The sequence below is a fragment of the Oryx dammah genome, unplaced genomic scaffold (genome assembly GCF_014754425.2).
Source record: "Oryx dammah isolate SB20612 unplaced genomic scaffold, SCBI_Odam_1.1 HiC_scaffold_17, whole genome shotgun sequence".
NCBI lineage: Eukaryota > Metazoa > Chordata > Mammalia > Artiodactyla > Bovidae > Oryx > Oryx dammah.
Genome location: NW_024070201.1, coordinates 42,423,167 through 42,495,255, shown reverse-complemented (window position 1 = coordinate 42,495,255; position 72,089 = coordinate 42,423,167). Strand labels below are relative to the sequence as shown.

At 37.2% G+C, this 72,089-nt stretch overlaps 1 protein-coding gene and 2 non-coding genes across 3 annotated transcripts; all 3 read left to right on the top strand.

Annotated features, from left to right (window-relative positions):
• Positions 1-26,915: 26,915 nt before the first annotated feature.
• Positions 26,916-71,504, top strand: IPO7 (importin 7). Its single transcript, XM_040258408.1, has 25 exons — positions 26,916-27,155; positions 40,074-40,155; positions 42,148-42,301; positions 44,156-44,314; positions 47,638-47,794; positions 48,958-49,047; positions 51,259-51,353; positions 51,485-51,569; positions 53,498-53,632; positions 54,293-54,392; positions 55,166-55,242; positions 55,590-55,706; positions 57,581-57,670; positions 58,083-58,248; positions 58,409-58,569; positions 60,093-60,221; positions 61,168-61,234; positions 61,318-61,443; positions 61,899-61,996; positions 63,638-63,733; positions 64,192-64,412; positions 64,503-64,708; positions 65,747-65,953; positions 67,847-67,963; positions 68,776-71,504. Exons 1-25 carry the CDS (start codon positions 27,072-27,074, stop codon positions 68,871-68,873), a joined length of 3,117 nt encoding a protein of 1,038 aa, XP_040114342.1. The 5' UTR covers positions 26,916-27,071; the 3' UTR covers positions 68,874-71,504.
• LOC120877146 lies at positions 52,628-52,740 on the top strand. Its single transcript, XR_005724272.1, has one exon. It is a non-coding gene; the product is annotated as a U5 spliceosomal RNA (small nuclear RNA).
• On the top strand, positions 57,815-57,999 carry LOC120877171. The gene has a single exon (XR_005724293.1). It is a non-coding gene; the product is annotated as a small nucleolar RNA SNORA23 (small nucleolar RNA).
• Positions 71,505-72,089: the final 585 nt, after the last annotated feature.

Genomic DNA, 72,089 nt, shown 5'->3' with positions numbered 1-72,089 from the left:
TTTTTCTAGATTCCACATATAAATGATATTACACAATATTTTTCTCTTTCTGACTTACTTCACTCTGTATGACAGTTTCTGGGTTTATCCATATTTGTGCAATTGGCAGTATTTTGTTCCTTTTTATGGCTGAGTAATATTCCATTGTTTATATGTTTATATGTACCACATCTTCTTTATCCATCCTTCTGTTGATGGACATTTAGATTGCTTCTGTGTCCTGGCCATTGTAAATAGCACTTCAGTGAACATTGGAGTACCTGTGTCTTTTTGAATAATCATTTTCTCTGAGTATATGCCCAGAAGTGGGATTGCTGGATCATATGGTAATTCTATTTTTAGTTTTTTGAGAAATTTCCATACTGTTTTCCATAGTGGATGCACCAATTTACATTCCACGTAGGAGGGTTCCCTTTTCTCCACACCCTCTCCAGCATTTATTGTTTGTCGACTTTTGGATGATGACCATTCTGACCCATGTGAGGTGATACTATCCCAGATTTAGTGCCCCACCTTCTTCCTATCAGGGACTGACTGACTTAAGACATCTGTAGCAGCTTTGAAACAATGCTACCCTTCTGATGAGAACCTAGGCCCAGTTTTCAGCAGAGACTGCTCTATTATTTCAGGTATTTAGAGTCTCCTGAAATGTATCACAGAGGTCCTCCTGCGTTCAAAGCTTAGTTAAGTTGTTAAGGCTAACAGAGGTTTGTCCTTTTCATTTTTTCTTCAAGTCTTACAATGCTAATAAAAAATGAAGTCCCTCCACAATCTTCATAATCATTGCCCCAAACTCTTTAAGCATCACAGCCGCTGTAGATATAGCAAACACCTCCCTTTCACCTGCACCTCATCCTAATCAACCACAGGTGAGAGTCTTAGTAAATGGGATCCCAAGGAGGTCAGAGGTATCACTAACCCAGTTTTCAACAGCATGAAGTCCTCATTAGGTGATGCAATTCTTTCCCAAAGTTCTGTTTTCTAAGACCGTTTAATGTATCGCTGTTCTTAGGCTGGATTGCCCTGAGAGCAGAATTTAAGTCAAAGGCACACACGATTATTTCAGAGCACAATCCCAGAGGGCAAAAGTAAAGGACAACAAGGGTTAAAACAAGGAAAGAGAAAGAAGCCACTATAAAGGGGACTCTGCAGTTAGCTATTGTTCTGGACGACTAGGTGCTAGATTCTGTGAAGCTGTCTCAGGAGTTATAGGAGAGATATCTCAGGACTATCCACCTGAGGGAAGAAAGCGAGAAACTTCTTTTTTTTTTTTTTTTTGATCCATTCCTGTTCTCATTGCTTAGAGTGTCCCCACAAAGCTTAAACTTCTCTGGGCACTTTTGGGTTATGATGTGGGAATACCCGAGCAGGTGCCCACAGGATCCTAAGAAGTGTAATCAGAGACATCCTTGGACAGGAAGTGAGAGGTAAATTACATGCCTGAAATGAGACTTTGTCAAACTACACCTGCATGAAGGTGGTTGAAACCACACAGAATTGGTCACTACAGCTAAAACTGAGAGGATTTGAAGTGGTGCACAAGAAGTATAGGAGAGACTCGGCAACTTTACTTCCTGAAGGATCGCTCTACAGCAACACTTATATCCTAATTATCTCTCACCTGACTACTACAACTCTTGTCTGATTTATCTGCTCTTAGTCTCACTCCTTCCAAGTCAACTCATTATTACCAGAACAATCTTTCTAAAACATAGGCAATTCTCTGGTTCAGATAATAAAGCACGGTGATACGATGATGAAGATCACACATACACATACATACAAATAATAACTATCATGTCCTGAACGTGTGCTCTATGCCAAGTACATACTGTACTATACGCCGAGTGCATACAGCATGCACTATAGAAAGGTATGCATGCAGAACAGTACGCTGTATAGAAACAGTGACAGATTTTATTTTCTTGAACTCCAAAATCACTGCTGATGGTGACTGCAGCCATGAAATTAAAAGACGCTTGCTCCTTGGAAGAAAAGCTATGACCAACCTAGACAGCATATTAAAAAGAACAGACATTACTTTGCCAACAAACGGCTGTCTAGTCAAAGCTATGGATTTTCCAATAGTCATGTATGGATGTGAGAGTTGGACCATAAAGAAAGCTGAGTGCCGAAGAATTGATGCTTTTGAATTGTGATGTTGAAGAAGACTCTTCAGAGTCCCTTGGACAGCAGGGAGATCCAACCAGTCAATCTTAAAGGAAATCAGTCCTAAATACTCATTGGAAGGATTGATGCTGAAGCTGAAGCTTCAATACTTTGGCCACCTGATGTGAAGAACTGACAAACTGGAAAAGACCCTGATGCTGGGAAAGACTGAAGGCAGGAGGAGAAGGGGACGACAGAGGTTGAGATGGTTGGATGTCAGCACCAACTCAATGGACATGAGTTTGAGCAAGCTCTGGGAGATAGTGAAGGACAGGGAAGCCTGGCGTGCTGCAGTCCATGGGGTCACAAAAAGTCAGACATGACTGCATGGCTGAAGCCAAGTACTGTGCTCAGAGGTTTATGTGCATTTTCTCATTTCTCACAAGTCATTCATAAACATTATTATTTATTCTCAATGAGAAACTGAATCTCATTGAGAGTAAATAACTTGCCCAATGTCATACACCTGCCTTGTGGTATGATTCAGATTCAAATCCAAGGCTTTTAAATTCAAATCTGAGCTTTTCAACCACTCTAAAGTACTGCCCTAAAATTTCTAACATGATACTTTTACATTTTGGCACTAGCTGAGGTTTCTGAATTCATCTCTCATGATTGTCCTCCTCTTTCCACTCTCAAACGCCATGCTCTCTCATTATTCTATGTCCCCATACCTGCTATGCCTTCTTCCTGGAGTGCTCTTCATTCTAACTGCATTTAAAGTGGGATCTCTTATCCTCCAAGTTCAGGGATCATGATATGTAGTAATCTGAAAATCCTCCTGGACTCTTTGAAAATTAATAATTTTGACCTATATAGTCCTTCCTTCCATCGTTCTAGCCTTACTTTTTCCCTTCTTTTCCTCCCAGCTTTTGGATCTCAGATGTAGAGACTTGAGTTAATTATAATCTCAACTCCTGGCACATTTATTATCAATGGTCCTTGCTAGATTCCCTTCTTTTATTCCCCTTCGTCTCTGACTCTCATTAACATCTCTTTCCCTTCCTTGGGCAACCATTTTAATATGTTTTATATGTATCCTTGAGTAATTATTATGCTTATAAAATATAAAATACTATTTTTTGTGAGTGGGCATTTTTAAATGTCAGATAAAATAGACTTTAATGAAAAAAAAGTTACTGAGCTAAAGACAATCATTTCATAATGGTAAAAGTTTCAGTTCCCAGTAAATAGCTTAGCCCCAAATATCTAATGCAAGCCAACTGATAGAATTACAAGAGAAAATTTAGACGTCCACAATCATAGATGATTTTAATTTTTTTAATATTTGAAGAAACAAAGAGGAATTAGGAAAGAAAAAAGAAGAACAGAAGATGTTAAAGGCTAAACAGTGTCCTCCCAAAATTCATGTGATGAAGCTTTAACTACCAGAATGTGACTATATCTGGAAATAGGGCCTTAAAAGAGGTGAAGTTAAAGTGAAGCCATTAGGACCTAATCCAACTTGACTGGTGTCCTTATAAGGAGAGATTAGGACACACACAAAAAGAGACTCCAGGGACACAGTGTCCACGGGGGAACCACTATGTGAAGACAGTGAGAAGCTAGCCATGTCCAAGCCAAGGAGAGAAGCCACAGGAGAAACCAACCCTGCTGACACCTTGCTGTTAGAATTTTAGCCTCCAGAACTGTGAGAAAATAAATTTCTGTTGCCTAGAAGGGAAAAAATGTGACAATGTGGGATACTGTTTCATTATTTTTATATTTTTTGAACTTTTAGTTTTGAATATTTCTTTATTATTTTTAATTTTAGTTTTCAGACATTTTTTTAAAAAGTACAAAAATTCCCATAGACCCTTTACCCTGACTTCTCAAATGTTAACATTTTGCCAGGTTAGCTTTATCATTCTCTTTGCCTATGCTTCTTCTTTGACCATAAAGTGCAGACATGATACCCCTTTATTTTTCAGTTTTTCATAGCTTTGTTGATTATTTATCTATCTTGGCTGTGTGGGGGTCTTTGTGCACAGGCTTTTTCTCTAGTTGCAGTGAGCAGGGTCTAGTTCCAGTGCACGGGCTTCAGTAGTTGTAGCTCCTGGGCTCTAGATCTAGATCACAGGCTCTGTAGTTGTGGCGCACTGGCTTAGCTGCTCCACAGCATGTGTGATCTTCGCAGATCAGGGACTGAACCCATGTCTTCTGCATCGACAGATGGATTCTTTACCACTGAGCCACCAGGGAAGCCCCCTATTTTTTATCTTTTAAGAGAAAGCAAGTTTGTTTAGAAACATACACATTCCATAGGCAGCATGCGATCTCTCATAAGGTAAGAACAGCTTACATGACACCCCTTTAATGCTAAACTCTTCTATGTGTATTTTCTAAAAATATATTGGGTTATTTTTGAGGGTTTGTTTTCAGATTTTATCAAGTTGAATCTAGCAGAGCTTTTTCTTTAAGATATGGTCCTTATGGCTAAGGCACAGAGGTCCTAGTGTCTCAGCTGAAGTCCAGGGATGTTTAACGGGAACTCTTTACCCTGTCACGGTTGGAACTCCAGTGACTCCCAGATAACTTGGTCTTTACCATCTCTGGTCCATTCTCTAGCTCCTGGTAGCTTCTATTTGGCAAGCCTTGGATGCTTTTGCTCCATGTGCATACAGCAAAACCCTCAGCCATGTTCTCATGGGAGACCATCACTAACTACCCAGACTTCTGTGGCTCACCTGTACACAGCTCCCGCTTCTGGGAAATCTCTTCTGGAAACCCCAAAAAGATTCCAGCAATTTCTCCTGGCCTGAGTTCTAACCTCTGATTTCTTAGATCAGCAGGATCCCTGTGCTCTGCCAGAACCCTCTTCTTTAAGCTGTAATTAAGAATTATCTTCAGACAGAATAGACTGGTGGTTGCCAAGGGGGTTGGGGGTTGGATTGGGAGTTTAGGATTAGCAGATGCAAACTGGTATGTACAGAATGGGTAAACAAGGTCCTGCTGTATAGCACAGAGAACTATATCCAACATCCTGTGATAAACCATAATGGAAAAGAATATGAAAAAGAATGCGTGTATATATACGTGGGCAGTGGTTCAGTGGTAAAGATTCTGCCTGCAATGAAGGAGACTGCCTGTAGTGCAGGAGATGTGGATTCGATCTCTGGGTCTGGAAGATCCCCTAGAGAAGGAAATGGCAACCCACTCTAGTATTCTTGCCTGGGAAATCCCACAGACAGAGGAAACTTGCAGGCTACAGTCCATAGGGTCACAAAGAGTCTGACATGGCTTAGCAACTAAACCACTACATATGTATATGTGTAACTGAATGACTTTGCTGTACAGCAGTAATTACCACAACATTGTAATTCAAGTATACTTCAATAAAAATTTTTTTGATTAAAAAAAAAAGAACTATCTTCAGACAGATAGGTGGACAACCAATCATAAGGCTCACTTTGTAAGTTCCTTTTTTCTCAGGGACCAGTCTGACACTGTCTTTTTCTTTTCCTTTACCTGAAGATGAATATCTTATGCATTTTGTCCAATTTTATAGTTGGTTACAGTGAGATGGCTCATCCCCTAGTTACTCTGTTTTGGTCAGAAATGGCATATGTGTGGGTTTTTAATTTACATCAATGTTATTATGCTGTGAATTTCGTTAGATCACTTCCTTTTTCACATAACCCTGTTTTCCAGATCTGTTCATATTGCTATAGATACATTGAGATTGTTGCTTTTAACTGCCTCATAGTGTTCCAAAATGTGAATTTATTACTTTTATCTTTTCCACTGCTCTTGCAGACCTTCCACTGCTCTAATGATAGATACCTGGGTTCCCTTCTACTTTCCTCTAAAAGAAAACGATGAAGATTTTGCTCTGAATTGCAGACGTAGGACTGAGAGCTCTGCCTTATAGTATGAAAGCACTATTTGCTTTTGCTAAGTACTAACAGATTATTTTCCAAAATAGTTGAATAAGGTTATGCTTTCATAAGCAGTACACAAGAGTGCCGTTCTTCCCATATACTTGTATTGATAAATACTTGGTATTATACTACTTTATATTTTCTTGTTGCTGTCCCAGTGGATTAAAAAGTGGCATTTCATTGTTTTATGTTTCACTAATTACTTGTGACCTTGAGCATTTCTTTATGTCCCATTTAGCAATTCAAGCTTCCCCTTCTATGAATTGCCTCTTAATACTACATTTCCATTTTTCTTTGTGGTCTTAATTATACTGATTGCAGAAATTCTACATATATACTTGATAATTATCCTCTGTGGGTTTTAGATGTGGTAAATTTCTATATAGACTCTGCCATTGACTTTGTTTCTTGTATCTTTAATTGGATATAAATCCTTGTTTTTATGTACATACATTTTTGTTTTTGAGTTTTAAAACCATTTCCCTCCTTCTAAGGTAAAAAAAAATACTTTTACACTTTTTATATTAACTTTAGAGTTGTACTTTTCAAAGTTATATCTGGCTACTTCCTTGGTGGTTTAGTGTCTAAGACTCCCCAGTTCCAATGTAGGGGACTCCGGTTTGATCTCTGGTCAGGGAACTAGATCCGACATTCTGCAACTAAGACCCAGCACAGCCAAATAAATAAATAAATATTTTTAAATTGCTACAAAATTATATTTGTAACCACATATATAATAGAGTGCATTAATCTTAAGTGAAGACCTAGATAATTTTTAAAAATATTTGTTTATTTTTTTGGCTGCATTGTGTCTTGGCAGTGGTATATGGACTCTCTAGTTGAGGCCTGTGGGCTACTAGCCCAGAGGCATATGGGATCTTAGTTCCCTGACCAGGGATGGAATCCATGTCCTCTGCACTGGAAAGTAGATTCCCAACCACTGAACCAAGAGGGAAGTCCTAAGACCTAGATAAGTTTTGCATGTGTATGTAACTGTTGTAAGCACTATTTAAACCAATACATAGGAAATTTCCATCATCCCAGAAAGTTCCTTGTTTGCTCTCTCTGGGGGTAACTACTATTCTGACTTCTACAGCTACTGATTAATTTTCTATACGTTTGAATTTTAATGTAAGCAGAGTCATAGAATATATACAGCATCTATACGTGTGACTTCTGTCTTTCAACATTGTCGGGGAGATGCATCCGTATCATGTGTGTATCAGTAATTTGTCCTTCTTTCATTTCAGTGTAGCATTCCAGTGCATGAATTTACTTATCCATTATTTTAACAGATATTTGAGTCTTTTCGGTTTTGAACAATTGTAAAGAACACTGCCACAAATATTCACGTGCAAGGGTTTTGATAGACATAAACGCTAATTTCTTTAGAGTGTATGTCCAGTGTCATCAGTTCAGTTCAGTCACTCAGTTGTGTCCAAATCTTTGCATGGACTGTCCTTCACTATCTCCCGGAGCTTGCCCAAACTTTTGAGTTGGTGCTGACATCCAACCATTTCATCCTTTGTTGTCCTTTTCTCCTCCTGCCTTCAATCTTTCCCGGCATCAGGGTCTTTTCCAATTTGTCAGTTCTTCGTATCAGGTGGCCAAAGTATTGGAGCTTCAGCTTCAGCATCAGGCCTTCCAATGAGTATTCAGGGCTGATTTCCTTTAGGATGAATTGGTTTGATCTCCTTGGACTCCAAGGGATTCTCAAGAGTCTTCTCCAACATCACAGTTCGAAAGCATCAATTCTTTGGCACTCAGCTTTCTTTATGGTCCAACTCACATTCATACTTGACTACTGGAAAAACCATAGATTTGACTATATAGACTTTTGTCAGTAAAGTAACATCTCTGCTTTTAAATATGCTGTCTAGGTTTGTCATAGCTTTTCTTCCAAGGTAATTCTACCTTATGGTGGTTTAATTTGCATTTCTTTGATGACTTAATGATGTTGAACACCTTTTCATATGTTTATTTTTCATATTGTTTTTTCATTTTTTCTCTTTAGTGAGACATCTATGTAAGTCTTTTGCAGGCTTTTGAGTTGTCCCCCCCCCCCAGTTTGCAGGAATTATCTATATATTCTAGATATAAATCCTTATGTATTTAACTTATGTATCTTATTAACTTGCCACTATTCATTATTTTTTAATAAACCTTTTATTTTAGAAGATTTAGAGCAGGAGAGGAGCTAACTCTTCTCTAAACTTTCGCTAGTCTGGCCCTGGGCTTTTGTTTTTGGAAGGGTTTTTTTTTTTTTTTTTTAAATCACAGTTTTGATTTCAGTGTTTGTGATTGGTCTGTTCATAGTTTTTGTTTCTTCCTGGTTCAGTCTTGGAAGGTTGTATTTTTCTAAGAATTTGTCCACTTCTTTCACGCTGTCCATTTTATTGGCATATAGTTGCTTGTAATACTCTCATATGATCTTCTGTATTTCTGCATTGTCTGTTGTAACTTCTCCTTTTTCATTTCTAATTTTATTGATTTGAGCCATCTCCCTTTTTTTCTTAATGTATCTGGCTAATGGTTTATTAATTTTGTTTATCTTCTCAAGGAACCAGCTTTTGGTTTTATTGACCTTTGCTATTGTTTCCTTCATTTCTTTTTCACTTATTTCTGCCCTGATCTTTATGATTTCTTTCCTTCTAGTAACTTTGGGGTTTTTTTCTTTGGTTCTTTTTCTAGTTGACTTAGGTGTAAGGTTAGGTTTTTTATTTGACCTCTTTCTTGTTTCTTGAGGTAGGCTTGTATAGGTATAAACTTCGCTCTTAACACTGCTTTTACTGAATCCCAGAGGTTTTGAGTTGTTGTCATAGAATGAGTCTGCGAGTGATCCTCCCTCTGCAATTTTTGGAAGAGTTTAAGCAGGATAGGTGTTAGCACTTCTCTAAACTTTTGGTAGAATTTGAACTTTTTATTTTAGAATAGCTTTGCAGAGTTACTGCAAAGATAGAACAGAGTTCACCCATACTGCACATCTAGTTTCCCCTATTATTAACATCAGCATTAATGAGCCACTACTGATACATTATTATTAACTGAAGTCCTTAGTTTATTCAGATGTTCTGTTTTTCCTAATGTCCTTTTTCTTTTTTAGAATCCTATCCAGGATGCTACATGGCATTTAACATTTATGTCTACTCAGACTCCTCTTGGTCACAATATTTATTATTAAAAAAATTTTTTTTTTCCTTTTTTGTCTGAGTCATGCGGTTTGTGGGATCTTAGTTCCCTGACTTGGGATTGAACATAGGCCCACAGCAGGGAAAGCACAGAATCCTAACCACTGGACCACTGGGGAACTCCCCCTAAACTTTTTATCATTATGCAATTATAGATTCACAGGAAGTTGCAAAAATAGTACAGAGGAGTCCTATGTATTCTTTACCCCATTTTCCCAATGCATCTTGGACATTAGCACAATATTAAAACCAGGAAGTTGACATTGGTACAATGTGTGTGTATAGTTCTATGCCATATTATCAAATGTGTTGATTCATGTAGCAGCCACTGCAATCAAGATTCAGAGCTATTCTGGGGACTTCCCTGGCAGTCCAGTGGTTAAGATTCTGGACTTCCACTGCAGGGGGCATGTGTTCAATTCCTGGTCCGGGAACTAAGATCCCACAGGCAGTGCAGCTAGAAAAAGAAAAAAAAAAAAAAAAGATATGGAGCTCTTCCATAATCACATCTCCCTTAGTGTTTTCCCTTTTAAAGTCACATAACTTCTTTTCTTTCTTGTCCACCACCATCTCTAACCCTTGATAACCACAAATTTGTTCTCTACTTATATAATTTCATCTTTCTGCCACTATTGATTTTTGAATTGACTTTAGTTTTTAGGGCAGTTGTAGAATAATAGAAAAAGTGAGTAGCAAGTGCAGAGAATTCCCACTTATCCCTTCACCTCTCCCCACTCAGCTTCTCCTGTCCTTAACATCTTGCATTAGTGGGTACATTTTGCTATAGCTGATGAGCTGATATTGATATATTATTATCATTTTTTACTACTTAATATTTTTAAAAACTTTTTTATTTTGTATTGGGGTACAGTGTGTGTGTGTTTGGGCTTCCCAGGTGGCTCAGTGGGTAAAGAACCTGCCTGCAGTGCAGTAGACAAAGGAGATATGGGTTCGATTCCTGGGTCAGGAAGATCCCCTGAAGGAAGTGACTGAGCCGGAGCACAGTCCGTGTTTAGTCACTCAGTTGTGTCTGACTCTGCGACCCTTTGGACTGTAGCCCACCAGGCTCCTTTGTACATGGAATTTTTCAGGCAAGAATACTCGAGTGAGTTGCTATTTCCTTCTCCAGGGAATCTTCCTAACCCAGGGATTGAACCCACATCTCCTATATCACCTGCACTGCAGCAGATTCTTTACCCACGGAGCCATCAGGGAAGCTCCTCTGAAATGGTGTATAGACGATTAATAATGCTGGGCTTCCCTGGTAGCTCAGTTGGTAAAAATTCCTCCTGCAACACAGGAGATCCAGACACAATTCCTGAGTCGGGAAGATCCCCTGGAGAAGGGATAGGCTCTTCACTTCAGTATTTCTGGGCTTCACTGGTGATAGTCGGTAAAGAATCTGTCTGCAGTGCAGGACACCTGGCTTTGATCCCTGGGTTGGGAAGATCCCCTGGAGGAGGGCATGGCAACCCACCCTAGTATTCTTGCCCAGAGAATCCCCATGACGAGAGGAGCCTGGTGGGCTGCAGTCCATGAGGTTGCAAAGAATTGGACATGATTGAGTGACGAAGTACACAGTGCTCTGTTAGTTTCAGGTGAACAGCGAGGGGACTCAGCCATACATATACATGTATCCACTGATATTGATCCATTATAATATTTACTGACATCTACAGTTTACATTAAGGTTCACTCTTTGTGTTGCATATTCCATGGGTTTTGACAAATGTATGGTGACATATGAGAGTTCATGGTGGCTCAGACCGTAAAGCGTCTGCCTGTGATGTGGGAGACAGGGGTTCAATCCCTGGGTCGGGAAGATCCCCTGGAGAAGGAAATGGCAACCCACTCCAGTACTCTTGCCTAGAAAATTCCATGGATGGAGGAGCCTGGTGGGCTATAGTCCATGGGGTCTCAAAGAGTCAGACACGACTGAGCGACTTCACTCACGCATAGTGACATGTATACACTATTACTGTATCAAATAGAATAGTTTCACTGGCAAAAAATCCCCTGTGCTCTACCTATTCATCTCTTTCTCCCTGAGCCTCTGGCAACCACTAATCTACTCACTTTTTTCATAGTTTTGCCTTTTCCAGAATGTCATATGGTTAGAATCATATAGTATGTAGTCTTTTCATATTGGCTTTTTCATTTCCTGATATACACTTATGCCTCCACTATATTTTTGTGGTTTGATAGCTTGATTCTCTTCAGTTCAGTTCAGTCACTCAGTCGTGTCTGACTCTTTGTGACCCCATGAATTGCAGCACTCCAGGCCTCCCTGTCCATCACCAACTCCCAGAGTTCACCCAAACCCATGTCCATTGAGTCAGGGATGCCATCCAACCATCTCATCCTCTGTCGTCCCATTTTCCTCCTGCCCTCAATCCCTCCCAGCATCAGAGTCTTTTCAATGAGTCAGCTCTTCGCATCAGGTGGCCAAAGTATTGAAGCTTCAACATCAGTACTTCCAATGAACACTTCCAATGAATCAGTCCTTCCAAAGAATCAGTCCTTCCAAGGACTGATCTCCTTTAGAATGGACTGGTTGGATCTCCTTGCAGTCGAAGGACTCTCAAGAGTCTTCTCCAACACCACAGTTCAAAAGCATCAGTTAAAAAAAAAAAAAGCATCAATTCTTTGGTGCTCAGCTTTCTTCACAGTCCAACTCACATCCATACATGACTAGTGGAAAAACCATAGCCTTGACTAGACGGACCTTTGTTGGCAAAGTAATGTCTCTGCTTTTGAATATACTATCTAGGTTGGTCACAACTTTCCTTCCAAGGAGTAAGCATCTTTTAATTTCATGGCTGCAGTCACCATCTGCTGTGATTTTGGAGCCCAGAAAAATAGTCAGCCACTGTTTCCACTGTTCCCATTTATTTCCCATGAAGTGATGGGACCAGATGACATGATCTTAGTTTCCTGAATGTTGAGCTTTAAGCCAACTTTTTCACTCTCCTCTTTCACTTTCATCAAGAGGCTCTTTAGTTATTCACTACTGCCATAAAGGTGGTATCATCTGCATATCTGAGGTTATTGATATTTCGCCCAGCAATCTTGATTCCAGCTTGTGCTTCTTCCAGCCCAGCGTTTCTCATGATGTACTCTGCATATAAGTTAAATAAGCAGGGTGACAATATACAGCCTTGACATACTCCTTTTCCTATTTGGAACCAGTCTGTCGTTCCATGTCCAGTTCTGACTGTCGCTTCCTGACCTGCATACAGGTTTCTCAAGAGGCAGGTCAGGTGGTCTGGTATTCCCATCTCATGAAGAATTTTCCACAGTTTATTGTGATCCACACAGTCAAAGGCTTTGGCATAGTCAATAAAGCAGAAATAGATGTTTTTCTGGAATTCTTGCTTTTTCCATGATCCAGCGGATGTTGGCATTTTGATATCTGGTTCCTCTGGTTTTTCTAAAACCAGCTTGAACATCTGGAAGTTCATGGTTCACATATTGCTAAAGCCTGGCTTGGAGAATTTTGAGCATTACTTTACTAGTGTGTGAGATGAGTACAATTGTGTGGTAGTTTGAGCATTCTTTGGCATTGCCTTTCTTTGGAATTGGAATGAAAACTGACCTTTTCCAGTCCTGTGGCCACTGCTGAGTTTTCCAAATGTGCTGGCATATTGAGTGCAGCACTTTCATAGCGTCATCTTCCAGCATTTGAAATAGCTCAACTGATATTCCATCACTTCCACTAGCTTTGCTCATAGTGATGCTTTCTAAGGCCCACTTGACTTCACATTCCAGGATGTCTGGCTCTAGGTGAGTGATCACACCATCGTGAATGGTCGTGAAGATCTTTTTCGTACAGTTCTTCTGTGTATTCTTGCCACCTCTTCTTAATATCTTCTGCTTCTGTTAGGTCCCTACCACTTCTGTCCTTTATTGAGCCCATCTTTGCATGAAATGTTCCCTTGGTATCTCTAATTTTCTTGAAGAGATCTCTAGTCTTTCCCATTCTTATTTTCCTCTATTTCTTTGCACTGATTGCTGAGGAAGGCTTTCTTATCTCTCCTTGCTATTCTTTGAAACTCTGCATTCAAATGGGTATATCTTTCCTTTTTTCCTTTACTTTTCGCTTCTCTTCTTGTCACAGCTATTTGTAAGACCTCCTCAGACAGCCATTTTGCTTTTTTGCATTTCTTTTTCTTGGGGATGGTCTTGATTCCTGTCTCCTGTACAATGTCATGAACCTCTGTCCATAGTTCATCAGGCACTCTATCAGATCTAGGCGCTTAAATCTATTTCTCACTTCCACTGTATAGTCATAAGGGATTTGATTTAGATCATACCTGAATGGTCTAGTGGTTTTCTCCACTTTCTTCAATTTAAGTCTGAATTTGGCAATAAGGAGTTCATGATCTGAGCCACAGTCAGCTCCCGGTCTTGTTTTTGCTGACTGTATAGAGCTTCTTCTCCATCTTTGGCTGCAAAGAATATAATCAATCTGATTTCTCTGTCGACCATCTGGTGATATCCATCTGTAGAGTCTTCTCTTGTGTTGTTGGAAAATATGTTTGCTATGACCAGTTCGTTCTCTTGGCAGAACTCTATTAGCCTTTGCCCTGCTTCATTCTGTACTCCAAGGCCAAATTTGCCTGTTACTCCAGGTGTTTCTTAACTTCCTACTTTTGCATTCCAGTCCCCTATAATGAAAAGGAGATCTTTTTTGGGTGTTAGTTCTAGAAGGTCTTGGAGGCCTTCATAGAACCGTTCAACTTCAGCTTCTTCAGTGTTACTGGTTGGGGCATAGACTTGGATTACTGTGATATTGAATGGTTTGCCTTTGAAATGAACAGAGATCAATCTGTCATTTTTGAGATTGCATCCAAGTACTGCATTTCAGACTCTTTTGTTGACTATGATGGCTACTCCATTTCTTCTAAGGGATTCCTGCCCACAGTAGTAGATATAATGGTTATCTGAGTTAAATTCACCAATTCCAGTACATCTTAGTTCATTGATTCCTAGAATGTTGATGTTCACTCTTCTCATCTCCTGTTTGACCACTTCCAATTTGCCTTGATTCATGGACCTAACATTCCAGGTTCCTATGCAATATTGGTCTTCACAGCATTGAACCCTGCTTCCATCACCAGTCCCATTCACAACTGGGTGTTGTTTTTGCTGTGGCTCCATCCCTTCATTCTTTCTGGAGTTATTTCTCCACTGATCTCCAGTAGCATATTGGGCACCTACTGACCCAGGGAGTCTTTCTGTGTCCTATCTTTTTGCCTTTTCATACTGTTCATGGGGTTCTCAAGGCAAGAATACTGAAGTGGTTTGCCATTCCCTTCTCCAGTGGACCACATTCTGTCAGGAATTCCACCATGACCCAGCCGTCTTGGGTGGCCCCACAGGGCATGGCTTAGTTTCATTGAGTTAGACAAGGCTGTGGTCAGTGTGATCAGATTGGCTAGTTGTCTGTGACTGTAGTTTCAGTCTGTCTGCCCTCTGACTCCCCTCTTTCAGTGCCTACCGTCTTACTTACTTTCTCTTACCTTGAATGTGGGGTCTCTCTTCACTGCTGTTCCAGCAAAGTGTAGTCGCTGCTCTTTTTGTTTATTTTCATTTGCTGAGCAATATCCCATTGTATGGATTTATTCTGGTTTCTTTATCCATTCACCTATTGAAAAACATCTTGGTTGCTTCCAAGTTTTGGCAATTCTGAATAAAACTTCAATAAACATTCATGTACAGATTTTCATTTGTATATAAGTTTTCACCTCATTTGTGTAAATACCAAAGAGTATGATTGCTGGATCATATAGTAAGTGTATGTTTAGTTTTGTTAAGAAACTGCCAAACTGTCTTTCAAAGTAGCTGTACTATTTTGCATTTCCACGCAGTGAATGTGAGTTTCTGTGGCTTCACATTCTTGTCAGAATTCGGTGTTGTCAGAGTTTCGGATCTTAGTCATGTACAACAATAGCTATACAGTAGCATCTTGTTGTTTTAACTTGCAATTCCCTAATGACATATGAGGGCTTCCCTGGTGGCTCAGCTGGTAAAGAATCTGTCTGCGATGCAGGAGACCTGGGTTTGATCCCTGGGTTGGGAAGATCCCCTGGAGGAGGGCATGGCAACCCACTCCAGTATTCTTGTCTGGGGAATCCCCACGGACAGAGGAGCCTTCCGGGCTACAGTCTGTGGTGTCTCAAAGAGTTGGACGTGACTGAGCGACTAAGCACAATGACATATGATGTTGAACATATTTTCATATACTTATCTGCCCTCTGTATATCTTCTTTATGAGGAGTCTGTTCAAAGTGTGTGTGTGTGTGCACACGAAGTCACTCAGTAGTGTCTAACTCTTTTCTACCGCATGGACTTGTAACCCACCAGGCTCCTCTGTCCATGGAATTTCCCGCAGGGCTCATACTAGCTGTTTAATATATGTGACCTTATAACAATCTAATGATAAAATTGCTGTTGTTCCTGTTTTATAGCAAAAAAATCCCCTTAGCTCCTCAGTCATGTCAAAACTAGGAAGTTGTAGGGTCAAGATTTAACCCAAGTTTGTCTCTTATGCTAATGTACCTTCTACTAAACTATAATGGTACTGAAGCTCTATGGCTAACTAGAATAATTTTTGCCAGCTGAAAGCTATGTGTTTCTGGATCAGCTCTTAATGAGACTGCCTTCCTAGAAAAGGAAGTCCACCAAACTACCAATCACAGACCTCCTTCCCAGGAAATGAGGTACTCTGACCTGAGGTCAGAGTCTTCTGGTTATTGGGACCAACACTACCTCACATATATTCTGACTGCTTTGTCCCTTTCAATCTGCTTGTTGGGCTAAATCTGCATATAAAAGGACTGTGGAAAGTATGTAGCAAATTTCACCCATGTTATGAGTGAACAGGTAAAAGGAAACTTTTCTATTGTGAATTAAAATAATAATCTTCATATACGATTTCTCTTTCGGTTCTAATGGTTATCCTGACTACTTTATGTTATAAAAATAAAGAGAGTACCTGTACCTATCCACAGTAGCTAAAAATGACAGTCTTCTGTTTTTGATCTCATTGGAGTAACAGTGAACACCTCCTGCTGTAAATAACTAGAAACTGGACAAAATATATGAAATAGCTGCTTTCAGACTTCAAACAAGGAGAAGAAGTGTGATCCTTGAAAGGAAGAATATAAATGAGGCAGGCTCTATAATTTCCCCAGTTTTCTGTCTGGAGGCACAGTCTGAACCATAGGGTAGAAAGGGTGTTACCATAAGGAGTAATGTGGTCTTACTGAGCCATAGAGACAGAATTTGAACTTTAGAGAGGTCAAGGTGATCGTGATAGCAGACTAGGGTTTCTGAAAGGAGAGGACTTTGCAGAAACAGAACCAAAGAAATCCACATGAAGTCCCCCTGAATCTTTGTTGAATATTACATAATTTGATGCCTTTGAAATATGGTGCTAGAGAAGACTCCTGAGAGTCCCTGGGACAGCATGGAGATCAAACCAGTCAATCTTAAGGGAAATCAACCCTGAATACTTGTTGGAAGGACTGATGCTGAAGCTGAAGCTCCAGTATTTTGGTCATCTGATGTGAACAGATGACTCATTGGAAAAGTCCCTGATGCTGGGAAAGACTGAGAGATGAGGACATCAGAGAGTAAGATGACTGGATGGCATCACTGATGCAATGGACATGAACTTGGGCAAACTTTAGGAGATGGTGAGGGACAGAGAAGCCTGAGATGCTGCTGCAGTCTACTCCTATAAGCCAGACTGCAAAGACCTTGTTGATCACTTGGGACATTAATAGAACCCCAAAAGCCACACCTTAGTTTTACTGTAAAATAGCCCTATAATAAATGATGACTTAGACTTACCCTTAGAAACCTTGTAAACAAGGCTTGCAGGTGTCAAATTGAACCCCAAATAACTTATGCAGACCAGGACAAAGCATTCATTAAAGAAAGACTAAAAAATTCACTTAGTCAGCAACATAAATTTTACTATATTATCCAATAAAAAAATTACTAGATCCAGGGCTTTCCTGGTGGCTCCTGCCAATGCAGGAGACACAGGTTCAATCCCTGATCTGGGAAGATCCCACATGCTGTGGAGTGACTAAGCCCAAGCACCACAGCTACTGAGCCTGTGTTCTAGAGACACAACTACCGAGCCTACATACCGCAGCTGCTAAAGCCCGTGCACCCTACAGCCTGTGCTCTACAAGAAAAGCCACTGCGATGAGAAGCCTGTGCACCACAATTAGATAGTAGCCCCACTCGCCACAGCTAGAGAAAAATCCTGCACAGCAACAAAGACTTAGTACAGCCAAAAGTAACTAGATTAAAAAAAAATATTTACCAAACCTGGCAAGAAGTAGCAAAATGTGATACAAATTCCTAGTAACAGGAGTGAAAGAAGGGATGTCATTACATATACTGCCGATATTAAATGAATAACGTGAATATTATAAACCACTTATTCTAATAAATTAGACAACTTAGATGAGAGAGACAAATTCCTTGATAGACACATATTGTCAAAACTGACTTAAGAAAAGTAGAAAATCTGAATAGTCCTATATCCATTAAAACTTAAATTCATAATTCAAAATGTTTCCAAAAAGAAAACTCCAAGCGTCTGATGGTTTCACTGTTGAATTCTACCAACTATTTAAGGAAGAAATAATACCAGTCCTACATAAATTCTTTCAGAAAACAAAAGAGGAAGGAAATATTTTGTGAGGCTAGCATTATCCTGATACCAAAACCAGGTAAAACCATTTAGGAAAGAGGACAACTGAACAACAGCCCTCATTAAGATAGATGTACATATCTTCAAAAAAATTTAGCTAATTGAATACAGCAAAAATGGCAATACACTATGACCAAGTGTAGTTTATTCCTGGAAAGCAATATATGAAAATCAATTAGTATAACTCACCACATTAACAGAATAAAGAATAAAATCCATATGGTGATATTAACAGTTCAAGAAAAATATTTTACAGAATTCAACACCATGTTCATGTTAAAAGCTTTAAGGAAATTAGGAACAAATGGGAACTTTTAAAATCTCACAAAATGGGCTTCCTTGGTGGTATGGTGGATAAGAATCCACCTGCCAATGCAGGGGACATGAGTTTGATTTCTGGTCTGAGAAGATTCCACTACTTTGGAGCAACTAAGTCCATGCGCCCAACTACTGAGCCCAAGCTCTAGAGCCTTAGGGCTGAAACTGCTGAAGCCTGTGCTCCTAGAGCCCATGCTCTGCAACAAGAGAAGCCAGAACAATGAGAAGCCTGTGCACAGCAACGAAGAGCAGCCCCTGTTTGCAGCAACTATAGAAAGCCTGCAAGCAGCACTAAAGAGCCAGCATGACCCCCCCAGAAAAAAACCTCACAGAGAGAATCTGAAAAACAGTAAAAAAAGTTGAGAGGATTTTTACCTCCTAGGGCTATGGCCACCCACTCCAGTACTCTTGCCTGGAAAATCCCACGGATGGAGGAGCCTGGTAGGCTGCAGGCCATGTGGTCGAAAAGAGTTGGACACGACTGAGCGACTTCAGTTTTCCCTTTCATGCATTGGAGAAGGAAATAGCAATCCACTCCAGTGTTCTTGCCTGGAGAATCCCAGGGACGAGGGAGCCTGGTGGGCTGCCATCTATGGGGTCGCACAGAGTCAGACACGACTAAAGCGACTTAGCAGCAGCAGCAGCGGCAGAGCTAAAGAATAAGGGGTGGGGGGGGGATGTATCTGGAAATGCAAATAACCTAGAATAATCTAAACATTTTGAAAAAGAGTAAAAAAACAGTGGGAGGACTTATACTACCTGACTTGAAGACTTACTAGTAACCTATAGTCCATGGGGTCGCAAAGTCTTACACGACTGAAGGGATTGAGCATGCACACAGTAACCTATGGTATCAAGACACTGTGATATTGGCATTCCCTGGAGGAGGGCATGGCAACCCACTCCAGTATTCTTGCCTGGAGAATCCCATGGACAGAGGAGCCTTGCTGGCTACAGCCCAGGGGGTTGAAGAGTCTGACATGACTGAAACGACTTAGCACACACACATGTGATATTGGCATAGGAACAGATAAACAGATCAGTGGAACAAAATAGACAGTTCAGACATAAAGTGAAAGTGAAAGGTACTCAGTTCAGTTCAGTTGCTCAGTCGTGTCCGACTCTTTGCGACCCCATGAATCGCAGCACGCCAGGCCTCCCGTCCATCACCAACTCCTGGAGTTCACCCAAACCCATGTCCATATCGTTGGTGATGCCATCCAGCCATCTCATTCTCTGTCATCCCCTTCTCCTCCTGCCCCCAATCCCTCCCAGCATCAGAGTCTTTTCCAATGAGTCAACTCTTCTCATGAGGTGGCCAGAGTATTGGAGTTTCAGCTTTAGCATCACTCCTTCCAAAGAACACCCAGGACTGATCTCCTTTAGAATGGACTGGTTGGATCTCCTTGCAGTCCAAGGGACTCTCAAGAATCTTCTCCAACACCACAGTTCAAAAGCATCAATTCTTTGGTGCTCAGCTTTCTTCCCAGTCCAACTCTCACATCCATACATGACCACTGGAAAAACCATAGCCTTGACTAGACGGACCTTTGTTGGCAAAATAATGTCTCTGCTTTTGAATATGCTATCTAGGTTGGTCATAACTTTCCTTCCAAGGAGTAAGTGTCTTTTAATTTCATGGCTGCAATCACTATCTGCAGTAATTTTGGAGCCCCCCCCAAATAAAGTCTGTCACTGTTTCCACTGTTTCCCCATCTATTTCCCATGAAGTGATGGAACCAGATGACATGATCTTTGTTTTCTGAATGTTGAGCTTTAAGCCAACTTTTTCACTCTCCTCTTTCACTTTCATCAAGAGGCTCTTTAGTTATTCACTACTGCCATAAGGTTGGTATCATCTGCATGCTGAGGTTATTGATATTTCACCAGGCAATCTTGATTCCAGCTTGTGCTTCTTCCAGCCCAGCGTTTCTCATGATGTACTCTGCATATAAGTTAAATAAGCAGGGTGACAATATACAGCCTTGATGTACTCTTTTTCCTATTTGGAACCAGTCTGCTGTTCCATGTCCAGTTCTAACTGTTGCTTCCTGACCTGCATACAGGTTTCTCAAGAGGCAGGTTCAGGTGGTCTGGTATTCCCATCTCGTGAAGAATTTTTCACAGTTTGTTGTGATCCACACAGTCAAAGGCTTTTGCATAGTCAGTAAAGCAGAAATAGATGTTTTTCTGGAACTCTCTTGCTTTGTCCATGATCCAGCGGATGTTGGCAATTTGATATCTGGTTCCTCTGCCTTTTCTAAAACCAGCTTGAACAGCTGGAAGTTCACGGTTCACTTATTGCTGAAGTCTGGCTTGGAGAATTTTGAGCATTACTTTACTAGCATGTGAGATGAGTACAATTGTGCGGTAGTTTGAGCATTCTTTTGCATTGCCTTTCTTTGGAATTGGAATGAAAACTGACCTTTTCCAGTCCTGTGGCCACTGCTGAGTTTTCCAAATGTGCTGGCATATTGAATGCAGCACTTTCACAGCATCATCTTTTAGGATTTGAAATAGCTCCACTGGAATTCCATCACCTCCACTAGCTTTGTTTGTAGTGATGCTTTCTAAGGCCCACTTGACTTCACATTCCAGGATGTCTGGCTCTAGATGAGTGATCACACCATTGTGATTATCTGGGTCGTGAAGATCTTTTTCGTACAGTTCTTCTGTGTATTCTTGCCACCTCTTCTTAATATCTTCTGCTTCTGTTAAAGGTGCTCAGTTGTGTCCAATTCTTTGTGACCCCATGGACTGTATAGTCTATGGAATTCTCCAGGTCAGAATACTGGAGTGGGTAGCCTTTCCCTTCTCCAGGGGATCTTCCCAATCCAGGGATGAAATCCAGGTCTCCCGCATTGCAGGAGGATTCTTTATCAGCTGAGCCACAAACGAAGCCCAAGAATACTGGAATGGGTAGCCTATCTCTTCTCCAGTGGATATTCTCGACCCAGGAATCAAACCAGGGTCTCCTTCATTGCAGGCATATTCTTTACCAACTGAGCTATCACAGAAGCCCTCAGGCATAAATATACACACATATATTTGGTGAACTGATTTTCAACAAAGTGGCCAAGTGAGTCAGTGATCAAAGAGTAAGCTTTTTAACAAATTGTGCTATAGCAGGAGGAGAAGGGGACGACCGAGGATGAGATGGCTGGATGGCATCACGGACTCGATGGACGTGAGTCTGAGTGAACTCCGGGAGATGGTGATGAACAGGGAGGCCTGGCGTGCTGCGGTTCATGGGGTCGCAAAGAGTTGGACACGACTGAGCGGCTGAACTGACTGACTGACTGAACTGGCTATCCATATGCCCCCTCACACCATAGACACAAAAATTTATTCAACCTGAATCATAAATGAAAACATGAATGCTAAAACTATAAAAATTCTAGGAGAAAATATAAGAGAAAATCTTTACATTCTTGAAGTAAGAAAGATTTCTTATATAGAACGCAAAAGGCACAATTATAAAAGAAACAGATACATTGGACTCTATCAAAATAAAAAGCTACTTTTTGAAAGACCTATTAAGAAAATGAAAAGATGCAAACTGAAAGAGTCACAAAACAGAAATCTGACAAAAATAATTGTATCCAGAGTATTTTACAACTCAATAGCAGTAAGGCAACAACCCAGTTTTAAAAACAAGCAAAACAGGGTATTCCCTGGCAGCCCAGTGGATAAGACCATGGCCCAGGTTCAATTTCTGGTGGAGGAACTAAGATTCCAAAAGCCACATGGTATGACAAAAAAATAAATAAATAAATAAGACAGGCAAAAAAGATACTTTTATAGATATACAGATACTACAAATAGATATTCTGGCACATGAAAAGATGCTCAACATTAGTAAGCCATCAGAGAAAAGCATCGTGTACATTATTACACATCTACTATAGTAGATACACTTAAAAGACTGAGAATTCAAACTGTTGATGAAGATGTCCATAATTGCTGGTGGGAATGTAAAATTATACAACCAATTTCAGAAATGACTAGGCAGTTTCTTGTAAAGTTACATATACACTTTCCATGCAAACCAGTCTTTCCATTCTTAGCTATTTACAGAGAAATGAAAACATATGTTCACACAAAGATTCATACACAAATGTACATATTATCTTTATTACGATAGTGAAAAACTGGAAATGACCCAAAGAGCCATTAACAGATGAAAGGATGATTGTTGTATATCTAGTCAATGGATAGCCGTTTAGCAACGAGGAAGACCTATATATTCAACATCATAGAAATAATCTCAGAAACACTACAGTGAGTGGGGAAAAAAAGCCAGACATAAAAAGTGCTTACTGAATGCTTCCATTTTTATGAAACTGCTGCTAAGTCGCTTCAGTCATGTCCGACTCTATGCGACCCCATACATGGCAGTCCACCAGGGTCCACCTTCCCTGGGATTCTCCAGGCAAGAACACTGGAGTGGGTTGCCATTTCCTTCTCCATTTTATGAAACTAGGAATGACAAATCTAACTGATAGTAATAGAAAGCACATTAGAGGGTTTATGTGTCGTGGGGCTGAGCATGTCAAGGTTGACTAGGAAGGGCTAATGGACAGAATCTATATGTTGATTATGGTGGTGTGACATGGTGTATGATTTGGTGAAAACTCATTGACTTTTTGTAAATTATACCTTGATGAAGTTGAGCATCAGAAAATTGTTATATGGTTTAGGACTTAAACTTCGATTTTGTGTAGGTTAGTGTGTTTCTAAAAGCTTGGCCTCTCTGTACAAATACCAGGGCTGAATCAAATCTTGGAGACAGGGTTTTGGATGAAATAGAAAAGGATAGCTTTATTCCATTGCCAAGCAAAGGGAGACACATCAGGCTTCTGCCTCAAAAAGCTATGTATCTCAACCCCAAAGAACTCAATGAGGGTTTTTATAACAGAAAATGAAAGATGGGGTCTCTGACAAGATTAGGGTGTGTGCAGGGTCTTCAGGGGTAGGGTCTCGTAATCTTGATGAACTTATCTGGTCCCTTTCATCTTGCCTCAGACAATTTTTGGCTGCTCCTTCCTTGATTAGCGATTGTTCTAATCTGCCCTTTGGAACTCAAGGTCATAATAGCTGAGGTCTTGCCTACAAGAAGTGGAGGGCAGGAAGGTCTGTAAGCCTGGAAGCCTCACAGGGCCCTGCTTGGTTTCAAATGTACTTAAAAGAAATGCAGTAATAAAATTGACAAGGGACCTCCCTAGTGGTCCAGCAGTTTAGAATCTGCCTACCAATGCCAGAGACACGGGTTTTATCCCTGGTAGGGAACTAAGATCCCACATGCTGAAAGGTGACTAAGTCTGAAAGCTGCAACTACTGAGCCTTGTGCATTCCAGAGCCTGCACGCCACAACAAAGACCCAGCACAGCCAAAAAGAAAAATTAAAAATAAAAATAAAATTTACAAGATTGTCTTTTACCTTTCTTTGCATATACTAAGCTTTATAAAGACATATATGTACCAAAAGGCCCTTTCTTCACTTTCCTTCAGTTTCTTTCCTTGCCCTCTCCTCAGTCCTTTCCTTAATACCAATAACAATTTATGTTTGTAATGAGCATTCTAATTACAAAGCACTTTCCAACCTCATTTCATTCTCAGAATAACTTTGAGAGTCTGGGATAGAATTCTTTTCTCCATTTTATAAATGATGAAACCAAAAATTTAGGGCCAATGAGGTAAAAAACATTTTACCAAAGGCAGCACAGTTTGTATGTGCCTCACAACATAATCAATAGCTTTTTTCTTAGCTTCCGTGCCTTTTCTTTTTAACCCCTCTACACTTTAAATTGTTTAGAGTAAAAATCTTCCCAAGGTGTGAAAATAAATCCCACTTAGTGACAAATATATATGATGTCTTTTAAAACAAACACTCATTTATTTGACTGCATCAGTTCTTAGTTGCGGCACATTGGATTTTCGATCTTCTTTGCATAAGTAGTATCTAGTTCTCTGATCTCGAATCAAACCCTGACCAGGGATCAACCCCTCTTAGCCACTGGACCACCAGGGAAGTCCCATAGGATGTCTTGACAAAATCCAGTCACCTCAGACAGATCAGTCTGGGCCTTAAGATGCCCTTAGGTGCTAGGTACTTGTGATCAAGGGACTTGTCATTGGTGTTCACCCACAAGAGACTCTAATGGAGGGCTGAAAAGGGAAGATTAACTCTTTCCATTTCCTTATAGCTATTATGGTCAGCCCCTCAACAGCCCCCCTCCTCCCATTTTTTCCTTTCTCTAAGCTGCAGTCAGACAGGTTTTTTCTGTTTGAGTAACAGGACCCTTGTTTATAAGATCAATTGACCAAATCACCCCTGGATTGTTCCTTTATCTCTTCCTGATTTTTGTTGAATCCCATTCTACTTCAAAACTATTGATAGCTCTGAGCTCTAGAACCCCTGTGCTTTGTACTTCTCTAAATTCCTCAGACTAAACTTCCCTCCTGACGGCAGGAGGAAAAAGGGGGTAACAGAGAATGAGATGGTTTGATGGCATCACCGACTCAATGGACAGGAGTTAGAGCAAACTCCGGGAGATAATGAGGTACACGGAAACCTGGCAGAGGAATTGCAAAGAGTCAGACAGGACTTAGCGACTGAACAACAGCAACAACAGAATGTATAAATCAATGCTGGAATCTAAAATAGCTACGCAGGGACTTCCCTGATGCTCCAGTGGTTAAGAATCTGCCTGCCAATGCAGGGGAACATGGGTTTGATCCCTGGTCTGGGAAGATTCCACATGCCTTGGGGCAACTAAGCTCTGTGCATCACAACTACTGAGCCTGAGCTCTAGAGTCTGCCAACAACTAGAGACAGTCCCCACTTATCCAAATTAGAGAAAACCCTTGCACAGCGATTTAGATCCAGCTCGGGCAAAAATAAATTAATTAATTAAAAATAAAATAGCTATGTAGTAGTGCAAAGATCGGAGAAGGCAATGGCACCCCACTCCAGTACTCTTGCCTGGAAAATCCCAGGGACGGAGGAGCCTGGTAGGCTTCAGTCCATGGGGTCGCTGAGTCGGACACGACTGAGCGGCTTCACTTTCACTTTTCACTTTCATGCATTAGAGAAGGAAATGGCAACCCACTCCAGTGTTCTTGCCTGGAGAATCCCAGGGATGGGGGGCCTGGTGGGCAGCTGTCTATGGGGTCGCACAGAGTCGGACACAACTGATGTAACTTAGCAGCAGTGCAAAGATGATTGGCTTTGAAATCATAAAGATTGAGGTTTCAATTCTGGCTCAGCCCTGACAACTACAAGTATTTGTTGAACTCTTAGTAGACATTCAAGCTCTGTGATAGATGAAGATGCAAAAGTGAATTAAAACATAATCATCTTTTTCAAGGCCCTTACATTTGAAGGATGGAACAGGGAGACGAAAACCCTAAACAGATTGTATCTGTACAATAATAGATCTAACTAAAGGTTATATTATGAAAATCTTATGATCTTTCACAATCTAAGCCTTGGAATCTTCATTTGTAAATCAGGAATAATTATACTTCACTTCCAGGCATAATGGCTGGCACATAAGAGATTAATATTGCAAAACCTGTTATTCCAGGGAAAGCCTTTTGTGTCCTTGATTCTCCTTTCTGTAAAGAAAAAACAAGTAATCTTTTTACAAACTGCATTTGAAGGCTTTAACGTAAGATTCATTTAAAGTAAATACACTTACATAACTTTATTACAACAATAAGAGGTGTGAAAGGGAATTACTCAAAATCTCACCATGCTAGAAAATCACTTACTTTCCCTTGCTAGTCTTATTTCCCAGTTTTTGTCTGTTACAAAGCTGTATCTATTTTTAAATGTTTTAGTGTTGTTACAAGGTATACGATACTTGTAATTTTTGGTGGCTGTTAAAAATTTAATTGACTGGATTCCTGTTATTTGCTTAATCATTCCTCTATGGTTCCACATTTCTGAGAGGCAACGATTCATTGGAGAGAATGAAAACTTTGAAAACAGAAACATCCTAGGTTTGAAGTCCCTAAGCCAACCTCTTGTGAAGTGATCCTGGGTAAGTTATCTAACCTTTCTGAAACTGACTGTTTAAAGAAGATGGATTTTAATAAAAATCACGCTTTTATTCTCTATTTAGAGGTGATCCGTATAGTCTGTGCCAAAATTTGGATACTCGAAATAACTCATAATTTTAATTATCAGTACATAATGTGATAAACACCTTTAACACATAAAGCTCATTTAACCCTTTGTGTTAGTTGCGTCCTTAAGATCAAGTTTCAAATGGGATTACTTGGGTCAAAGATTATAAACATTTTTACGGTATTTAGAAACATCTCAAATTGCTTTTCAAAAGACTTCCTTCAGTTACACAACTACTAGCAACACGCATTGCATCAGGCTTACTTTATGGTTACCAAAGGTATATTATTGTGTGACATCTTTGTAACTGATTGTTTTAATTTTGTTTCTTAGAAGTTGTAACATTTTTTTTCTTTTTCAATAGCAAGTACTGTCTGTAGGAGCGACAGCTCAGGGCCACGTGGGCTGCGGATCGCACAAGTGGACTACATCTCCCAAGGTGCTCCATCGGCGCGCCGACAGGAAGTGGCCGGAGCATCTCCCGCCTCCACGCCGAGGAGAAGAGGTTCTATCCGGGGCCTTGGCGCTTCTCTTTCCTTTCGCGCCGGTTGCCGCTGCGGAGCGCGGCGGGTCCATGTGCGCAGTGAGCGGCGCTATTTCTGGCCCAGTAGCACCCGAGCCCCGGGTTTGACCGCGTCCCCGCTGCGATGGACCCCAACACCATTATCGAGGCCCTGCGGGGCACCATGGACCCAGCCCTGCGTGAGGCCGCGGAGCGTCAGCTCAATGAAGTAAGGACGCCGGGGTGGCGGTGGTGGTGGCGGTGGTGGTGGCGGTGGCGGCGGCGGCGGCGGCAGCGGGCGGGCGGACTGTGGCAGGCCAAGCCCTCCCGGCCTGGCCAGAGGCGCGGACGGCGTGGCTGAGGGCCCCAACTGTAGGGGTGGGGCGGGGACCTGACGATGAGTGCCACGCCGGGGCCCTTTGGCTGCTGCGGTAGTGGTGGCGCCGGCCACGGTTTGCGTCGGATCCTGAGTTGGGCCTCTGGCTGCGGTGGGGGCATGAGGGGCCGGCTGGGGCGAGGCGGGCGTGACGGGCTGGACACATGGCTGGCTCGGGTGGCCGGCCGCCCTCTGGCTCATTCCCAGCTTGTTCTCGCGCCCAGGAGGGGGCGAAAGTCACCGGGAGGTTTTCAGACGTTTCCGGGAGGAGTCTTGCTGGCGCCGGATTTGGAGGGGCTCCTGGGAATGCCGAGCTGGTCCACTGGAGGCTGCGCCTGTCAGCTTGCCCCTTTCCTGGGCTGATGGGTGACCTGCACAACTTTCTCTTCCCCGGCTGAGTTGCTAGGGACAGCTTTCAGAGGCGAGCCCCCACTTCTTAGGCAGGGTGAGGGTAGTGCAGGACACCCACAGGAGTCTGATTCACTGCTCTTCTCCTCTATTATTGCCTCGCAGGGGAAGGCAGGGCTATTTAGTGGAAAGTGTCAGGTGAAGCGCAACATTCTAGGTAGAGCTACACCACTAATTTCTGAACTGACCTTGGGTGAGGCGCTTATTAACCTTTCGATGCTGAGTTTTTCCCATTCATAAAATTAGGCCAGAGGGTTTGCTGAGAGGTCAAGGGAGACGATGTAAAACAGTGCCTTGAAACGTGCCAAGGTCCATATCAACTCTCTGAGGATTGGTTTATTTTTCTCCCCATATTTTTGGATGAGACCACTCTTTGGAAAGCAGCCTTATTATGTGGGCATTTAATTGTACTCTTTTCCGTTTCATTCTTTGTTTCTAAGTTTCTGCAACTTCTCTTGGAGTATTTTAAAGACTTTCAAAAGGATCCCTGTCACTTCCTGTGTCTCCCTATGAATTTGTCCAGTTTTAGTGAGGTTCATGTCTTTTTATTTTTAAGGTAGCGAGAATTCCTCTTTAAAATAGAATTTCAGTTAGTTTATGCTCCTCTTAGCTGGTAGGTAAATACTTCTAAAACTTTATATTGACTAATAACGAATTGAACATCTTCAGTGTACCATGCTGTTTAGAGATCCCTGGCCTCAGTGAACTTAAATTTTAAAAAGCTCATCCACAGAATTTAGACAAGTGTAAAGTTATTTCAAAATAAAAAGTTAAAAATCTATTTTATATGGAAGACCATTAGATCTTGCCTAAAATGATGCTCAAATTCTTAGGCTGAAAGTCACCTTGGGAGGAGGACAGATTCCTTTTGGATATAAAATAGTGAGTTGAAAGAAATTCACTCTTTAAACCATTACTAAACTACAGAGAGAGTTATGAATCACTTTTTGATTTTGTGATAGACACATGTTAAGATGAACATTATTTTGTTTATGATATGCTGGACACACTACAAGTTCAGTCATAGTGATTTCTACCACGACTTTGCCCTAAATCACATTATTTTGAGTAAATATACTTGTGTGTAATTATTAATTTAAGAAGTTATTATTTGAAAGAATTGGTTCCTTTGTAGGAAAATTGAGTAAGTAATACTTCTGCAAATTTGCAATTTATTTATTCCTCAAGCATCTCAGTTCAGGTGTATGTACTAACTAACATCTTGTAATAGAGACTTGGGGTAAGTATTAAACAGGCTAGTTTTTAGAAGATAAACAAAGTAATATTCAAAACATTTATTATTCAACAGTTAAGCTGCTATTAGGGTTTTGAAATTTTCTGAAGTATGAACACTACTTATCTTTTCTTTAAAAAAACATTGATATCTGGGCTGTATTTTTGTAATTGTTAGCTACTTAAATTTTGCACTTTTCTTTCAGTTATTACACCTAGATTTTTAAATAATTTTCCTAAGGTAACTTTTCTGTTAATTAGCATATTCTAATTTCCAGTCTTGCTTGTATTTGAATTCTTTTTGCTTTGACTTTCTTGTGGCAGAACCTAGGTTTAGGAAGAAATAAATCCAAGATAAGTCCTGGAGAAGCTTGACTGTAGTAAGAACGAGGAAGTAGCATCTTATTTCTGGCAAGCTTTTCTTGCTTTGGATAAAATAGGGTAAACCAATTATTCCATCATGATGATGGCTTTTTCAACTGAAGCTACATATTGGTTCATTTAGTTAGAAGAAAAAGATCCTTGCCATTGAATGACTCTCTTAAGCTAAGTGAAGTAATCACTAACCTAAAAAATTTTTAATATTATCAAAGTAGATAGTTTAAAAACCAAACAAAAGTGTCCCTGTCTCAGATTGCACTTGACTGTTCCCTTTGCTTGGAACCCCTTTTATTCATTTGCCTCCCAAACTTGTTCTTTCACTTCCCTCTATCACTGTTCCGCTGTGTCTGTATCCCTAATGAGTGACTTGACTGCCATGCTCCCTGTCTCCCTTCACTTGTTTATTTTTCTGTGTGTCACTGATTTATCATATGTGTTGTATTTACTGTTTCCCCAGTATAATTTTTGAGTTTCATGAGGTCAGGAATTCTTATGTCTTGTTACTGTTATTCTTTGGTTGTTAATGGTAGGCTTTACTGACTTCCTGTTATAGTAGATAACAGTATAGGCTTTAGGTTTCTTGTATGACCTCCGCTTCAGGAATTTTAAGGGTATTTATATGTTTTTTATATTACGTATAAAGTTCCAGTAGATTGTTAAAGACCACTGTACAGACACTGTTTTTGACAGATATTTTCAAGATAAATCTGATTTAGTATTCCTCACTTAACTCTGTAGTATGTTATGCATGTTGATCTTTTTTTTGAACTGACGTTATAATTTGGAATCCACTGCCATGTCTCAGTTTGAAATATGTTCATGTAACCAGCTTTGCCTCAAAGACTGGAGAGAACCATTTTTATTTTTATTTTTTTTAACTACTGAAGATTTCTCCACTAGCTGGAGGGTATTAATTTAACCTCTTTTTAAGCCTCATTTTCCTTATGTTATCATGGTATGTCATTGTGTGGGTTGAGCAAAATGATGAATGTAAAAATTTTAGAACTACTAAGTTCTCTCGAGAGTGTTTGAATTCCTGTTTAAGTGCCAATTGATTAACCAATCCAACATGCAATACATTTCATTTCCTACCTAAGTTAGTAGTTGTTCATCTCAGTGGCAGATGATCAAAACTGATGGAGAGAGAACACATAACCTGTTATTTGGGCACTTAGCTCACTAGTACATAGCATTATTATATTGCAGCATGAAAACTGATACTCTTATAATCAGACTGCGTGGCACATTGTAGACTCTCAGTAAATATTTGTTGAATGCAAAGAGAAATAAAAACTTGAATAATGGAAATGTTAAGAATACTCATCCTTGAATTGTTAAAGTAGATTTGTGTTACAGGGATCTTTCAGTTCTCATTGAAATTCTATACTATATAGTCTAATATATCTAGAAGTGCAATTAAAAAAATTTGTTTAGGTTATCTAAAATGTGTGCATTTGGTATTCATTCAACATTGTTACTAATATTCTAGAGACTATTTGTTTTTGAATGCAAAGACTGTTCTTTTCCATTTGTACACACACAGACTTAGAAATACTTGTTTTTTCATTTTCATTTGCAAGATAAAATATGTCTGAAGGTTTCTGGCAGATTATTATAACAGAGGACAACATCTCTGCTCTCTTGCTTTAGCTGCCAGTGTTCCTCAGTGGAAACCTTTCTGTATGCAAATTTTTACTCATGCTGCTCACCCCTCTTGTTAAGCTCTATCACTTACAACTAAAAATTTTCCTAACCATGGTTTAGTCCCTAAGTTGTGTCAGACTCTTTTGACCCCATGGACTATATGTAGCCTGTTAGGTTTCTCTGTCTATGGGATTCTCCAGGCAAGAATACTGGAGTGGGTTGCCATTTCCTAACCATAAATCTCTTTTAAATCTCTTAAACCCACAGTTCCTAAGCTTAATGTGCTATAAAATAGTTATGTAGGCAGAAATGTTGCTTTTCACATGCTTTCTGTGAATAAAAAGTAAGAGGACATAGCTTTGGTAAGTTTCTTGATGTTTTGTGTTTATCTTTAAAATTCATGAACACATAAGTCACATCTGGTATCTTCACAGATGGTTACTATTACAACTCTAAGTGATATATTTATTTATAATTGGTTAATTTAATTTAATTTTATTAAAAGCTTATGAAATGTTTAAGGAAAATCTTAGGTCTGGAAAAGTGCAGAATGACAACATTTTGGCATGTCTAAAAATTCAACAAATATTTTTGAGACTATTGTGTATACTTTTGGAAGATGGAATAGTTTGTAGTCTGAGCAGGTAACATTCCTTAATTAGGAATGTCACGAAGTAGGTACTGTTGTGAATTTTGTAGAGGGAAAGTCCCTGGATTCTTGGACAGTTAGACAGGAAGTTATTCAGTGACATAGCATGTTAAAGATCTGAAAGAAAAATAACAGTATATTAGTAATACTTGTAAGAAAACAACTTTCTTTTTCAGAATTAGCAATGCATGCATATCTGTCAGTGGCACAGTAATGATGAGTTTGATTTAAAGTTTGGCTTTTCTTTTGTAAATTTTTTTTGTCACTGATAATTTGTAATTAAGTTTTTAGAAACTCCTTAATTGGAAAGCATTGCCACTATTTAATGAAAGGCAGGAAGACACAGTGAAGACCCACAACCTGGTCCTGATTTTACCACTACACTGACTTACCCTCACTATGCCTCATATTTCATATAGGTAATATAGATACAGTATTTGCCTTTGTCAACTTCTTTAGTAAAGCAGAGAGGGAAGAAATTCCTTGGCTCTTGAAATTATCTGGCTGTATTCATTTTATGTAGACTCTGATATCAGAGTGCCCTTAAGCCCCTCTCTTCCTTGTAAATGATGTAAAGTACAGTAACTGAAGGTTTGTTTGGTTACATTCCAAAATGGCAAGAAATAATAAAAAATTACCTATTAAAGAGTAAGCTTTAAAAGAGATTGGCATTGGGTGATTACATTGGAAAATGTGGATCTAGAAGGGAAATTGATATTGAAGAAAGCATGACTAAAAAGTTTTGTCTGATTTGAGGAGCTGTAAACCCCAAGGAGAAAATGTCTAGGAGGCAGTTGGGAATGTAGAACTGAAGTTTAGGATAGAAGGCAGTAATAGAAAAGTGATTTTTCTTCTCCAAGTGAATTGAGAGGAAGGGAGTGTGATCCGGAGGTGTGGGGTGGACTGGAGCGCAGCACACACCTGGGCCATGCTCATTTTTGGGGGACTCTGAGAAACATGGAAAAGGAGATGGGAGAATTGTGCAAAAAAGTAGGAGCAAGGCAAGAAAAGGAATTTCAAGTAAGAAGATTGGTTTCCTTTTTCCTTAAATTTCAAAAATTTTCTGCCAGTGAGCATGAATTCCTTTTGCTTAAAAAGCTATTAGAAAAAAGGGTTGTTGACATTTCTAAATGAGAGAAATTAAAGGAAAATGAAGACTTTGCTGGGAGAGTCTTTTATTTTAAAGTATTGATAACCTTGGAGAAAACAATATCTGATTACAGGATTAGTGAGTGAAATGCTTGTTCAGTTCAGTTGCTCAGTTGTGTCTCTTTGCAACTCCATGGACTGCAGCATTTCAGGCTTCCCTGTCTATCACCAACTCCTGGAGCTTGCTCAAACTCATGTCCGTTGAGTCGGTGAAGCCATCCAACCATCTTATCCTCTGTCGTCCCCTTCTCCTGCCCTCAAATCTTTCCCAGCATCAGAATCTTTTCCAGTGAGTCAGTTTTTCACATCAGGTGACCAAAGCATTGGAGCTTCAGCTTCACTAGGAATAAGTTTGTAGGTTAGAAGGGTAGTAGGGTCAGGGGAAATGTGTTTATGTGATATATATGTCTTTTTTTTCCTTTTGTAGGCAGACATATTTGGGGGAGTAAGGGAGCTGCCTGTGGAGTAGAAGATTTCAGGCTTTTATAATGATAGTTTTCTATCTGTAATGTTTTATAGTCCTCTATCCTAGAATTACATCCATATACTGCTTCGTAATCTTATCTTCCTACAGGATAGATCTGATCATGTAAAAACTTTCAAAAATAAGTTCACACTTAATAGATCTTGATGTGATCACAATTTACCTATTCATTTTTGTCTTTCACTGTTCTCTTTCATTCTCCTAGTAATCTCTTTAACATAACCTGTACTTTTCCTTTTAAAAATCTTGTCTTCTCATTTCTGTGGGTTTAACTGCTTTAGGGTCTAAGTAAAAAACTTACCTGTCAGTCTAATAAGAATTAATCTCCCACCCTACCTTGAAGTGGTTATCTTTTATCTCTATAGTATATGGCATGTTGTAAAGTACTGGTAAGTGGAGTGGAGTTAAAGGAGATGGAGTTGAAGAATTTTGTTGAGGTGAGTTAAGGGTGAATGTTGGTTATCTGTATTGATGACAGATAATGAGAACGTAAGAAGTTGTCTAGAAAGATAGTTCTGTATTATGGTGAGCAACTTTTAAACCTGAGTGTTAGCAGTTTTAGCTGTATGATATATAATGACGCATTTGTTGCTTCACTTCTGGTTCTCTGACTGCTAGATGCCAGGAGCTTGAGGCGGGCTCCTAATTAGTGTCAGCATCCAGAAGTTACATTTATACTTAGACTCACATAAAAGATTTACTGTAGCATCTTCTGAAGCCTAATCAGTGTTTGCCAGACTGTGTGATTAAAGTTGATGCTAGTGATATTTTTACTTTATTTTTTATACTATAGAATATAAAGATGTTTAAATTTTATATGATAATTAATATACTGATAGTTAACATGTGATAGAAATTCTTCTAAATATGTGATAGTTTGCTATCTTCAAGAATCCAGAAAGTTGTTAGAAATTACCCAACGCTTGAGTTTTTTCCTAACTTGTACAGTTAGTGTATACCTTTACTTGTTTGTTTTATAACTAACTGTACAGATCTGTGCATTTTCCCCCATTTTTAAACTTAATTGAGGTCTAATTTATATACTGTAAAATTTACCTGTTTTAAGTGAAAATCAGTGATTTTTAGTAGATTTGAGTTGTATGGCTATTAGAACAGTCTAGTTTTGGAACCTTGTGGACACGACTGAAGCGACTTAGCAGCAGCAGCAGTAGCATTATCCCAGTAAGATGCCTCGACTCCAGCTTATAGTTAATCCCCATTCCACCCTCCAGTGATGATGAATCTACTTTTTGTCTCAGTTTTTTTTCTTGAGAACCTGATGTTTGATATTTGGTACTAATTTAATTGAGTCCATTTGTTACCTGCTTTGGGAGAAGATGACAAGGCTTCCTGCACTAGGGATTTCAGATGGATGGGACCAGCAGATGGATGTCCAAGGTTGAGATTGCTTGTGCTATTCCTGCTGATAGAAATACCCCTTCTTCCTTAACCTTAGTCTAGCTCAGTTGTCAGTTGCACTTTTTGGATTTATGCTGTTGTGTTTCTGAAAGCATTCAAAGTGACAAAATAATAGAGTAATAAATTAGTAAGTACTTATTTTCAATGTTTAGTTTCGCTGTTTTTTTAAAATAATAAATTTATTGAATTCAGTCACTGTAGTATCCAGTTCAGGGTTTTTTTAGTATATGCACAGTTATGGATCTGTTACCACAAACTTTAGAGCATTTTTATCACCCCAGTAAGAAACCCATACTATTAGCAGTCACTCCCTACTTCTTCCTACATACCGCCAGTCCTCAGCTACTTTCTGCTCGTAGATTTACCTATTCTGGACATTTGATACAAATGAAATCATACACTCTGTAGTCTTTGGTGACTGGCTTCTTTCACATAGTGTAATGTTTGTAAGCTTCGTAGGTATTGTACTATGTGTCAGTACTTCATTCTTTGTTGTTACTGAATAATGTTACATGAATGAATGGATACGCTTACATTTTGCTTACCCTTTGAAGGACATCTGAGTTGTTTCCACTTGGTTATGAATAATGCTGTGAATGTTCAAGTATAAGTAATCTTGTTGATTTTTTTTCTTTTGAGGGATAATTTATATATAATACAAAGCTCAAAAATATGTATAGCTCAATCAGCTTTTACCTAAGTACCATCCTCCAGATTAAGATAGATAGACAGATAGAGAAAACATTTTTGTTGGCCTCGAACTTTCCCTTGCGACTCTTCCTAATCAGTACCTTTCTTTAGGTTACTGTTACTCTGATTTCTGTTAATTGTAGTTTGGATTCACCTGTCCTTAAACTTCATGTTAATAGGATTACATAGTATGATATAGTCTGGCTTCTTTCTCAACATGTTTTTGAAATCAGTATTATTGATTTCATAGGTTGGTTGTTTTTTTTTTTAAGTTACTGTATTTCATGTATGAATTATATCACAGTTTGTTTATATAGTCAAATGTTAATAGACAGGTATTATTGTGAACATAAGCCCTTATTTCTCTTGAATATATATGGGGGAAATTGCTATGTTATAAGATAAGATAATGTCAGTTTTCCAATATGGTTGTACTATTTTATATATCTACCAGCACTGAATTCCATTTTTTTTTCTTATCTTGATCAGTGCTTTGGTATTGCATATATTGTTTTAGGGTAGCTTTGTCTTGTCCACTTCATGTGTGTGTGTGGCCATGCCATGTAGCTTGTGGGATCTCAGTTCCTCAACCAAGGATTGAACCTGGGCCACGGCAGTGAAAGCCTGGAATCCTAACCACTAAGCCACTAGGCCTCTCCTTGGGCTAATTATTTTGTAATTTGCTTGCACATTTTTGTTGATTTTTGTTTTGGAGTGGTTAACACTTCCTCAGATGTTGAGATATTTTCCTTTTGTTCCCCTCAACATTATTTATACCAAGGCAGGGCTGAAGACTATGAAGCTTTACTTTTGTCTACCGGATACCAAAACTATTTTGTGTCTTTCACCCTTTAAAGTGTTAGGCTTAGGTTTTCTCCACCAAGATGATAAAAATATTCACCTTGGTTTTCTTCAAGTACTCTTAAGGTGTTTTTTTTTTTTGTATTGTTTAAACCTTAAGAAATTAGAAATTGATAAACGTCCTTGGTTGTTATAACATGTAGTGCCTGTTGTGTTATAGGAAGATGCACTGAGTAGCTCATGCTCACTCCTAACTCGCATGTAGCTGTCTCTGTCCAACCAACAAAAACAGTGGCCGTTGTGTGGTGGTTTTTGTTGTTATAAAGTGACTCCTAAATGTAAACCAACAACCTCATTTGGAGTTCCAGTCATAGAAAGCAGTCTTTTTCTACTCAGAAAGATAAACTGCAGAATTGGGACCTCAGGAGAGCGTTATATATAAATGAAACTACGTGCTGTACTTTATGAATGATTTAACGTACTGAAAAGTAATTTGGCAAAGTCAATTTATGTCCTACTGACTTTAGAACATACTTTCTGAGAAAGATGAGGTGTGGTTTTTGTGTGTTTTGTTGTTGTTGTTGTCGTTTTTTGGCCACACTGCATAATTTGCAGGATTCTTAGTTCCCTGATCAGGGATTAATCTCTGGCCATGGCAGTGAAGGCCTGGAATCCTAACCATTAGACCACCAGGGAATTCCCTGTCATGTTTTGATGTTTGCTAAAATACTTTTTGTGTTATTTCCTTAAAGCTAACCTGTGAAGTAGATTCTGTTATACTGACTTTGTAATTAAGAGTTAGATTTGCTGCAGACTTGTATATACTACTATATATAAAAGAGATAATAAGAACCTGCTGGTATAGCACAGGGAACTCCATTCAGTACTCTGTAATGGCCTATATGGGAAAAGAATCTTTTAAAAAATGCCATAAATATTTGTTAAATAAAATTAATCTTCACAATAAAAAATTAATTTGCTGAATTAAACTTGTTCAGGAGTTAAAAACGTAGGACATGACATCACTTAGGTTTATAACCAGTACTGTCTTGAATTTTAGCAGTTCATTCATAGAGTTCACAATTTTATGCAGGAGATAAGATATATTGCTGTAATATTAATGACTTACGAAGTATCATAGTAGTGGTCTTTGTATGCTTACCAGTCTAAAAATACAAATTTGCTTTTTTGCTCCATACAACCTCTATGTGATCACAGCTGCCTCTAAGGCACCTTTTGTTAATTCATTCAGTTATTCTTTTAATAAATTTGTTGATTATCTTGAATGCCAAATATGAGGAATTGGATATAAAGATAGTAAAATCTTTACTCCTAATGTATCTTGAGTCTAATAGGAGAGGCAGACATAAAGCCAGTCTACAAATACGTAATAATTATTATGAAGTGGAAAAAAAAAACCTTAGAGCTTATGAGAGTAATTGGGAGCCCTGCTTAGCCCTAGTGTGATCAGTGAGGAAATGCTTCTCTAAGGAAATGTTTAAACTTGAGACCTAAAGAATAAAGGTGTGGACCAGTTAACTCTGGTGGAGCACTGGAGAGAAGAGTGATGTAGGCAGAAAGTCACAGCATGTACGAAGACTCTGAAGTGGGGTAATGTTTATTGTTGGAAAAACCTAAGGTGGGCCAATCAAGGGGATGAGGAAGTTTCTTTAAGTGAGGCTGAAGAAATAAGCAGAACAAGATAAGACAGGGCCTTTTAGGCCTTAGGAAATACAGTAGAAAATTGTTACAAGGTGTGTTTTAAGGGGGTTACTTTACAATTTCAAAGATTATTGAGTACTAAATAGAGAATGGTTGGGGAGGCAAATGGTTACATTAAGAGACATGATAGTCACTTGGACTAGGTTGGTGTTAGTGGATACAACCATTTTGGCTATGCAGTTGATAGAGTCTGATGTATTGAATTGGGATAAGAAGAGGAAAGTGGACTTCCCTGGTGGTCCAGTGGTTAAGAATCTGCCTGCCAATGCAAGAGACATGGGTTCAATCTCTGCTCTGAGAAGATTCCACATGCTGAGGGGTGAAAAAGCCTGTGGGCAGCAACTACTGTGCCAGAGCGCCCTAAAGTTTGTGCTCTGCAATGAGAGGAGCCACTGCAGTGAGAAGCCTGCATCACAAGCAAAAGCAGTCTCCGCTCTAGAGAAAGCGTGCGCAGCGACGGACTCAGCACAGTGAAAGATAAATAAACTAAAAAATTTTAATTTTAAAAGAAGAGGAACATATTAAAGATGACATTCAAATTTCAGATATGAATAACGGAGGATAGTGATGACAGGTTGGGAGGGGTGGTACAAGAAAGGAAGAGTCACAGCTTTTAGGGAAAAAAATGATTTCATCATAGTAAGTCTGAAAATCCTGTGTCATAATGGAGGTAGGGATGTTAAATAGGTCTGTTAGTGTGTCCTGGACTGGAAACTACATTTGATTTATAGATGGTAGTTAAAGATAGTTGCATGAAATCAGCTGGGAAGCAGAAAAGATGGCCTATGACCGAGTTCTTGAACCATGTAGACAGAATGAGAAACAACCAAAGGAGCCTGAAAAGGTACCAGGAAAAGTGATGTATGAACGATTTAGATGGAAGGGTGTTTCATGAAAGTGATAACGGTTAACTGTTCAGATCTATTTAGAGTACTGAAAAGGGTAAATTCCTCCCCTTTATCTATTTAACTGCTCCTGTCCAGGTCTTAAATTTAACTACTACTTCTGGGTTAGGAGATTCTACTTTTGATTCTTCCATAGTGTTTTCTATTTCTTCCATTATATTGACACTTTATTACAGTTACCTGTTTGGCTCTCTTGTTTTCCTTCATTGTTCATTTCCCATGAGGTCATGGAGACTTACTGTCTTGTTCAACCTTGTGTTTTCAGGTCCTAGCATAGTGTTTTGCACCAAGAACAACTAAGTAAATAATTTTTGGAGTGACTGAATGAGCAGAGTATCCCTTTGGGTCTTATGTGGAAGACATTTTTTTATACCTGAAGGGAAATTCTTCTGTTTCTAAGAATGTATTTCTGGAATTATAAGGAGGAAACGAAAAATCACGAGTGTCCATGTGAACATGTGCAGAAAAATACTAAAACTTGGGCTGGAAGGACATAGGAGGTGTTTATATTGTGGAAGAGGGAATGAGAATACATATAAGAAGAGATTTCAGTTCTTTTTTATTAAATCAAAAGCAAATATGACAGATTTAGGAATTAACTATTTTTTTTGTGTTGTTAATGAAAGTAATCCAGGATCATGGCATAAAATTTGGCTAATAGAAAACTTCTATAATCCTACCATCCCAGATATAACTCATTAGCATTTTTGCTGCATTTCATTATTTTCTGTATGTGTTGCATTGTATATTCATGTAAATACATTTACTAAGTCATGCAGTTTATATCTTACTTTTATTGTATATTCAAAGCTATTTTAAATATAGCATGCATACAGAAAAATGATCATGAGAATACAGTTGATTAATTTTCACAAATTGGATACACTTATAAAACAGCTGTATTACGATACAAAATGTTATTAGCACCTTGGAAACGACCCCCTCAGGTTATTAATTTTTGCTGATTTCGTTTTTGTCTAGCCACTTAATAGAATATCCCTGGAGAAATTATTACTGAATTGGGGAAATAGGTATCACAGAGGAGACCGTTTGTGAGCTGCTGCCTCCAATGTGGTTAGAAGTTTAACAGTATGTAGGCAAATGCAAACATGCAGGTTTTAGGTTACTGCATTTTGTGTGTGTGTGTGTGTGTTCCTTATATGTGCGTGGTAGGAAATACTGGAACCAGCTAGTGGAGGAGAGCCTTTTGTGCCAGCCAAGTAGTGAAATAAGAGTACTAAGAATATTTATTTGCAGAAATTTAAAATATATTTTTTTATTTGTAGGCACACAAGTCTCTGAATTTTGTTTCAACGCTGCTTCAGATTACTATGTCGGAGCAACTGGATTTACCTGTGAGACAGGCAGGCAAGTTTCCTGAATTATTTTCTTGGATATATGTAAATAATGTTTGAAAGGTTCATAGTTGAATAGCAGAAGTGTCTTGGGAAGATCCTTCGGTGATTTTCTTCCCGGAAAATTGATTTGGCCCCCTTGTGTTTACTACAAACTGTCACAAGTTCGTTGATATCTGGTGGCAGAGTTTAAAGGAATGTGATATTTCACCGAATTAAGAAAAAAGCTGGAAAATTGATGAGGTTTATTGCAAGATTCTCCAAATTCTGTTTCTTTCCTTGATGGATGATTCTAAGATACAAACCTCCAGGTATTTGCTTTTACTGTTTTATTTTAACCATTTAAAAGATACTATTTCTTAGTCCCAGTGTCAACAAAATATTAATTCCTTCAGTATCAGAGTCTATGAAAATGTGGCATGCTACTTCTGATATTATCTGTTAGTCAGCAAAGTAATGGAATTCACATCTTTAATGCTTGTTATTTATTTGCAGATACATTTCTTATAGGACATATAAACTGCAAATAACTTTACTGTTCTGGAAAAACCACTTATATTCTGGAGTTATTTTTTGCTGTTCTTTTTCCTTACACCGATTTTATTAAAAAAATTTTTTTTTCTGCTTACTTTATTTAATGCAAACACATCCCTTTTCTCTACATAGTGTTAATCCTAAAATTTATATTTTAACGACTAAATGATTTACCTTAATGTCCCATATGCTCCTTTCTCAGTTGTTGGAATTTAATATCAGGTCTGTATGGTATTCCGAGTACCTAAAGAATTGCCTGACTCGGTGAATGAATGAATGAATGGAAGTTATAACCTTTTAAAAATTGACATATAAATAGCACAAATTAAATGAGACTTTTGTGTCTATAAAATACAATAATTTCACTGAACCATGGTCAACAGTAAATCTTTAAAATTTTTCTAGTTAAATAGGAAAAGGTTGGTTTGACTATTTTAACTGTCATTTCTCTTTTACTTATGAAGTTGACATTTTCCCCTTCGGCTATTTTTTTAGATAAGAATCTTTGCCTTTAAATCTCAAATTTTTACTAAGATATTGAAAGCCTTTGGATTTAGGAAGGACCTTAAGCACATTAGAAACTTGATTATGTGTTTTAGCAAAATTAAATTCTACTAGAATTTAATTGTTTTTTTAGTATGTACAAAGCCAGAAGCAACTGAACCGTGGAATTGGTCCTAATTTTTAAAGTATCATCATTGCTTTAAAATTTACATCCTTGTAATGACTGAATTATATTGTATACAATTATATTGTATATGGTATATGGTGTTAGACTTCAAAAGATACATTTACTGTCTTTTTAGTAGAGCTCAAGCATTTTGGACGGAATAGGGTGAATCATGAGGTCTTGCAGTGCAGTTCCCACTTGTTTATGTGTTTTGTTTGACCAAACACCTTTTAAAATACTGAATCAAAATTGTATTTACATCCACTTCTATGGTGCATTATGATAGAAAGAAATACTCAGGCTGTTTCTCACAGTTCTAGAGTCCAAGATTAAATAGAAACTTTATTTGTATTTATGTGTATGCAGTTTTGTTTTTTTAGAAGTTTCATTTAAAAAACAGACTTGGTAAAACAGCTTTCCTACAGAAAACAGGGTGAAAAGTATTGTGTGTAAATGCATTGTAAACATGGTTTTGTTTTAGTTTGCAGAGTTACTGCAGTTCAGTTCAGTTCAGTTGCTCAGGCGTGTCCGACTCTTTGTGACCCCACGAACTGCAGCACGCCAGGCCTCCCTGTCAGTCACCAACTCCTGCAGACTGTATATTTAATAATGACTTCGTGGGTGGTTACTGTAGCCAGCCTTAAATTTGTGTGTTGCCAACTTTTTAAACAATAGAATACAGTGTTTTAGTTTTAAAAGGATAGCTCTACTAGCAGTGGTTGGTCTGAAAGAAGCTGAGGTGTAGACACAGGGGTGGTTACAGTGCTTTCACATCTTCTGTGAAATTGATCTATATTTTAGGTGTCATCTATTTGAAAAATATGATAACGCAGTATTGGCCTGATCGGGAAACAGCACCAGGGGATATATCCCCTTATACTATTCCTGAAGAAGATCGACATTGTATTCGAGAAAATATTGTAGAAGCCATTATCCATTCTCCTGAGCTCATCAGGTATGTATGTATTTTAAACTTAACCATTATTGAAGGTAATAATTTTCAGGGTTTGCAGGAAAGGGAATCGTTCAGAACATAAAAATTGGTTGTTTTGGAGACTTCCCTGGTGATCCAGGGGTTAAGAATCCACTTTACAGTGCAGGGGGTGCAGGTTCAGCCCCTGGTTGGGGAACTTTGATCCTACATGTTGTGGAACAGCTAAAGCCTATGCGCCACAACTCTGGAGTCAGTGTGCTGCGCCTGAAGGGTTCAGCAAGATGCAGCAGAGATCCCTAATGCTGTGACCAAGACCCAGTGCAGCTCTCCTCAAAAATCTGTCCTTTCTGAAGCACAAAATGTAAATGATGGTAAGGGAAAATTACTTTTTTGTTTTATTTTCTCACTGCTGTTTAATTTTACATTTATTAAAACCCCAAACTTTAAACTTCATGTCAAACTTGTGAAACATACTATGTTTAGATGAAAGGCATCACAGAAAATGATAGAATTCTGTCATATACTTTATATTGTATTGATGTTCTGAATGAAATCTGTCAGTTGATGGGGATGAAAAAAAATACGATTACCTGCATTTGTAACATTTGTTGGGTTTCTTTTAGATCAGTAGTAATAGTTTCTGATAGTGACTTGTTTTTTAAAATTTACTGTTGGCTGCACTGAGTCTTTGTAGCTTTGCTCAGGCTTTCTCTAGCAGCAGTCAGGGGCTACTCTTTGTTGCTGTGTGCTGGCTTCTTGTTGTGTACCACAGGCTCTGGGTGCTCAGGCTTCAGTCGTTGCAGCATGTGGGCTCAGTTGTCGGCATTTTGCATGCTCTAGGGCGCATGAGCTTCAGTAGTTGGGATGCACGGGCTTAGTTGCTCTGCGGCTTGTGGAATCTTCCTGAAGCAAGGATCAAGCCTGTGTCCTCCACATTGGCAGGGGAATTCTTATCCACTGCACCACCTGGAAAGTGCAGTTCAGTTGCTCAGTTGTGTCTGACTCTTAGCAACCCCATGGACTGCAGCATTCTGGGCTTCCCTGTCCATCACCAACTCCCAGAGCTTGCTCAAACTCATGTCCATTGAGTCGGTGCTGCCATCCAACCATCTCATCCTCTGTCGTCCCCTTCTCCTCCTGCCTTTAGTCTTTCGCAGCATCAGGGTCTTTTCCAGCGAGTCAGCTCTTTGCATCAGGTGGCCAACGTATTGGAGCCTCAGCTTCAGCATCAGTCCTTCCAATGAATATTCAGGACTGATTTCCTTCAGGATTGACTGGTTGGATCTCCTTGCAGTCCAAGGGACTCTCAAGAGTCCTCTCCAACACCACAATTCAAAAGTATCAATTCTTTGGCGCTCAGCTTTCTTTATGGTCCAACTCTCACATCCATACATGACTACTGGAAAAACCATAGCTTTGACTAGATGGACCTTTGTCGGCAAAGTAACATCTCTGCTTTTTAATATGCTGTCTAAGTTGGTCATAGCTTTTCTTCCAAGCAGCAAGCATCGTTTAATTTCATGGCTGCAATCACCATCTGCAGTGATTTTGCTAAGCTGCTAAGTCGCTTCAGTCATGTCCGACTCTGTGCGTCCCTATAGACGGCAGCCCACCAGGCTCCCCCGTGATTTTGGAGCCCAAGAAATAAAGTCTGTCACTGTTTCCATTGTTTCCCCATCTGTTTGCCATGAAGTGATGGGACCAGATGCTATGATCTTAGTTTTTTCAATGTTGCGTTTTAAGCCATATATATATATTTGGCTGCTTCGGTTCTTCTTTGGGGCATGTGGGATCTTTCCATTGTGGTGAAGGCTTCTCTAGTTACGGCATGGGCTTAGTATTTCTTCCTTCTTATTGTTTGTTTTTGACTTTCAGGGTACAGCTTACTACATGCATTCATCATATCATCAAACATGATTATCCAAGTCGCTGGACTGCTATTGTGGACAAAATTGGCTTTTATCTTCAGTCTGACAACAGTGCCTGTTGGCTAGGAATTCTTCTTTGCCTCTATCAGCTTGTGAAAAATTATGAGTAAGTATCTCTCAATTCCTGTAGTTCTGAGAAGTAGAAAAAGCTTGGGAAATTTAAGCTAATCGGTTTGAACAACTTAAGTTTCATTTGATCTATATACCAAAGTTAGTGAATTACATGTTGATTTTACTTGTGTCTTCCTTTTGAAATAGCATTCTTGTTTTAATTCTGCAGTGTCTTCTGTTGATTCAGCTGTGAAACTCCTTGTGCCCTTTTTTCCTAATCATTTATTTGCCTATTCAAAACCTAAGTTATCTATAACTCCTCTATATAGACTCCTCAATTTGTGCTGATAAAAGGCCTAAAGATAAGCTTTTTTTAAGATATGAAAGGGGTCAAAGTACACTGAGCTTTAAAGCTCTTTTTCTGGCTTTCTGTGAATTTTTATCGTAATTTGAGTTCTTGCTAAGTTTCAAGAACCTACCTCTAATTCTTTAAGAAGAATGTGTTGGAAATTCATTTGATCATTTTTTAATCATTGTGTTTGAAGGATTCATAGTCATCTGCTTCAGTGTTGGTGTATTTGAGCAAATTATAGTCAGTAAGAAAGATTTAGGGATCATTTTAGACCTGGGTTTAGGGATCAGGAAAAAGAATCTAACCTTGGAAGTTGAGGTATAGCACGAAAAGTAGTGAGGTGTGGCACTAAAAGTAGTTAGCCTAATGTTGTTGAGGTTTTCCTCTTAAGTGTGTGTGAAAATAATGAAACTGGTAGGCACTTGAAAATTTTGATGTTAGAAAATTAAAGAGGAAGGAACACTACACCATGATGGTGGCTTTATTTCTAGTCCTAACAGCTACACATTGTGAGCCCTCTAACTCTGGGGCTTGTAGTTAGCCTCTGATACCCTTTCTGGGTCCCACTCAAAGTAGCTGATGAACTGCTGCTTTTGTTCTGAGCAGGAAAGAAATATACCATTTACAGCATTGGTACTGGTGTTTTCTTGTGTTCCCACCAGCTACCCATCTTCCTGCTAAGGGATGTTCCAGCTGTTGCTCCAACCTCTGTCGGAGTGCCAGTTGTTGTAGTTCTGGTAAGTGAGTGACTGAGAGAGAATAATAATAACAAGCTGTCATTGTCATTGAGAAGGTTCAAGTCTCTCTCTCCTGCCCTGTAATCTTTAGCAGGAGAGAGTATGATACGGATTTTTTAAATGGAAAACATAGACTGCTGCAGTGGTGGAATTTCAGTTTATTTTCAGCCGGTGTTTGGAGCACAAGGTGTTCACAAGGGGTCTGTGTGGACTAAAGCAGTTCTAAGAAAATGCATGCAGAAATTGAAAGCTGTGATGGCCTTCAGGAGCATAGATCCTTGGGAAATGCTTGTCAATTGAAGGAGCATAGAAGGAACATTTGAAGAGAAAGGCATGTCACACCACATGGAGTGAGCAAAGAAAGATGTCGAGGTAGAAATGAGACACTGTCTTTAGTGGGTAGTGAGGAGACCACTGAATGGTATGGATAACTTCTGTTGAGAGGTTGGGGTTCATTTTAAATTAGTAAATTGGGACCTTGTTAAAAGATGGTTTTGAATGCCAAGATGGGGAATTTGCATGTGATCTTTTACATGCAAATTGACTTTTTTCTTTTTTTAAAGAGGAAGGTGATTGGCTAGTTTTTAAGAATTCCTGATGAGTATGGTTCCCCAGATTGACACTGGTAATAGGCTTTTATTTGTGGGAAGAGGTGAGCTCCACATCCTGTTCCTCCACCATCTTGATCGCTCTGTAGGCTTTTATTAGTATCACATTTTCATGCTTTCAGGAGCTTTCAGGTCTTATGGAATAGTATTTGTATCCTTCCATAAATTATTTTCATACTCAAACCCATTCCATTTTAAGACATTCTTCTCTCCTAACTCCCTATCTACACTGAGTGGTGGCCTGGAAGTTGGATGGTACAATATCTAAACTAATGAGTATGAAAATAATAATGTGGGCGATCACCTGGATTGGATAATGGAGAGAGGGTTGCATAATATAGTTCTCATCTTTGTTGTTATAAGATAATATTGTCAGTAATTAATACAGCTTGTCTAATCAAATTAGAGAGTGCAAATGGCTTCCTTTTATAAATTGTTACTGTTTTTATTGACTCAAAGAAATGTTCAGATAACCTTTAAATGTATACTAGGTATAATTTCTCAGCATATCAAATAATATTTAAAACTGTCAGTTACTTGTTTAATCTCAAATCATTATTAGCATGAACATTGCTCTTATTTTAATCTTGGCAGTTTACTTTGCTTCTCATTTCACCCAGTGGGAAAAACAATCCAGCCTTTTAGGAATGTCTACCTTTACCTTTAAAAATGTGCTAACACACTCAATTCTTAGATACATTTTCTCCCTTTAGAAAAGCTACTGGTAGATAAAACTGGGGTCTGGTAGGGGAAATCAGTTACTTAATTAAAAAAAAGAAAAGGCAGTGGACCTTTAACAGTACTGTTAAAATGCTAAGGATCTCTATGGGGGAATGTCTCAATTAGTCAGCACTTCTTTACTGATATTTTTGAAGCAAAATGTAATTCAGAATTCAGGATTTTTCAGAGTTTAGAAAGGTTTAACAAGGTTCACATATATTTTCTATTGAAATCTGTACCAGTATCCAGGAATCAAACATTTTTTTATATATGCTATAAGTATATGAATATTTACTCCAAATGGGATAAACAGAGATCATCAATATCCTGTTGAGGTCAGGCTTTGTTGCCAGAAAGGTTACCAATTTATAGTGGTAACCTATCACTATAGTGATTTATAGTGCTTTTAGAAATAGAATATTTTCTTCTTTACAGATGCCATTTCTTCCTTAATGCTTTTGGTGTGTAAATCACTTAAGGATGGTAATACATAATTATTTTATATCAGTCAGCTCCTAATGTTTAAAAACCAAATCATTGTAGCTCCTCAGTTGTATCAGTATTCACAGTCAGTGATAACATAAGTGATCATAGTGAAATGGTTAAAGGGCAGATCCTGAATCTGCTAAGGATCATACCTAGATATATATATTCGGGAAGATATTTAACGTCTCTGTGCCTCAGTTTCCTCAGGTATAAAAGTGAGAATATTAATGAGGCCTTGGAGGTTATTTACCTCATAATAAATACTCAGTAAATTTTAGATGTTCTCTTGTTATTTGAGGTTTTTCTCAAGTTGCTTTTTACCTATGGTTAAATTCCATAATAGGCTTTTCTTCTAGGACTATAAAATTGCTTAGAAAATATTTGCTTTTATCTGTATAAACAGGCAAGTAGTTTGTATTTATAAATAAAATTGTAAATAAATTCTCACAGAATTAGTTTGTATTCCTACCCAAAGGTATAAGAAACCAGAGGAACGGAGTCCATTGGTAGCAGCAATGCAGCATTTCCTGCCAGTTCTAAAGGACCGTTTTATCCAGCTTCTTTCTGATCAGTCTGATCAATCTGTCCTCATTCAGAAACAAATTTTCAAGATCTTCTATGCTCTTGTCCAGGTAATTTTATAAAGTCATTTTTAATATATAAAGTCAGCTATCATTTGGCACCATAAATGTTGATAATATCTTTCAGCTTAAGAATTTACAAAACTGAAAAGCAGTTCTTAGAGTTTACATCTAACACGTGCTTTGTCGTGCCATATATGTGTAGATTGTCCCGCTGATTACAAAACCTATTCCTAAGCTTGACACAAAATGATTTAATACTGTGGATTTAACTTTGTATATTCTAAATCTTCCTGGGATAAAAGACCCAACTACAGAAATGGTGGTGTCTATAGTCTAAGTGGACTGTAATTACTTATGAAACAGAGTTTTCGATTAGGATTAAAATTCTTGCTCTTCTTGTGCTACATCTCATCTGCCAGGATCTTAGGTTCAATTCACACCATTACTTATTTTTTATAAATCTCATTTAAATAGACTTTATTTCCACTAAGGTTATCATAACTGACTCACTACCATTGTTTGGTTGGATTTTTCATGTTATTGCTAGATCTTTAAAGATAATCTAATATCTTTCTAATGACTCCTTATACAATTTTTAAAGAAATGAAAGTTCTTTTCATGAGTTATTCTAGGGCATAGGACCCAACTGATTTTTTGAGACTAGCATACCCTGAAATCAAAATATAGTACTGGCTCATTTGTGAAAATAGAGGTCCTGAAATGCTAAATAGGATATTGATTTTATGCTCCTATTAAGTGGTATGATTTACCCCAGAAACATGAGAATGTGAAGAGTGAAAAACCAGTTTTTGTGATTGTTTTATATTACGTAAAAAGAGAAACCTGTAAACAATCTTTAAAGATGGTAGATAAAGTATTTGATAAAATAATCATTTCTGCTTTAAAAAAAAGTAACTTAAGTATCCTGGAATAGAAATTTCCTTAACTTCAATAAAAGATATCGTACCTTATGGTGAAAATTAGATGTATTCCCAGGAATTTGGGAATAAGACAAGAATGCTCACTATCTTTGCCACAGTTGACCGTTGTACATAAACTAACCAAATCAGCCAGATGAGGAATTTGCCTAGCTACTAAAAGAGGAAATGTGGATTGCATGAAGTATGTTTTTTAGGTTTTATAAAGAGTAAAAGGAAGTTGGGTTTTCTTTTGTAAAGATTTTAAAATATTAATTCTTGATTTTAATTTAGTATACATTACCACTGGAGCTGATAAACCAACAGAATCTGACAGAATGGATAGAAATTTTAAAGACTGTTGTGAACAGGGATGTACCTAATGTAAGTGTATTTCCTATATCACTGAACTTAAATATTTAGTTACCTTTTGAGAATTTTAATTGATATTTTCTAAAACATTCTTTGTGAATGTATGTATTTTGTGATGCAAATTTTTCTAAATACATGTTTCATTTGTTTATATATGTTGAGTATATTAAGGGAAAAATTATAAAGGTTATTTTGTGTATTATTTAAAGTACTTATATGTAGCTTGTTTTTTCCATCCTAATTCTGCTTCTTCAGTTTTTGAGTTCATAAAACGTATCACCTGATACAGTTAGGAATTTTTTTTCTTATAGTGAGAACTTTTAAATCTACTGTCCTAGCAACCTTCAGATAAACAATATTTTTTTGTTATTATTTATAAAATCTACAGATACCATGTCCCCAGAATTTATTTATCATATAACTGGAAATTTGTACCTTTACACCATCTTCCAAAACTTACTGTAGTAAACATTTTGCAGTTTATACATACATCAAATTATTCTGTTTATACCTTAAACTAACATAATGTTAGATATCAATTATATCTCAAAAAGAAACAAAGAGCCCGTAGCTGGATTTTAGCCTAGTGATTTGTCAGACTTGGATGAACTGAAGAAGAACTTGATTTCCAAGTTGGTCAGACTTTGTTGTTAGTTATATTACTTGGTTTTAAAATAACAACCTCATAGAGATCTAACTCAAATACCATAAAATTCACTATTTTAGTGTAGAATTCATTGCTTTTTCAGTCCCATAAACAGAAATGTCCATAAATAAAAAATGTTATTTTTTTCACGTTTAATAACAATTTTTTAAGTAACCACAATTTTTCTCTATAATCTAGTTTTCTAGAGAGGTAGTGAATTTTCAATTCCTGAATCCCTAGTTTGTTTTAAGTACTTTTGCATACCTCGCTTATCTAATGTTAAAAAAAAGAAATCCTGAATTTATTTTAAACAGAGGCATAGAAGGGTTATGTAATTTACCCACATAATTTTTTTAGTGGAATAAGTGAGACTGATCTCGTGTTTTGTAATTTATTGCTCACATTTTTATTTTAAAAATATACTGAAGAAGTAAATAGGACCTTCCTTCCACTCCATAGGAAAGTGATTTATGTGTTATTTTCTGTATACATTTAAAAGGTATAAAATATAACTAAGAGTTTTCATAACTATATTCTGCATCTTTTTGGGTATCATTTGTAATAATAAACATGCACATATAAGTAAACAGTTTGAGTTGTAACAGTCATATTCACTCAAGTAACCATCACCTAGAATATTTGCTCATGGCTGGATCTAGTCATCCTACCATCACCATTCTAATTTCTAGCACCATATATTAATTTTGCCTGCATAGAATGTAATAAATAGGTGATTTTTTGTATCTACTTTTACTTAATATACTTATGATGTATTCATGTTGTGTTATGGTAGTTGGTTCCTTTTTATTGATAAGTGGTATTCCATTATAAGGATGTACTATAATTTATTTATTTACAAGTTAATGTGTACCTGGGTGGTTTCAAGATTTTAGTGTTACAAATAAGGCTGCTATGAATGTATATGTTTAATTTTATAAATAACTTCCAAAGTAGTTGTATCATTGCTGTCACTGGCAGTGTATGGAAGTTTTGGTTGTTTCACAGTCTCATTTCTTTGTCTTTAAAAATATATCATGACTGTCTTAGGTCAGTAATATAATGAGCAAGTTCATTCTTTTAATGGTTGTGTAGTAGTCTGTTATGGATGTTCCATAATTAAACATCTGCTTATTAATGAATGTTTAGTTCTTGGCATTTTTCTCTGTTACAAATAGATTTGTAAATGAATATTTTCATCTGTTTATATTTATGTATTTAAACTAGTATTTCTGAAAGTAGATTTTTAAAATGGAGTTTTTTGTGCCCTTTTGATTTGTGCCCTTTAACTATACTGGTTTTAGTTAAGCTGCTTGCGCAGGCCTTTATTTGTATTATTTGGGTCATGACTAAAATGTTTTTGAGTTTAAACTTTTATAAGACTTTGAAAAAGCACCTTTGTAACTAAGTAGTGAAGCAAAACGCCTCTTATAAACAAAGGTTAGTACTTTTCCAAGTATATCCTTTTATAATGAAAGGCCAATGTTGGAGGAGCATTCATGTTTTTGTGAATCTGTTCTGAACTCACTATATTCCTTTTAGATTATATTGTCTATCATTAAATAAATGTCTCTTTAAAGGAAACACTTCAAGTTGAAGAAGATGATAGACCTGAGTTACCATGGTGGAAATGTAAGAAGTGGGCTTTACACATCTTAGCAAGGCTTTTTGAAAGGTAAACACTTCTCATTATGTGATAACTTAAAGTTGTTTTTTTTTTTCCAATCTTCATGATTTGGTGCTATTTTAATAAGTGCTGATATAAAACATTATAAAGACATGATGGGCATTTTAATGTTCTTTTAGGTATGGAAGTCCTGGCAATGTTTCCAAAGAGTATAATGAATTTGCTGAAGTATTTCTGAAGGCATTTGCTGTTGGTGTCCAACAAGTAAGTTTAGGATAAGTTTTCCATGTAAAAACATGGTGCTGTTAATTTATCTTGCTTATTTCTAGTTTTTTATCATCCAAAGATTGCATGTAGCAGTCTTTAACATCTTGAACACTGTAGCAAATGTTTTGGTCTGGGATACAGTCTGGGTTATGGATTATATTATATGTAATGATATTTACCATTTTAAAAACTGAGACAAAATTTAACAGTATTAATTTATTTAAAAGTAATAGCAAACCTGCCACATATTGATAGAATAGATGTTTTTTTCTTTGTTATTGTTGAAAATAGCTCTTTTCCAAAATGAAAAATTTTTAGCAGGAGGAAATGGCATCATTGCATATTTTTACTAATATCTTTAATGTCTGCCTTACTAAAAGGTAGCCATATACCACATCTACTTCTCTATTCATTGTTTTAATTTGTTCTAATGGAAGTAAATAAAGATAATTTGGTCTCAAAGATAAGTTGGAAAAGGAAAGACTGATTTAATATACTTTTCACATAATTGTGGAAATTTTTTATATCATACCAACATTTGACAGTGGTATTTTCTTAAAGGTTAATTGCAATGTAGAGTTTGAAACTCTAGCAATAAACATCTCATATTCTATTATATTAACATTCATTGGTTTGGTATTGTACTTTGAATGGGTCTTTTATTCATGTATGATTTTGTAATCCTGCCTTGGTCTTTGGAAAATATTGACTTAGTGGGTCAGTGGCAATTTTCTGAATGTTAATTGATTTATTATATAACTTTAAAATTTTTCTTTCATTCATATCACCACTGATCTTATCAGAAGTATCTTTAAATATTTAAAAGCTGTCAAGTTGAACTAAGTGGTGGGTGTAAGATTTTGAGAATTCTAGTTTTGCTTGAAGTCTCAGATTTTAACTCCAATAACATATTCTCACTTCAGTTAGAGGCTCATTTTGTTCATTTTTGAGGAAAAAAAAAATCTGCCATATACACAAGTCTAAATAACCATAATTTTATCAATCAGTTTTTCTTTCAAGCTTATGGTATTTGTTGGAAAAAACTTTTTCAATTCTGACTCTTGTTTCTCTTCGAAATGAATCTTTCGCCTTTTACTGAAGGTTTGCCTGGGGAGGGATAGGCAAGTGTTGCCTCATTTTTTTTGAGGCCTTGTGAGATAAACAAGGCCCCCCCCAAAAAAGCTGTTTCCGCTTTTCTTCCAAGCGTTGTACTTTGCTACGTAGCAGAAGTGCTGCATGTATTCGTTACTGGTTCATGAAGGACATTCCTAAGGAAAGTTTGTTCTGTGATTATGTGGCTGTAAAGAATATGATGACTGCTGGTGCACTTTAGTGCCACTCTGCTGACTCACGTTGGGCACCTGAAGTTTTACCACCACCACTTTTTGTATCATTGATGCAAGTGTCAACACGTTAAAAATGGCAAATAATGTCTGAGCATTATTATGAAAATAGTTTTGACCCGTCAGACCCTCTGAGGTCTGTGGAACATATTTTAACAACTGCTATTCTCAAATATCAAAGACGAATTAGAACTCTTAGCAGTCATTAATTGCTTAAATGGTTTGGGTAAGATTTTCCTAAAAGTTGATTTTAACAATATAGTGCTGTCTCAGTGGTGTGTTCATAAATAGCATGATTTTTTCTTCTTGTATTTAATCAGAAACTCATCCTTTGACATACAGTGTTACCTCAATCTGTTTATTTTACTTTGGGAATAAATATAGTTCTCCAATACATAATTTTAAAAATTACTTCCTAAAAAAAAATAAATAATAAATAAATAAATAAAAATTACTTCCTTTCTAATAGAATCTGGTGGTTATTTTATGATGGTGATCTGGGTAGTGTCAGATGTTTTTGCTAGCTTGTAAATGGTTAAACTCTATTTAAGCTTTGGGTTTTGATCAAATTTTTTTTCAAAGGTTTTATTGAAGGTGTTATATCAGTACAAGGAGAAGCAATATATGGCTCCCCGAGTTTTACAACAGACGTTAAATTATATTAATCAAGGAGTTTCCCATGCTCTCACCTGGAAGAATCTGAAGCCTCATATACAAGTAACAATTTTCTATCTGAACTATTTTTCTAGAAAATATAATGGAAATAACATTAATTACCAAAAAGGTTGAAAAAATCCATTGTTTAATGTGTGTTACTTGGTCTAGTTCTGATAGTTTTATATTAGAAAAATAAAGTAACACCGCGAAAAACTTTATAAAAGGTATTTTGTGAATATTCAGATTATTTGTTTAATCTGAAACTATTAACTAAAAATTTGCCTTTAAGTTCTTACTGTTAGATCATGATTAGTTTAACATGACTAGTTAACATGTAATCTGGAATAGACAAAGGACTATTTCACCAAATTACTTTTGAAGCTAATCGGCTTATGTATTGTTTCCAGTAGTGTATTTGCTTTGTTTTTAACTGTAGGGTTTGATGGACTAAAATTTCACTTTGTGTTTTCTAAGAATACTTAATTGCTATCTATTTATACATGTCTTATTTTATGACATGTGCCTTACCCTTGTTGCACAGAGAGTAAGAATATGTACGTTGGTGGTTGATCTGAGAATGCATTTTAATGCATTTATTTATATTTTACTGAAGTTTGATATTAAGCTTTAAAACACATGCTGTAGAGTTATTTTTATTTTAGCAATTATTAGAAATTTGAAAACTGAATTAAGGTTACGTTCTTAACTTTTAAATTGCAGGGCATTATCCAAGATGTTATTTTTCCATTGATGTGCTATACAGATGCTGATGAGGAACTTTGGCAAGAAGACCCTTATGAATATATACGCATGAAGTTTGGTGAGGACATTTTACTTTTTTAGAAACAAAATATGTCAGTAGTTAAGGTTCTATATGATAAACCTTGAATATTAAGGCTTCACCTTTGGAACTGAAAATTTTTCCTTTATTTTAATATAATTTATCCATTATTAAGTCATTTGGGAAGTTTTTCATTAGTTTGGTCATTTGATAATGATAATCCTCATTTTTAGCAGATGTAGATACAATAGTGTTAGTAGGTTATGACTGTTGGATATACCTCTGGTACCTGCCAAAATTGTTAGAAATTCAAGGGTACACCTTAACACTAAGTATCTGAACTGTGCTTTTGGATCCCATGTCAGTCATCATGTGTATGGAAATTGAGAAGATGCATACGGGAAGCTGGAGTCCTACAGAGTCTCTGCATGGAACTAAAGATTGTAATTTGGCTAATGTTGAGTTTTTCTTCCTACCAAAATCTTATATACTTTCGGTAGTTTGTATTTTTGTGACCCCATTGTGAAAATTCTCACAGTGGTGGGGTTTCATATGATAGAAAATAATCATTGGGAGAAGTTAATGGATTAAGATTAAATTTGTACAGGAAAGACAAGGCATTAGGCTTTTGCAGAATTCTGTGGAGATCTGGATTTGTTTTCATGCTTGCCTTCTGTGAAGATTTAGCAAAAATTTAAGGTCCTTTTTTGTTATCACTGAGCATCATTTGTAAATTATATGAAAATGTTTGATGAAAAATTTGAAATTACTATTTTTCTGTATTCTGTGTTAATTTTAAATTTTTTCTCCAGATGTATTTGAGGATTTCATCTCTCCAACCACTGCTGCCCAAACGCTCTTGTTTACAGCCTGTAGTAAGAGGAAAGAGGTGGGTTATTTAGTATGTGGATAACTTTTGCTTTGATATTTAAAATATGTTCAGATATACACTTAGGGTGTTTTTTTGTTTATTTTATTGAAGTATACTTCATTTACAGTAGTAATTTCTGCTATTCAGCATAGTGATTCAGTTACATATATAGTTTATCACAGGATATTGAATATATTTCACCCTGCTATACAGCAGGACCTTGTTGTTTATTCTGTTTATAATAGTTTGCATCTTCTAATCTCAAACTTTTAGTTCTTAATGGTTACTTAAGATCCTCTTGTCATCAGTATTTTAGAAGGATTTTTGGATATCCAGTAAAGCAGTACTTTTCTCTGTTAATCTAGGTACTACAAAAGACTATGGGATTTTGCTACCAGATTCTCACAGAACCAAATGCTGATCCTCGAAAAAAAGATGGAGCCCTGCATATGATTGGTTCTTTAGCCGAAATACTTCTGAAGGTATTTGTGTGTGTGTGTGTGTGCACGCACACGTGCATGCAATTAGTTTGTTTAATAGTGGCTGAATTGAGGTACAGTTCATATACCAGGGAATACCCTGTAGCTCAGATGGTAAAGAATCTGCCTGCAGTGCAAGAGACCTGGGTTTGATCCCTGGGTTGGGAAGATACCCTGGAGAAGGGAATGGCAACCCAATCCAATATTCTTGCCTGGAGAATTCCACGGACAGACCATGGGGTTGCAAAGAGTCGGACACGACTGAGCAATTTTCATATACCATATGGTTTGTCCATTTAAAGTATACAGTTCGGTTGTTTTTCTTATAAAGAGTTGTGCCACCGTCAGCTCTGATTTCAAAGAGTTTTCATCATCCCCCAAAGAAACTTTTAGAAGTCACTCCCCATTTTCTCCCAAATCTCCTAGCCCTAGTTGTAATCTCCTTTATGTCTCTGATAATGGATTTTTCTGTTCTGGACATTTCATATAAATGGAATACATACCTGTGACTTGAATTGCTGATCAAATGTTGAGAGGCTGCTGGACTGTTTTCCAAAGTGGCTGTACCATTTTTTATGTATTAATTAGCAGTGTGTGATGGTTCCAGTGTCTTTGTCTTTATCAACACTTGGCTATTGTCTGTCTTTTAAAGTTACAGCCATTCCAGTTGGTATCAAATGGTAATTTTACTGTGGTTTTAATTTACATTTCCCTCACGACTAATTATACTGAGAATCTTTTTTTATGCTTATTGTCCAGTCTTCCTTGGAGAAATTTCTGTTCAAATCTTTTGTCCATTTTAAATGGAGGTATTTATCTTTTTACTGTGATTTGTTAGAGTTCTGATATATATATATTTTTTAATCTAATTTTTTTGGCCACACTGGGTGGCTTGTGGGATCTTAGTTCCCAACTAGGGATCAAACCTGGACCCTTGGTAGTAAAAGTGTAGAGTCCTAATCTCTGAACCACCAGGGAATTCCCCGTATATTCTAAATGCTATGCTTTTAGAAAGCTTTCAAATACAGTTGACCTCTGAACAACACAGGTTTGAACTTCTTTCAGGTCCACTTAACGTGTGGATTTTTTTAAGTAGTAAATACTACAGTTGGTTGAATCCACAAATGGAGTTGTTTGAATCCACAGATGCAGAATCACAGATACGCAGGGCTAATTGCAAATTAAGTGGCAGATTTTCAACTGCACAGAGGGTTGGTGTGCCAACCGCCTCATTATTCAAAGATCAGCTGTATGTGATTTGCAAGTATTTTCTGCCATTCTATGGATTATCTTTTATCTTATCACATTCTTGATGGTGTCCTTTAAGGTACAGTTTCTTATGATTTTGAAAGTGTCTTCTGTATTTCTTTGTTATTGCTTGTGCTGAAGGTAATTCTTCTTGCATGAATTATTTTCTTTTCATATTGTATTAAATTGTAGTGTTTTTTCTTCTCAGAAAATTGGTTTTGCTGGAAATTTGTAAACCTGAATATATCCCTTCCCATTATTACCTTGAGAACAGAATATTTCTCAATCTATGCTGTATTGTTCATGTAGAACCTTTCCAGAGAGGTTCTTTCATTATAATAATTTATAAGAGAAAAATGTTTTGTAAGATAAGAAATAAAATTAACCATTCTTCTATTACTTAAACATCACTGGTGTTAATGTTCGACATAATTGCTTTGTAAACAAATGATGTAAAAGGATTAAAAAATGTATAGTGATTTTGAGGTTAATGTTTGAGAATTAGAAAATTGGATATGGATCTTGGGGTTCAAAATTCCAGAATAAATATGTTTTGACATCATTAGTCATTTTAAGGATTTGTGTATCTGTTTGATATTTGAGATGATTATATTTGTTTATTTTTACAGAAAAAGATCTACAAAGATCAGATGGAATACATGTTGCAGAACCATGTATTCCCTCTCTTCAGCAGTGAACTAGGCTACATGAGAGCCAGGGTATGTATGTTTACAGCTGTATTGTTTTGTACACTTATGTCTTACAATGAATAACCGCTTCTGTGGACTTTTATATGGAAGCTTTTAGATGTTCACTTTAAAACCCTGTTTTACCCTAGACTTTTGTGTTTGTTTAAATGGCTGCTCATAATGTGTGCATAGTTTTCATCTGTGTCTGATAGCAGCATCTGTCTGTGTTTTGCATTCAGATCATGCTATCCACACAAACATCATGCAGCCAGAGAATAAGTTGGGATCATAGTACTGGTCTAGTGTGGTCTCTTTTGACTTCATCTACCACTGGCCAGCCTCCAAATTCCCACACAAGAACTTTGGCACTAGAAATATTGTCACATGGTAGAATTTAATGTAAGACACCTATAGTAACTCACTGCATTTTTTTTTTTTAAAGGCTTGTTGGGTCCTTCACTACTTTTGTGAAGTGAAGTTCAAAAGTGACCAGAACTTGCAAACGGCCCTAGAACTGACCCGAAGATGTCTGATAGATGATAGGGAAATGCCTGTTAAAGTGGAAGCTGCCATTGCTCTTCAAGTGCTGATCAGCAATCAAGAGAAAGGTAAAAGATTTGTATATATAAGACATAGTCCTAGAAACTTGACATATTGTCTTCTTTTTTATTTAAAGGTATTTCTTGTTTACTCTTCGGTATACATTGATTCAGGTTTTAAGGAGTTTTAGCTGTTAGCACCACTAGTTTTTTTCTCTTTCTCCTACAGCTAAAGAATATATCACACCATTCATCAGACCCGTCATGCAGGCTCTTCTTCATATTATAAGAGAAACAGAAAATGATGATCTTACCAATGTAATTCAGAAAATGATCTGCGAGTATAGTGAAGAAGTTACTCCTATTGCAGTAGAAATGACACAGCATTTGGTATGTTATTTGATCAGTAATGTTTGCATTACTTAGATTACAGCAGGTGTTATCACAGAGCTTACTGTATATCAGGCACCATTCTAAGTCCTTGATACATATTTTAACTCATTTGATTCTCATACAGTCCTATGTGAGGAATATTCCTATACCGAAAGAAAATGTGAGTTATGAAAAGGTTAATTAACTTGCCCAAGTTAGAAGGGGTGGGGCTGTGTGCCGCTGCAGCGCATAGTTGTCAACATGTACTTACATTGCATCGTGACTTGTTTGTTTGTGTGATTTCCTAGAATGCTTTATACCAACTTAGAATAGGAATACTAGTTATAAGTAGATTTTTAAAGTGAAATTTGTTAGAATAGTTTTTTTATATTTGAACTTTGTGTACAGTACATAGCCCTGAACTTCTGAGAATTAACAATGTTAATTATTTAACGGTAATAGAAAATATGGACATGTACCCAGCAGCTATCCATTCATATTCCCTATACAGTGATATATTTGGTATAGTTTATAGTCTTGCTAAATATTGAGATTTGAAGAATCTGAGTCTTATTATTTGCTGTGAATGTTCTTAACAGCTGATTTTGAATTGGGTAAAGACATTTGGTAAATATAGTTGTTGTTCAGTCACCAAGTTGTGTCTGATTCTTTTGTGACCCATGTACTGTAGCCCACCAGGCTCCTCTGTCCATGGGATTTCCTAGGCAAGAATACTGGAGTGGGTTGCCATTTCTTTCTCCAGGGGTTCTTCCCGGCCCAGGGATTGAACCCACATCTCTTGCATTGATTGGAAGGTACATTCTTTACCACTGAGCCTCTTGGAAAGCCCAAATAAATGCAGTAGTGTTCATTAAAATAATATATTGCATTTATAATAAGCTGATTATTAGCTGTGACACCTCATAATTAATAACTTTGCTCAGAATATCTTCAAAATGATTGAATTCTGTGGCAACAAAAACTTTGGTGACTAATATTTGATGATTAGTATTTGAACATTGTCAAATGTTGAGCTGTGCTAAGTCACTTTAGTTGTGTCTGACTCTTTGTGACTCCAGACTGTAGCCCACCAGGCTCCTCTGTCCATGGAATTCTCCAGGCAAAAATACTGGAGTGGATTGCCATTTCCTTCTCCAGGGGATCTTGCCAACTAGGAATCAAACCCTCATCTCTTAGTTCTCCTACATTTGCAGGCGGGTTCTTTACTAGTAGCGCCACGTGGAAGCCCCAAATGTCAGCCAATAATACTAATGTTCATAATATTAAGCATTTTCTATGCCTTGCCTCATTTAATCCTCACAGTATCTCTATGAAGATGTCAGGAAAAAGAGGTCGAGTAGTCTGTTTGAAGTGGCCCAGTAAGTGGTAGAGCAGTACCATTGACTATATAATATTAATTGATTTGGAAATGCCAGTCAGTTGTGCTGTCTCAGTGAGAACATTTTAAAAACTATGTTTTAGACAAAAATATGTGTATACTGCTTTAAGGGCAAAGCTTAATTATATTTTCTTCAATGTAGGCAATGACTTTTAATCAAGTAATCCAGACTGGGCCAGATGAAGAAGGAAGTGATGATAAAGCAGTTACTGCTATGGGAATCCTGAATACCATCGACACGCTTCTTAGTGTAGTTGAAGATCATAAAGAAGTAAGAAAATAATCCAGTGCTATAAAAGTTGTAGGGAATTTCAAGCCGTTCTTCATCAGCTGTTCTGTGCTTTTGGGGGGCCTCTGACATATAATCTTTAGTCATCTTCTCACATACCTTGATTTTTGCTATCTTTTAACTAGTAGTACCCTTTTCATAGTACTTTATAAATATTTTAGAAGGAATAGGAGGGAGGTATTTGTATCTTTGCCTCAAAGCTCTGTGTTTGGGATTACCTTTCTCAGATCTAAAAGTATAGTGATTCCTAGGAAAACGTACTCTTGCTGGTTTTCCTTTTTAATAAAAAAATTTTTTAGTTAGGGTATAATCCATATAACATATACCACCTTAACCATTTTTAGGTGTACACTGTATGTATTCCAAATGGATGTCCTGCTTCCTGTACTTTTTAACATTATGATGACTTTTAGGAATTTGGGATCTAGTTGAGGATCATACTGATAATTAAAGGGGAATTTGTATGTTCTATCTATCTTGTATGACTTGGGTGCCCCGCTCACTGTTAGATAAATGGAGCTGACTTAAAAATTACTGGGAGTGGTAGGATTAACGCCTTCTTTTAAATAATTTTTCAGTAAGCTATTGATTTGTATCTCTGTTAACTTCACTTACATCTGGCTGAATTACACACAAGATTTTAGTCTCTGCAGAATGATGTGGATGTGGCTCCATTTTTCTAGGAAAATTTTTTTTCTTTATAGTGAACTGTGCTTGTTATTTCTTCTTTGTCTGATTGTAATAGTATTGTATTAAGTTTCATCCCCAGATTGAGTCACAATTTTGAAACATTCCATTTTGAAACAAAGGCTTAAAATAATTTGTTGACAATATTGACTTTACATTTAAATGCATTGAATTATTATATATTATTTAATAATTCACTCAGTGTGCTGCAATTCCATATGATTTTTTTCTTCTCTTTTAGATAACCCAGCAGCTTGAAGGAATCTGCTTGCAGGTCATTGGAACTGTTTTACAGCAGCATGTCTTAGGTAGGTACCTCTGATTGTTCTAAGAATATCCTACTATTTCATATGAGCAAGCATTGTCCTAATGACTTGGTATTCTCTTTTAGAATTCTATGAAGAGATCTTCTCTTTAGCACACAGTTTGACATGTCAACAAGTGTCTCCACAGATGTGGCAGTTACTACCTCTGGTATTTGAGGTTTTTCAGCAAGATGGTTTTGATTACTTTACAGGTAGGTCAGATCATCATAGAAATACTTAGGGTTCCCCTTGTTTGTATTCAGTTTTAGTATATCACTTGAACACAAAGTTTTGCATATTCTTAAGTGCTTCCTTGTTTGCATAAGTTATCAGTAGTAATTAATGCTCCCAGATGACCCTAGCATTGATTTCCATTATACATTTTGATTTAGTTATCACTTGAGATTTTTTTCCCTAAAACACATATTCTTAAGTTTCTGTTTCCTGTCAGTCTTCTTTGTATAATCTTTAACACAATCTTTATGTTTACTAAATATGAAGGAATATACTTTAATAATAGGCTCATTTTTACATTTAATTACAAATGAATAATTAAAAGTGAATGTTAGGGACAAAACATTCAGACTTGCTTCTTTCTCAGATTTTTCAGAAACACAGCATTTATGTTAGTAAAGATATTTAACTTACACTTTTTTTATTAATACAGATATGATGCCTCTGCTTCATAATTACGTAACAGTTGATACAGACACACTTCTATCTGATACCAAGTACCTTGAAATGATATACAGTATGTGCAAAAAGGTAGGTCATCCTAATACAAGAACATGTGAGGCTTGTGCTATAAAAAGTACAAAATTGTAAAGAGACATGATACTACATCATGGTAAATATAATATCATATGAGTTTGACTTAATAAGGGTTATTTAAAAGTTATCAACAAAATGGCTTTGATTCCTAGATCTCTAATTGATGACTTGACAAGTATTTATGTCTACCTTCTGGTATTTAATTAGAGCTACGTTTCTTGATTTTAGTGTCTGGACCTTATCTTAGCTTATTCCCTGCAAAGTTTTGAATCAAAAGAAGAAAAGACCAGAAATGATTAACGATGTTTTATAAAGAACATTCTCAGACTCAGATATAGAAAACAAACTAATGGTTACCAAAAGGGGAGGGAGGGTATAAATTATGAGATTGGGATTAACAGATACGAACTACTATATATAAAATTAATAAACAACAAGCTCCTACTGATGTTCAAATAAATAATAAACCATAATGGAAAATAGTATGAAAAAGAACATGTATATGTATGTATGCCTTCGCTGGTGGCTCAGTTGGTAAAGAATCTGCCTTCAGTGCCGGAAACCCAGGTTCGATCCCTGGGTGGGGAAGGTCTCCTGGAGAAGGAAATGGCAACCTACTCCAGTATTCTTGCTGGAAAATCTCATGGACAGAGGAGCCTGACAGGCTACAGTTCATGGGGTCATAAAGAGTTGGACACAACTTAGCGACTAAACCATATGTATGTGTAAGTGAATCAGCTTTGCTCCACACCAGAAACGAATACAACATTGTAAATCAACTACTTCAATAAGGAAAATAAAAAGAAAGGAACTCCTGGGAGGCTGTGGGTTTATAGTAGCCGTACAGTATCAGTAAATAGCAAGATTGTAAAATCTGAAGGTTCATTTTTAAAGAGTCAAAAGTACTAGGCCATGTTTGGAAAATCATACATATATATGGTGAATGTTGCCTTTTTTTTTTTTCCTCTTAAGAAGTAGGAGATAAAATGATTGATTGGGGCCCTTTGATATCAGAGTCAGTGTAATTGGTAACATGAGTTCCTTACATTATTTGTTGAGAGCTCTCAGTCTATTGTTTAAAATCAGACATTAAAAAATGATTTTCCTCCATGAAGTTTTTAGATGTGTTTGTCATCCTCATTCTTTCTGAACGCTTAGTCACAGAATAGTCATCTAGTTATGTTATTATTTATTGCTAATTGTTAATGTTGATGTTCTAGGAACAGAGATAGCTATGCCATCTACACTCCTATTTTAAAACACTTATCCTTAACCCTTTGATTCCTCTAGTGCTAATGAGCATGTGAATTACATGCTTTTATTTCTTTTCTGGGGACAGCTGCCATCGGCAGACTACCTTTTCATCCTGCTCATCTCACAATCCATTGCCAGTATTTTTTTTTTTAAGACACAGTGGTTGTCAACTTGTTACAGTCCAGAATGGCACAACAGGGGAGGTCCTTTGATTATTTAGACCAGTGCTATAGACAGACAACTCCAAATCCTTACAGTTCTTTAGACTGTAGTCTGTGCAGTCACTCATATTTATTAGACTCTGTTGAACACTTAAGCAGTTACAGACTGATGCAAAGGTTTAGAGGCGCCTCCTTGCAGTTCGTGTTCTGTGTTGATCAGGTTCTCACAGGAGTCGCAGGAGAAGATGCCGAGTGTCATGCAGCAAAACTGCTGGAGGTGATCATCCTGCAGTGCAAAGGCCGAGGCATTGACCAGGTCGGTGAGGCCGTGGATGGCTCAGCTCGCAGGGTTCAGAGAGGGGCTCTTTCCCGCTGCTGTTTGGTTTTGGGCATTTGTTATACATATATATAGATTGTATGTTGTATTATTATGACACCAAGATGACATGTTAAATTTGTTTAAAATTTAATCAATATTTAATAGTGATCATATATTTAATATGTATGGAAATAAACAAAATGATTACCACAGTAAGATTAGTCAGCAGGAATATTTTGAATCCATGATTCCTGTTGTGGTGGGGCTCTCATATCTCAATGAAGACTGATTTTTCTCTTAAATTGGATTTCCCACTGAAATGCTTCAGCAATAAAAATTATTGGATCATTTAATGGAAAAGGGTTTAGTTGAGGAAACCAGAAAATTAATATGGGATAGGATAGTTAATGCCTGTTACTGACAGTTTTGAAATGTTTTTCTGTCTTTCTCTATAGTGTATTCCCTTATTTGTGGAAGCAGCTTTAGAGAGGCTGACAAGAGAGGTGAAGACAAGTGAACTTCGAACAATGTGCCTGCAAGTTGCCATTGCAGCTTTGTATTACAATCCACACCTACTTCTCAATACCTTAGAAAATCTTCGCTTCCCTAATAATGTTGAACCAGTTACAAATCATTTTATTACACAATGGCTTAACGATGTTGATTGTTTCTTGGGGTAAGTGACATGTACTGGATCTTTGTTTATATAACTTTGTGAGGAACTGCAAAATTTTTTTAAAGAAAATATTTATTTGATTTTTTTCAGGCTTCACGACAGAAAGATGTGTGTTCTGGGCCTATGTGCTCTTATTGATATGGAACAAATACCACAAGTTTTAAATCAGGTTTCTGGACAGATTTTGCCAGCTTTTATTCTTTTATTTAATGGATTAAAAAGAGCTTATGCCTGCCATGCAGAACACGAGAATGACAGTGATGATGACGATGAAGCTGAAGATGATGATGAAACGGGTAAGGGATTTGCAATGTAGGAAGCCAGTCTTACTACCTAGTTAGAAATATCACTGGACTTATTCCTTTAGCCCTTCTTCTAATGAAATGTAGGATCATAGCCAAATATTTACACGTTCATTAATTCATAGACTCTCACTAGATTCTCACTAGAGTGTAAGGTCCATGAGGGCAGAACTTTCAGCTGTATCTCCATTACATAAAGCAGTTCTAGGCAAAAATGGCACCCCACTCCACTACTCTTGCCTGGAAAATCCCATGGACGGAGGAGCCTGGAAGGCTACAGTCCATGGGGTCGTGAAGAGTCAGACACGACTGAGCGACTTCACTTCCACTTTTCACTTTCATGCATTGGAGAAGGAAATGGCAACCCACTCCAGTATTCTTGCCTGGAGAATCCCAGGGACGGGGGAGCCTGGTGGGCTGCCGTCTATGGGGTCGCACAGAGTCGGACACGACTGAAGCGACTTAGCAGCATCAGCAGCAGGCAAAAATGATTTTGGTTTGGGATTTTTAGTGTTTGTGAGCATCTGATACATTTCACCTGTGAGACACTATAGACCACAAGAGTAAAAATAGATAAGTTATTGTAATGGTTCCAAAATATGATAATTGCCATTTTTGTCTTTTATCATATATTATCTTAGCCAGCCTTTAAAAAAAAATCTCGTAAAAGGTATTCCTGTGGAAATAACAAACTGTTGCTTTACTATTGGTATTTATTTGGTTTGGTAAATACCATAAGGTTCAGAGCACGCCAAGTGCTGGCTCTCATTCAGTCCATTTTCCAAACTTTAGAATCTGTATATAATATTAGAATACTGGAATCTAGATTATTAACAATTGTGGTTACTTTTCTTAGATTGCTGTGAGAATTTTTTTCTATTTATTGCTGAATGTGTATTTAAACACCAATTCTTGGAACTCTCCCTTAAATTTATTCAGTTGTGATTTTCCAACAATGATCGTTGTCAGGGAGTTACGATGAGTAACAGAATATTTCAGTGTTAACAAGAACACCTTTTTATGACTTGGCAGAGGAACTGGGCAGTGATGAAGATGATATTGATGAAGATGGACAAGAATATTTGGAGATTCTGGCTAAGCAAGCAGGTGAAGATGGAGATGAGGAAGATTGGGAAGAAGATGATGCTGAAGAAACTGCCCTGGAAGGCTATTCTACAATCATTGATGATGAAGATAACCCTGTTGATGAGTATCAGATATTTAAAGCTATATTTCAGAGTAAGTTTACTTGTTCTGTATAATTCAGATAGTTCCAAATGACCCATTTTCCTGAATCAAACTGTTCTTTATGTCTGCCCCCTAAAGAAGAGATTGGGGTATATCAAACCCAAACTAGAATATGATTTAGGATTGTTAGGCAAAGTAACCAAAGTTACTTCTCCTATTGCCTTAGAGATTCAGAGTATTTTCCTCATCCTATTATTTTACTTTTATTTAGATCATAATTTTGAAATAGGCACATCACAGGAAAATGATATACTTCATTGTAGCCTCCCAGGTTTTCCCAGAAGTATCTACCCTTATGTTTCTTGTGTTTGTGTGTATTTCTCCCCCTGGCTAAACCTGTGCTTACCTATCTGAGAATTTGACCATTTTTTTACATGTATAGTCTTGGGAATCTTTATTCTTTTCTCCTGCTTCACAGTGTGTGGCTATAGACTGCTGGGTGCCACTTTTTGGTTTTGATAATCATTTACTTGGATTTCAACAAAATACAACATCAGTGTTCTTTAACCTAGCTTAAGAAATTTGAACCTCCTTTCCTTCCAGTTATACTGCTTTCCTATTTTATCATTCCCATACATTATGAATTTTGATGTAGAATAAATTCTCTGATAAGCAAAGCATTAATCTTCCAAACCCATGACAAAGCAATTTTGATGCTAGGTTGCGGAAATGCAAGTAATTGTTTTGGGGCTATGTGGCAGGCTGTTAAAATTGATTGAAGTGCTAAGAACTGACTGGCTTTTGTCCTTGACTTTGTATTTTGTATACTTAAACACATGTTAATTCCTAAATGATGGTTTATAATAGAAGGCTCATGCACAGTAAAGGCAATAAAGTAGAAGTAGAATATCATGAGGAAATGAGTTTTCATTTTTGGGAATTACTCTGTAAAAATTTTTTATTTTGTGGAAAGCCTTTATAGAGAACATTTTCTCTCACTCACTCACCATACACACACACCCCTTTCTGTAGCTAATTGAAACACAGACGTATATAGTTAGACTTGTTACCATTATATATCAGCTTATCTAGTGTGCGTTTTCATTAAACAGTGAGATTTTTAACACCTGGTCTTGTGATATGCTGGGAAATTTTGTTATTCCTTCTTATGGGTTGTATTTGACCATTATTTGAAGTGAAGTGAAGTCGCTCAGTCGTGTCCGACTCTTTGCGACCCCATGGACTGTAGCCTACCAGCCTCCTCCCTCCATGGGATTCTCCAGGCAAGAGTACTGGAGTGGGTTGCCATTTCCTTCTCCAGGGGATCTTCCCGACCCAGGGATCGAACGCAGGTCTCCCGCATTCCAGGCAGACGCTTTAACCTCTGAGCCACCAGGGAAGTCCGACTATAATATAAAAATACGTGAGCATTTTAAGTACTGCAGGGTACCTTTCTATGGAAAGACTACATATATTTAAGAAAGATTTTTGAATAAGAAATGCAGAAAAAAAATTTATTTTGTACCATTCATCTCTTTTTTTAAGGTTTCTGGGTTTTTTTAATGTAGGAATTTGAGAATTATCCAGAATATGGGAATGTGTCCATTTTTAAGTTGCTTTAACTCTGAATCTTCTAAGGAGTTTGAGTTAACTTTATTTCTAGTTTCCCTACTTTGTTACTTGTTAGATAACAACTGATTTAGGTTCTGTTTACTAACGGTGAGGATTTTGAGTGTGATTAGATTTTTGAGGCATAATGCTAAACCATAAATTTTTCCCCTGTATGTTTTTCTCACAAGCAATTTAAAGTACTGTAGGTAACTAGTGGGAAAATATAAATGAGATCAGAATTTCAGTAATGGAGGTAGAGTAGAGGGAACAGAATAGTAGAGAACTACCAGGACTCTCTTACCGCCCTTTTTTACCTTGTTTTCCTTTTGATAGCTATACAAAATCGTAATCCTGTGTGGTATCAGGCTCTGACTCACGGTCTTAATGAAGAACAAAGAAAACAGTTACAAGATATAGCGACTCTAGCCGATCAAAGAAGAGCAGCCCATGGTATGTTCCTTGACCCTCTTTAATGCAATTAATAACTTTGATACACCTTTAAAATTTAAATTTGGTGATTTAAAATTATGTAAAAGCTACAGTTGTTGGAAGTGATAAGAAATTCACTTTAATCTGTAGGAATGAGATGAGTTTTGGTTTTGGCCACAATTTCTTGATTTTAAGTGTAGTTGAAGACTATAATAAGGTTGCTAAATCTCATGGGGCTAGTTTGATAGTGGAAAATTCTGAAAACTGCAGTTTCCTAAAAGTATATTAAAGACATACATCATTTATTTTCATCAGTAGACATTTCATGGTTAACAATATATAAATGCTTTTCAATATAGGATATTTTAGGTAATACACATTCTAACAGTTTTGTAGGTCTTAATAACTGTGAGTCAGACTAGTTTTATTTTCAGCAAGGGTCCTCCTTATAAAAAAGGAAGTATTTATACCTCTTTTCTAAAGTATTTATATTTGAATTTGCTTGCAGTAAATTCATTAGCTGTTACTACCTTTGGAATTGGATCCTATTGATTCACTGTTTGACTCAAAATAGGGTATTTAAAGATTTTTCTTTTTAAACAATGGGAAGTGAAAATTGGCTAAGAAGTCTACAGCGTACAAGAGAGTTCATCTTCTCTACATATTACACACTTCTCTTCTTTACATATGGAGGGAGAACAGAGACCAAAGTTTGGAACTTCCTGGCTAATATTGGTGGTTTAGCTGTTGTTAATGTCTGTTGGTTCCTTCTGTTCTCCAAAGTAGTAAGCTGATCGAATGCTCTATGAAATGTTTACTTTTTGTTTTTCTAGAATCCAAAATGATTGAGAAACATGGAGGATACAAATTCAGTGCTCCAGTCGTGCCAAGTTCTTTCAATTTTGGAGGCCCGGCACCAGGGATGAATTGAGTTACCACTTTCCTTCCTGCAGTGTGATTGTAGTGAAGAGCTTGTGTTCCTCCTAGTAGCGGTTCCAGAACTGGTTCATGTTATCTACTCTAAACTAATTGATCAATAGATGGACAAAGAAACCCCAGAAGGTGGGACTTGATCATGCAACTTGGCACTGAAAATGAAACTAGAGGGATTTTGGCTGGGGAGGGAGGTAACTTGGCGGGATAGGGAGTATTTTCTTTATTTTTTGAAGAAAGTAAGGATTTGACTGAAAGTTCAAGTGACACTGTGGAAATCTGCAACAGGAGGGGATGTCATGAAGGCAGCTTTTCTTTTTCTGAGGAAAAAAATAGGCATGGGCTACAGGACTATTTAAAATGTCTCATTTACAGTATAAGCTCAAAGGTAGATGTAATTTTTACACCTATGAGTATTTGTCCAATTTCTGTCTCTCCTTCACCATTGGGTATCTATTCTTTATATGTAAATAAGATAAGGTAATCGATAGCCTTATTCAGTCTTCATCATTTTCATTCATCAAAGATTGTTCCTATGTAGATTATTGGACATTTATTGTAGCACTACATAACTGATTAAAAAAAAAATCTGTAAATGAATTAGCACTTTCATATTGAAACAAGCCTGCTAGCCTATGTATAAAATAGCAAAATGTTTGCTGTTTATAAAAAGATGGGATGTAATGGGGTGGGGGGCAGGGGTAATTTCAAGTTATTAATTTAAAAATGAATTAGCAATTTTGTACCTGGTGACTTTGTGGTGCACTCACCTCTGATAGTGACTTGAATTCGGTATGTTAAAAGGGGTTAGTGATATTTCATTGCTGCTAAAAATGGCAACTCCCTCTGTGTCCTGTTTTTTTCTTAAAGCTCTCAGTGTACAAGTGGATATTTGGGTACAAGACCTTACTGTAACAAAGAGGAAAGGTGATATTTGAAGCATGTAAATTGGATATAAAGTTCTACTCTTAAAGAGTTGATCAAAGAGTATGACTAAACATCTATATATGCAATCTATTAAAAGAACTTAATTCGGCTCTTATGTCTTGATTTGATTGCAGTTTTTTTCTAATTATAAATTTTTTCCTCATTGATCTATTTTTATCCTATAACTAGAAAGAATAGGAAATGCACACTTTTAAAATTGACATTTAACACCTGCCCACCTCCCTTTCCCATCTCCTCTGTCCCTCTTGTTGATGCTGGTATCTGATAGGCTGAAGGCACAGGGTTCCCCCCAAAAACCACTGTTGATACCACTGCAAAAACAAGCCAGGAACAAGACAGCGTGGAGAGGTTGGCTTGCTTCCCTCTCTTCTAACTGCATGTTCAAAAATAAGCTGTTATTGATCTTGAACATCTGTCAGATGAGTCATACATTGGGTTATTTTTTTATATACATGTATACACACAATATTTCAAATTGAAAGCAACATCTCAATGGATTCAAAACTATTGAGTGCTGTTGTCTATAACAGACTAGAAAATTTGTAAATGTAAAAATGAAACAAATGCACATATTATTTAAAATGCATAATGAAAACCCATTGGTGTTGTGTTTTTCTTGTATGCCAGTAATTAAGCCACTGTTGGCATTGTTTGGTTTTCTATTTTAACACTGAAGGAGTGAGAGTATTTCCTATATTTATGAATTTACTATGAAAATCTTGGCAAAAAAAGAAAAAAATGTTTGTCTGAAATGTGTGGGTGAAAATTGTTAATCAAGTGTGTTTCTACTTTTTCGCCCCAAGTTGAACACCATCTGTAAACCCTAGGTTGCTTCAGGGGATTTCATTATTACATAAAAGTCATAAAATTAAAATGGAGTAGTTGTATATATGCAACATTATGTACAGAGGGGAAGTGCTAAATAGTATTAAACATTTTCGTCTTCCTTTACCTTTTATCCCCTACCTAATATCTAGTCTACTTTTTTAAATTTCAAATTTCACTGCTCTTTGAATTGATAATTTCAATTTTCACATTGTTATTGGAAACCATATTAATAAAGGTTTTAGTTATTCCCATGCACAGTATGAAAATTCTCGGTTGCTGAGATTTTGTTTCAAGGAAATGTATTGGCATGTCTTTGAGATCAAGTTTTATTGTCTCCTCTGTCATACAATCCAAACTAATCTACATTTATGAATTTTTGACTGAAATGAAAGACCTTAAAATTAAACTATATTTAATATTAAATATTGTTCAAATGGTAGTTTCTAATGCATCAAATATACCTCGGTTATTTTCAGTATTTCCTTAGATATAACATCAAATTAGAGTTTGTTATAGATTATGAATCTTGATAATGTATCAGTGTTTTTAAATAAGGTTATAGGACTTTTAGATAACTTTTTGAGAGTAGTATTTATAAACTTGTAATTAGTTGCATGTGGATTTATTTATTTCTTTAACATACAGCATTTCCCACAGTTTCACTAATCTATAACTTATTTTTTAATTTATACAAGTTAATTCTGATTTTGTTTGGGTTTCAGTGTGTCTTTTTTAATGGCTGACATTAGCATAAAATCTTCACTTTTTTGTAAACCTAAGCCATCCATTTTTATAAAAGCTATTCGTTTATCAGTATTAAATAAAAGATGTTAATCTATTTCTCTGCAGGTAACAGAATGGTGATTACTAATCTACATGCCTTACCAGGATAATGACTGCTATGTTCATCTCTTGAAGAGACCAGAGTGTAGAGCAGGGGTGGTCATACCACAGTACTGTGGCTATATTCAGTTCCAGATATAGTCCCTGAAGCAAGCATTTAGAAAAAGTTATTAGGAATTATAATAATAAACACCACGTCTTTGGGAGGCTCTAGCACAATGAATTAAGCATAGTAAGCATTCCATAAGTGTTTGTGAAATAAATGACCTAAAATTACATTAAAACATTGGTTATAAAAATGTCACTTCTGTTCTATGTAATTTTAAGTTTTGGTGAATGTTGATCCCTTCTGAAGTTGAGGTTTTACCGTTGATGAGGTTGGCCACCCTTGCAATAATAGCACTTCAGTGCATGCGGTTTTTACAAACGGAAACTAGATATACAGCTAGAAATCCAGAATTTTGTTACTATGAGAGGAATATCTTTTAAATAACTTTTTGAGAGGTAATTCCCCCTTTAGTTTTTTTTTTTTAAGTACGGGTGATAGAAATTTGTCAATTATATTTGGTATCTGAATCCTATATTTAAGTGCTTC

Excerpts from the sequence above, each read along its gene's own strand:
- IPO7 (XM_040258408.1), top strand. The coding sequence starts at position 27,072 with ATGGACCCCAACACCATTATCGAGGCCCTGCGGGGCACCATGGACCCA. Across the intron at positions 51,354-51,484 it reads TTAGCAAGGCTTTTTGAAAG|GTATGGAAGTCCTGGCAATG; the intron begins GTAAACACTTCT and ends ATGTTCTTTTAG. Across the intron at positions 54,393-55,165 it reads ATATATACGCATGAAGTTTG|ATGTATTTGAGGATTTCATC; the intron begins GTGAGGACATTT and ends TTTTTTCTCCAG.